Here is a 69,037-nt window from a genome sequence, read left to right as displayed (position 1 = left end):
AACCTAACACACGTTCCCCACTTAAGGGGAGACTCTGTCTGCTGCACAAGAAAACTTTTAAGCTGCAGTTCATTTTACGAGCTGTAATACTGCTCACCCAACAAGTTCTAGCCCCACTCACCCTCTCGTCCAGATCGCTTTCCGCGTCACACTGGGGAGAAGGAAAGACAGAGGTGTCACAAGAGGGAAGAGGAGTGGGGGCAAAGGTCGAGAGGGGAATTTCAGACAGGGAGCGAAAGGGGAGGGGCTGGTACAGGTGGAGAGCACTTACTATGTATCCAGCTTCCAGAGAATGACGGGAGGAGGCCTGAGAAAGACCAGAGTCCAGAGGTAAGGGAGGCTGACTGGCGAGGCCTTTGGATAAAGTCTAAACTGCCCGGCAAGGCACTCAAGGCCCCTCATGACCTATTCTCAATCTCTTTCTACTGTCCACCCCTTGTTCTCAATGCTCTGGCAATTTTTCAAATATACCAGATTCTCACATCTCTGTGTTTTCGCCCAGAACAACTTAGCCCTGTTTCTCTTCTTAGCAAACTTATGACTATCCTTCCAGGCCTGACTAAGACATCCCAGGGGGCTTTCCCTAACCACAACCCTCCTCCCATCCCCCAGACAGAATGAGTGGCTTCCTCATGTGGGCTTCTGCAGCATCTCTCCCAGATCTCTACCTTCTGTTGCTTCTCAGGTTTTCGTCTAGGTATTTGCTCAAAGACTGCTTCTTTCCTGCTATACTGACACCGACTTGAAAAGGTGTGCAGAAGCCATATCTAACTTATGATTCAACTAAGTCCCTTTGCTATATCTCTGAATTATCAATATGTTTGAGGCAGACGTAGTGTCAGCCAAAAGCAGGCAAGTCTGACTGCGGGCATGCCTGTCAGACCTGGATGGAGCAGTGGAAGCTCAAATTTGCTCTGCCTTTCTCTTTGCCCTTAGAAACTGGGGTCACTATTTACCATGGGTAGCAGCACTGCTGACGGAAAATGGGTCTATGTGAAGAACATTCTGCAGAGTTTTAAAGGACAGGGATTTGGAACAAGCTCACCTCTTTCCTTCTCCGCTTATTGGGCCATTTTCGGGCCCGATCCCCAGAGGGCCGGCCAGGCTCTCGATCAGAGCTGTCCCCTGGTTCCCCAGTTGCCCCACTGGAGCCCCCCCTCTTCCGCTTCCCAGAATGCTTCAGCCGATGCTCCAGTCGCTCTGGGGGCTGAAGAGACGCATCCTTCTGTGGAGGAGAAGGTGGAACTACAGTAGATGGAGAAAGGAAACCTCCGACCTCTCTAGGGGTGACCAGGCTACCAAAGTGGCTCTCAGGCCAGGTAACCTGGTTGGTCCCTGGAGACTAGCTCTACCTCCTCCCACCCCAGGGTGCGGCAGCGGCCTGGCCAGAGGAGCCGGTTGCTCTGGTTTGGGGTGCCAGCATTCCCCCCTCAACTCCACCCCCTCCAGGCACCGTACCCTTCTCTCTGGCCCTCTGAAAAGGTCCCCGGCCCCATCAGGCCCCACCTGCAAGGCCTCGAGGCTGGCGAAGCTGGCGATGGCGAAGCCATCGATCAAGTCCTCCTCCTCTTCTTCTTCCTCCTCAGGCTCCTCCTCAGCCTCCCCATCGTCTGCGCCCCCCTCCTCCTCCTCCTCCTCTTCCTCCCCGCGGCTGCCCGAGCCAGCAGGCCGCTTCCGAGCTCGGGGTCGCGGGGGCCGAGGCCTAGGACGCGGCCGCCGCCGTCTCGGGCCTCCGGGCCGCTCTCCAGACGAAGCTGACGACCAGGGCCTGGCGGGCGGCGGCGGCGACGACGACGACGAGGAGCCGCGCGGGGCGGCCAACAGGGCCCGGGGCGCGTCGCTGCCGGGACCTCGGCGGCGCCGCTGCTCCCGGTCTCGGTCTCGGCGCGAGCAGCGCCGCCGCCGCCGCTCCCCCTCAGCGGCCCAGCCCGGGCCCGGAGCCGCTGCCGCTGCCGTCTCCATGGCGACCGCCCTCAGCGCCGCATCCGGAGGCGGCGGGCCCCGAAACGGCCTGTCCGCAGGCCCGGGGTCGCAGGCGCGGCGCTGGCGGCTGCACAGGGACGAGAGGGCCACGGCTTCCCCTTTAAAGCTGGATCTGCTGGCCCCGAGCTTGCCCCAAGGCCAAGGCCCGGGGAGCCGGCGCCGCCCCCGGGGCGACAAGCCTGAGAGCCCCCCCTGTGGGGCCGGCGGGGCCGAGACGGCGAAAACGGGGCGGTCGTCCCTTTAAGGCAAGGCCTCAAGCTGTCCAGCCCCTGGCCCCTTTAAGACGACCCGACGGTGTCCGACCGGCCTAGTTCGGTGGCCACCCCCTGCCAGGGGTCGAGACAACTCTCCCCGAGGAAGAGGAAGGGCCACCCCTTTGCCAGGGGCCGAAAGCTCGCCCCGAAACGCAGACCTCCCCTTTAAAAGTGCCTCAAGTCCGCCGGCTAAAAGAGGCCACCCCTTTAAAGGGTCCAGGGTTCTCCAAACAGCAGGCCGCCCCTTTAAGGGCTCGGGAGTTAGTTTCTAGTCCTCCACAAGCGGCCACTTCCCCTTTAAGTTGAATTTAAAGGACTTCTTGCGTGGGGGAGGAGTGGCGGTGAGAATTCCCACTCGCTCCACTTCTCCCAACAGTACAGTTCTCAATTTGTCAGCATCTGATTCGGTGGCTTCCCCTTTAAAGGCTGGCGTTGTAGTCGGCCGAGATCAGTGGCCACCCCTTTAAGGAGATTTAAAGGGGCCTCTTCCAGGCCCAGCTCTTCCAGCCTCCGCCTCCGGTCGCCATGAAAGGCGCGAGGGGGGGGGCGGGGCCGCGGGGGCCAGCCCTCCAAAGCCCCGGATGTGAGGCAACGGTGACGGGTAGAGCTTGTCTGTCTGCCGACATAAAAGTCTCTTCCTCCTTTCCTCCGTCTCTGTCTGACTTGCGTCTTAAGGGATCCGGAACGGCTATTGGGCACCGAGGGAACTCCAGCTCACCCTCCTGTCGTCTCCTTTGGAGTCTTGGGCCTCTTCTCCGCCAGGACTTCCCTGCCCCTCCTCCCTCTTCCTTCTCAGCCTACGCCTCCTTCCTCTCTCGGCCTCCTCCCACTCTCCGCCCCCTTCCCCATCTCCCCTCTACAGCCTTAGTCGTTGATAGGTTGAGAAGTGTACGTCAAGACGAAGGGCGGAGTCAAACTCTGGGGAGTGAGTAATATGTAACCGCCCTCAAATCTTGGATTGGGTATGTCAGATTAGCTCCGCCTTACATCAAGTCTTGTGACTCGACTGGTTAAAAGTAGGTGCTTGGGGCGGTTCTCCAGATGACCCCGCCTCTTCCTGCTCTTTTCATTGGCCCGTATCCTGATGGCGTCAAGGCGAGGATCTAGATGTAGTGCGCGAGGCCTAAGGGACGGTTGGCCGCTGGGCGGCGCGCGGCCGCGGAAGGTCCTAGTCGACAGCCAGCAATATCTTCTCTCCCTTTCCGCTGCTTGGCTTAGCCCACAGGCAGCCTGGCTTCTCGCGCATGCGCGTGGTGATACCACCATCCGGCTGGCAGCTCAGCGGGATACCCAGCCGTGCGTGGTGGCTAGAGCACGCGGCGTGCTTTGAGAGCGCCAGCCGCGCGGGAAGGAAACCTCATCCCGTTGTCGCTCGGTGCAGTGGGAGAGTGCTGGCCTGTGGTCTCCGCGTGCTAACAAGAAAAAAACAATGCCGGGCACCTTCTCACATATTAACTCATTTGACAATGAGAAGTATCTTAGGAAAGTACTGCTATCGGCCCCATTTTACAGATGGAGAGGGGAATTGATGCACACTTAATTTCCTAACCAAGATTTGGACTCAAGAAGCTTAGCTCCAGTCTGTGCTCTTTACCACTGCTCTGTTCTGCCTGTAAGTTATGAAAGATGTAGAGTGCCGCTTGTGTCCTCTGGTTGCCTGGGTTACCCTTTTAGTGTGGACATTACACTGAGAGTCAACTTGCTTTCTTATGTATAAAATGGGTATAATTCTCACAGGGCTATGTGTAGGTCAATTACCTGTGACAGGTTGTTGTAGGTGCTTAACAGCTGATTACTCTTAGCTCTTGAATCCAGCAGCAGGTTCCTGGCCTGCGTGTTAGGAGGAACTCAGGGCCATCTTGAACAAGGTCTTAATCCACTCTGGGACTTTGTCTTCTTTTTTTTTTTTGCCGCGCTCCACAGCATGCGGGATATTAGTCCCCCGACCAGGGATCAAACACGTGCCCCCTGCAGTGGAAGCACGAAGTCCTAACCACTGGACTGCCAGGAAATTCCCTCGGTCTCCCCCTTGATGTAAGTGAACTGAGAGAACCCTGACCAGGGTCACATTATCTTCTGGAGCATATTCAGTAGTATCCCTCCACATAGGAAAATTCTCAAATCAAGAGGGTATCTCCAATGACCATTCCTCTACCCCCCTCCCTATATCCAACCTTCATCATCTTCCCTGGTCCCTCCTGTTTCCCAGTTTCGGGTGCCAAAGTAGAAACACCAGCCAGTATTGCCAGTTAATCTCAAACTCAGCTAGAGACATACAAAAGAATCAGAAACATATCGAAAACTTTACTAGAAACACAGAGAAAAAATATAACTGTCTCAGAGACTTCCCCTCCCTCCAGGATGGATGGACAAACAGATGGAGCTTCTAAGTCCGATGGGGCCGCTCTCGATCCCTTTCCTCCTCCTCCAGGAGCAAGGCATCCAGCTCCTGCAGTCGCTGCTGTAGCAGGGGTCCTACATCTGGGCTGGGGGCCAGATTGGGAGTAAGGGTCCTGCCAGCTGCAGCCCGGGCCCCGCGAGATGGCCGCCGGGATCGAGGAAGACTACTGTCCCGAAATTCTACAGTTCGCCGGAGCTTCCTCGAGCTGGTGAAAATCAGAGTCCCGTTGCGCTCCCGGGGTTCCTCAAAGATGGTCTCAAAGGTCCTGGACCAGGCAGGGAGGAGTGCTGGTTACCAGCACGCCCCCTGGTTCCAGATTTCCCTCTGTCACCCCCAAGCCTTCAACGTTTCTCACCTCCTGGTTGTGGGTGACTGGTAATTCTTGTTGGTGTAAATTTCTTCCAAGCTGAACTCCTTCTTGTTCAACCTGTGAGCAAAGAGGAGCAGAGGTCTCTGAGAAACCTGGGGCCAGTGGGCCTGGAGAAGGGGTAATCAAGGCCTGGTCTGTATTTCAGTTTCTAGAACATGCCAGGAGTGCTGCCTGAGGCAGACAAATGGTTCTAAGCATAAACCATGTCCAGACCAAATTGACTCCTCCAAGCTGGACTGTGCTCCCTAAGAGGAGATGAAGCCACACTCAGGGGATCTGAGCCTACACCTGTTTGGCCAAGGCAGCTCCGTGCACAACAAGTCTCTCACCTGATTGGTCGAGGCAGCCCCATTGGTGTAAGGTTTGGTTGAGAACGGGCCGGTGTCCTGCGTATTCTGAATCGAGAAACCTTTCCCATGGTCTGCAAAAACGGGGCAGAGTGTAAAAGTGCAGCATGGGCTCAGGCTCCCACTTGTCTCCTCCCCCTTCATCTGTACCTCTACCTTGGTCTTGGGGTCTGAAAGCACCTGGTCTTCTGAGGCCCTTGGCTCCTTCCTCTTGGTTGAGCTCAACCTGCAGAGGAGGTCAAGGCTCAGGGCCAAACAGCATTCACAGCAACATCCCCATCTCCTGCCCACTGGATACTAGGGAAGGAGGCTGGGCCCAGACCATGGCCAGAGCTTTAAGGAGGGTTTATCAAGAGCACTACCTGGGTTCTGCAGGTTCAGAGAAGGAAGAAGTGGACGTGGTAGACGAGCAAGATGTGATGAGGGGAGGAGAGCCTCCCACTCCTCCAAGAGGGAAGACCTCTTTCCGGAGACAGGGCCGAGGGGGTGGCGGGGCTCGGGCCATCTCTCCACCACCCACAGTGTGCCGCCGAGGCCGTGGCCGGCTTGGGTGGGGTGGAGCAGGGGGCCAGCTGCAGGTATCTGGGCCAGGGGGCCCCAGATCAGGGCAGGAGTGGCTTCGGCCCAGAGAGGGCTTAGGGAGAGGTGCTGGGGGATTCGGGTCTTGGGCCCGCCATTGGCGGATAGGGGGCCGGGGACTGACAGATGCAGTGCCCTCAGCAGCCCCAGACTGCTCGGCCTCTGAGATGGCAATCTTCAACTCCAACTTCATGGGGGGTGATGGGGGCGGGGGCCGTGGGGCTTTGTTGGGTGTGAGGAAGATGTCAGCAAAGCTCTCCAGCTTGGAGCGGACGGAATGGAAGAGGGGGGCCAAGCCCCAGGGACTGAGGCGGGGGCGTAAAAGGCTGGATGGCGGTGGGGTCGATGGGAGCTCCAGAACAGGATCTGGGGCTGAGGAAAGGAGAGGGTCAGGTGGCTATTCCTCAGCTGCAGGTGTCTAAGCCCCACTTCAGTAGCCTTAGTCCCTCCCCAAACACTAATCTTTGCCCACAGAGGAATAAGCCCATCCCTAAAATACCAAGCCCTAAATTTAGAAGTTAAGCTTCAGGTCTCTGAAGTCTAAACCCCATCTTCATACACCAAGCTCTGCCCCGGGAGGGGGTTAAGCCCCATCCCCAACTCGTCACCTCACATTTCTAAGCTCAGCTAGAATGTTCCAGAACCCCAAGTCTCATCCATCTGAGTCCTTACCTGGTGGTGGGCTCTCCAGAGGGTTTGCAGACAGGGCAGATGGCTGGAAAGGGGGTTCCACGTCCCTGGGTGGAGGCTTTGGCTGGTGAACCATCATCCTTGGCTCAGTTCTGGGGTGAAGGGGCAAGTTAAAGGCTGAGGAAGCTTCCAGATTCAGATCCCACCTAAGCCAGCACCTCCCCTGTCCCTTAAGGCTTCTGAAAGGGCTACAAGGAAGGACTGGACATGTAAATTCTGATGCCCCTAGCTCTGGATGCCTGGATAATGGCTGTTGCCTGCACATTTTGATAATCCCTTCCCCAGCCCTCTCACCTTCTCGCTGGGACGGTGAAGTTGGGAGTCTCATCGGCAAAGCCCTGGATATAAACGGGATGGTTGTGAGGAGGCAAGGAAGTCCCCTGTGGTCTCTGTAGCTTACCACATCCCGACTCTCTCGGTCTTGATTCCTGCCTGGGTTCACGCTAAAGACTTTTTCATATAGGTCTTTGCTCAGACAGTGTCTTCCACCCTAAAAAACGCTGTCCTCCTTGCTCTGAGCAAAATCCACCCCAGACTCAGCCCTCCTACCCCTGTCTTCTATGCCCACTGGCATGCCTGCCCCCAGCTGAACTCCTGACATCTTTCCCTGAAGTTTCCATACCTCCGCTGGGGGTCTGGAGCTGGCAATGTCCTCTAACATCACCACCAGAGTGGGCTGGGGGGCCTGGTCCACCTTTTGTGAAGGGCCCTCCTCTGGGCCAGGTGTTGTCCTTGATCGCTGCCTCAGTGTGGAAGGGGGCTGATGCACACGGCTCAGGGGCTCTCGGCATAAGTGCAGTGGGTCGGGAGGCCTAGAGAGGGACCAGGAATATCAGTGGGGCTCAGCTGTGTTCCCAGCTTACCCCCATCCTGCCATACTCACCTGGCTTGTGGGGACCACGTGGCCTGTCGGGGTGGCGAGGCAGGTGGATGGCTGCGGACAGAATCCCGACAGTTGCTGCGGTGCCGTGGGGTGGATATCTCCTCTTGGGGCACCAGGGGGACCTAGGGGAGGATGAAGTGTCAAGAGCAAGGTGACGGAATGAGGCTGGACAGGGCCTCCCTGTGCCTAACAGTGCCCTATGCCACAAAAATGACAGAAATCGTGGCTAGAATTCATTCAAGATCCCCAAAGAAGAGGTCAGTGATGGCCCTCAATTAAGGGCCAAATACGACAGTGTCCTGAGCTGCTGGTGTGGGAGCTGGATAATGTCACCCAGGCTATTTGAAGAAATGAAAAGGAGAGGGTGACCTGGAGTGAGTCACTGCCCTATTTGGGGCCTCAGTTTTTCTAATCTGTGCAATGGAGCCAAAGTCCTCAGCCTGCTTCCCAAGGATTGCCTAGAAGTTGGGCTGGGAAGAAAGCAGAAGAGTTGTAGGGATGTGGTTTCAGCCCAACAGAGTTGGTAGTGGGGAATGGGCACTGGAGACCCTGCCCAATTCCAGGCTGGAGTGAGAGCCAAGGAAAAACAAACAAACAAACAAAAAACTTTAGCATTAGGGAGGCTGTCTGATGGACGAGTGTGAGTGTGAGGTGTTTGGACCTCCGTTATCCTCACTAGTGATCTAGTTTGACTTTGGTACTGAGGGGACCTGAGGGAGAAGGGGGCCTCTCAGTTCAAGGGGCTCACCATGTGGGCATCCATGACATCTTCCAGGACCACGGCCAGGACTCGCCGAGAAGCTTTTTCCAAGGGCGACGGGGCCCCGAGGGGCTGCAGCTTCGGCCGTTTGGGGCTCCTGGCTCCCCATAACGCTCGAGCCAGGGGCTGGCGGCACAGACCCTGCCGGCCAGGCGGGCTGGAGGATGAGAGAAGCAGAGGACGGTCGCCTGAGCCTGTTGTTGGCTCTGTGGTTTCCCCGGTACGGCCACCAGGCTCCCCGTTTCCCGGGCTCAAGACAGGCGGGCGGGGTGCGCTCTCACCTGGAGTCCCCGGGCAAGTCCATGGGGGAAGCGGCGGCTCCGGGGAGTCCCTGGGGGATCCCAGGCTCCAGCCTGGGGTGGGGTGGGGAGCGGGGGAGCCGGGAGTGAAGGCCAGCCCCTCCCGTGGGGCTCCGCCCTTCATGGTCCGCCCGCGGCTCCCGGTAGCTCACGGGCCGGAGCCCTGGGGCCCGTAACGCCCCCGCCTGGCTGCCGGGAACGGGTGTCTTCCCGCTGCCGCCGCAGCGACCAGCGGATCACTCGCGCCCTGCCTGGGCCGCGAAAACCTGGATTGCTGCGGCCCCCGTTCTCCCACGGCCCGAGCCTCCTGGGGCCTTTGTCCCTGCGGATTCCGCCCTGAGATTCCCCCGGGATCAGCTGGGATCCCGGTCCTCGGAGGCTCAGTTTCCGCCGGAACCCTCTTCAGTTCTCATCCACCCCCAGCGAGTGGCCGAGGACTCCGAAGCAATACTCCCACACGCCGACGGTTCCCCACTCCCACTAGATACCCTAGACTGGACCCGCGCGTAAAGAATCCTACAGCGCTGTTCCTCCAAACAGACGCCGCGCGAGGATCCTCCTCTCCCTGTGAGCTTCGGCTTCGCAAAGCTCCACTCAGACAGGGGCGGCCTGAGCTTGAGCATCAGGAACTCAGTCCCGGATCCCTGGGGATCCACTGTCAAGCAGATACCCCCTTCACTCCAATCCCGGGAGGTCCCGCCCACAGACCCCCTCCCTCCGCCCTCCCCTGATCCCCGCCCAGCGCTCTCCCCAGCCGGGGACCAGATGGTTCAAAAGTTTCTTTCCCTCCCTCCTCCCGCCCTCTCTCCAGCCGTTCGGTGCCCTCCCCCGCGCGCCGCTCACCGCCGCCTCCCGCGGATCCCGGGTCTTCGACGGCTCCCACCTCCGGCTCCTTTAAAACTAGCCTTACCCAGCACTGCCCAACCGCCGAGGGCCTTCTTCTCGAAGCCTTGGGGCACCGCCCAATCGCCGGTCCCCGTCTTCCGGGGTGGTGAGAAGCTAAGTGAAGCCGCCTGGCGGCCATCATCCCTAGGGGCAAGAAGCCAAATTTGGCAGCGCCGCCATTATAATTGAGGGCAGATTGCGCTGAACCCGATGAACCGAAGTAGACCGGACGGCGTCATCTTCTCCGGTCAGTGAGTGGCCGAAGACTATGGCAAGTTTCTTGAGCCATTGAGGCAACTGTCGTGAAGCTAGGCTACCGCCACGTTTTTTAAGGGCATCTTCCGGTTCTTTCGTTTTTAGGCCAATAAACGTAAACTGAGTGCTAACGATATGTGAAATTCCCAATTTCCTAGAGAGGCCCCATTGAGCCCGTTTCCAGTACCATCGTAGGCTCCTGAACCGGGTTCCCACGTTGCAGGGAAGAGTTTGGCTAGGGCTGGTGCCGCCTCAGGCTCCTTTGCTCTCACGGTGTCCTGGAGAGACTGGGCTCAGTCAAAGCGGTGAAGAGGGTGGGGCATTGAGCTTCACTTTACCCGAGTGTTGTGTATCTCTTCCTGGAGGAGCGGGGTTTCTATAGAGGGCTCAGTACAGAGGCGTCATTGCAGGAGACCAGTAACCACCTTGGCGTGCTTGATGGGTCCGCTTTTCTCTGGGGCTCCCACGAGCCCTCTTTCAAGAGGGGCCTGGCTGATGTGGTGTGTAAATAGTCCTTAGTAGTAGGGGATCGGGGATGGAATCCTGCTGCTTAGAGAGGCTGCGTCACGGAACTTTTATACCAGGAGCCTGCTGTTGGTGGGGAGGTAGTGGGCATGTACTGGCTTCTTGTACTGTGAAGGCGCCCTCACTGCCTAACCAAAGCCCATGCCTCCACTAGTTCTCCTTCCCCAGGATTCCCTGGTCCAAACTAGTACTCTTCTTTTTTTTCTTTATTTAAAAAAAAATTTTATTTTGGGCCACGCTCCCAGGGCATGCGGGATCTTAATTCCCCGACCAGGGATCAAACCCCTGCCCCCTACAGTGGAAGCTGGGAGTCCTAACCACTAGACCGCCAAGGGATTCCCTTGTGTTTATTTTCTTGATAGAACAAAAAAGCCTGAAGCCTAGAATCCTGGGTCTGAGATGAAGGTGCAGAGTGACCTACTCAGCCCAGCATAATTCTCTTTTATGGGATTGAGTGATAAGATTAATGATCCAGAAAGGAAGATATGGAAAGAACAGCATCGGTAAGAGTTGGTGTGGAAAATGAAGACTCCCCACTGAAACCAAGGACTCATCCAGATAGGTCTCTGGGACTACTACAGTGACCCTCTGTAGCACAGGCCTGCTGGGTCCTCTGGAAATGCATGGTGAGACTTCTGGTGCGAATAAGCAGCAACTCTTCCAACTAGAAGTGTTCTCTCTCCCCCTTGGAGCAGGGCTGGCTACACAGGTGCCTGAGGATGTTCCCTGCTGGTATGGTGATGCTTCCAGCTGTGAGTAGAGAGCCCTCTCAACTTTGGTGAGTTGAGAGGGCCCCTGTAGGCTTTCACTTTCCTGCTTAAATACACAGGTGTTTCCCAGACTCCAGGGCAATGAAAACCTTTCACGGGCCGAGCAAGCCTGATCTGAGTTTTGAGGGCAAAGGAAGTAGCCTAAAGAAAGGGCCTGAGAATCTGGCGGGGAGGGCCCAGCCCTACGACCCTAACTTGGGGTGCTGGAGTTCATCAAATTGAATAAGGTAGACTGCAGTTTCTTGGCCCTCAGCCCAGGCCAGCAGTGATGAGCCTTCATACCCTCACGGCCTTGCCTCTGGAAATAACCCTAGAGGGAGGATTTCCAGTCACCTCTTTGTGACTACCATTTCAAAAACTCTTACCTTATCCACCACCTGTGTACACACCCCAGGCATGGCCAATGTGTGCTGATCCAGTGGCAAAAGGCCTCATCCAGCCTCCTACGGGACAGGTGATGTGGCTGGAGATTGGCACATCCATGTATCTATTCTTCAGAAACTCTGGACCCCTTTAGGCTCTGGGCTCACATCTGCTTAACTGTTCCTGGCCTTAGTGGTCTCATTTGTAAAATGGGAACAATAAACCCTGTCGTGCCTGCCTCAAAATAGAAGATCAAGTGAGAAGGCACATCTGAAAGCGCCTGATAAGTAAGTTAAGTCTCAGGCTGCAGGTAACAAGAGGAGGATGAAAACTGCCTCTGTCTCTCAGACTGCTCTATCCCTTCTGGTCCTCAAGCCAGCTACTCTGTTCAGTATCTTTCTCTGTAGAAGCCTCTAGCCTGAGCTCTAGATCAGCCAGGGAGGATTGGGTTGGGTTGTGGCTGCAGGGTGTTGAGATGGAGGGATGTTCAGTTATAGCCCTTTGCCAAGAACCACCCCTGAGAAATGACAGGAAGTCTTGGGTTTGGGTTGCTACTCTGGTTCGCATCAACCATTCAACAAGATTTCATTACCTGTGTGCCATGCTGTGGGAACAGACAGGTGCCTGTCCCTAGGAGTTTGGAGTTTATATGCCCGTGTACAAGGTTGCCGTTGCCTCTGCTGCTTCCCTCGGCCTCAGTCCCCTCCACCCTGAAGTATTTAGTCCACCAGGTGCCAGCACACTCCTGTCCAATTTAGTTCCCCTGGTGAGGAGCTTTCAAGACCACCTCTGGGGGCTCTTCCACTCTGGTCAGCTACTTGCTAGAATTTTTATTTATCTGGGGAAACTGGTCCTGCCCATGGTCTAACTCGTCTTCCCCAGTCTAGAACCATCTGCCACCACTACTATCCTCACCTCCTTTTTTTTTTTTTTTTTAAGGTGGGTATGATAAGCAGGTGTCAAGTTTGGAGGAACTGAATGGTAAAGTGATAGGGCCTGGACTTCCCTGGCGGTCCAGTGGTTAAGACTCCGCACTTCCCCTGCAGGGGGCACGGGTTCAATCCCTGGTCAGGGAACTAAGATGCCACTTACCCCACAGTGCGGCCAGAAAAAAAGTGATAGGGCTTGGGCTTCCCTGGTGGCGCAGTGGTTGAGGGTCTGCCTGCTGATGCAGGGGACACAGGTTTGTGCCCCGGTCCGGGAAGATCCCACATGCCGCGGAGCGGCTGGGCCCATGAGCCATGGCCGCTGAGCCTGCGCGTCCGGAGCCTGTGGCCGGGAGAGGCCACAACAGTGAGAGGCCCGCGTACAGCAAAAAAAAAAAAAAAAAAAAAAAAGTGATAAGGCTTATGGTGAGGATGTTAGGGGGAGGAAGAACGTTGGGAGGATTAGAGAGAGAGTCAAGAAGTGTAAAGGGAGCTACCTATTAGTATCTGAAACAGATGTATGTCACTGTGCCAGTTATTCATTTATTACCTCTTGGAAAAAAAATTCATTATTTTTGCCTGCTCTGTGAAAATGGATCTGGGCCCTTTAACTACTTTTTCTTTGCCAGCTGGCACAATTAATGTTTTGTCAGTAGAGAGCTGGGGAGACATTGCAGGATGGAAGGGCTTTGCTTCCTGGTTCCCATGAGCCCTATTGGCAGGCTCCTGAAGTACGTAGTGGCCAGCGGCACCCAAATGCCAGCAGCTTCCCCTGGTACACCCATTGGACAGTTTAGTGGTAGAGTGCCTCTGGTGAGACACCTTCCCATGAACAGTTTTCCCTGGCACCCTAGAGGGAAGATTTCCAGCATGTTCCACCAGAGTGGCACTCCAGTGACTTCTGTGTTCTCCCTCCAAAATTCTGGATCTCAGCCCCAGGGAGGCCCAGGTAGAGGCTCTTTCTTAGGTGCAGTATCTCCAGCTGAGGGATAGTGGCTGCTCTTATAGCTGCTACTCCTGCATTCTTTAGAATTCTCTTTACTTCTTACTATCTATAGCAGGCAGAATTGTGTCCCTCAGAATTGTGTCCCAGTTCCTGTGACTGTGACCTTATTTGGAAATAGAGTCTTGCAGACATAATCATTGAAATCATACTGTATTTGGTTGGGCCTCAATCCAATGACTGGTGTCCTTGTAAGAAGAAGGAAATTTGGACACAGACTCATGGAAAGGAGAAGGCCATGTGAAGACATGCAAAGAGATACGCAGGAAGAATGCCATGTGGTAACAGAGGCAGATTAGAGTGATGCATCTACAAATCTAAGGAATGCCAGAGATCACCAGCAAACCACCAGAAGCTAGGAAGAGGCAAGGAAAGATTCCCCCTAGGGTCTCAAAGGGAGTATGGCCCTGCTGATGCCTTGATTTCAGGATTCTAGTCTCCAGAACTATGAGAGAATAGATTTACGTTGTCTTAAGGCACCCAATTTGTGGTAATTTGTCATGGCAGCCCTAGGAAACTAATACACAATCCAATCCCTCATTTCTCTAATTCCCTTTTATAGTTGATCATTCTTTTTTTTAAAGTATTTAAAAATTTTATTTATTTATTTATTTGGCTGAATCAGGTCCTAGTCATGGCACACAGGATCTTCGTTGCAGCGCGTGGGCTTTTCTCTAGTTGTGGTGCATGGGCTCCAGAGCATAGAGGCTTGGTTGTTCCAGAGTGTGGGGGCTTAGTTGCCCCGTGGCATGTGGGATCCCAGTTCCCCAACCAGAGGCTGAACCCGTGTCCCCTGCATTGGGAGGCAGATTCTTAACCACTGGACCACCCGGAAAGTCCCAATAATTCTTTTTTTTTTTTTGGCTGCGCCGCATGGCTTGCGGGATCTCAGTTCCCTGACCAGGGACTGAACCTGGGCCACAGCAGTGAAAGCCCAGAATCCTAACCACTAGGCCACCCCAATTATTGGGAACTCCCAATAATTCTGTTTAATAAACTTCTGCTTGTTTAAATTGCTATGTGGATTCTCCCAATTGCACCCACACTTATACCATCACCAACAAAATACTAGTGCTTTAGCACTAAAGAAAATGGAATATCCAAATCTTGAAAGTTCCTACCGCAATTACTATGCAGATATTTCAGAGAGTAGGCCATTTTTGAGAGAGGTTTAAAATCTGCATTGCAGACATATTCCTTAAATGCATTTTGAATGCTCCTATCACACCTGAGAAAAAAATAATAAATGAGAGCAGATGGTGCCTGTGAGGACAGCTGGCTCAACCGAAGCGGAGAAAGTTGGGCTAGACAGCTGCCATGTTATCTAAAGGCCATTCCTGACATCCTGTGGTTTCAGGTGGAGGCCAGCTCTAGACAACACTCAGAAAACAAGTCCAGGTAGAGGCTTCTAGAAATGACTGTACCTGATACTATAGGCTGAGAAGGCAGAGGGACAGTGGTATCAGTGGCAATGCTGGGGCAGGGAGGTCCATGATACACACAAAACACATTCACCTGGCTATGACCTTTCCTCCAGAGAAAGAGGCCTAGACATTGGAGACAAGGGCCCTGGCTGGTCAAGAGCGCTCTAGGACTTCCCTGGTGGTGCAGTGGTTAAGAATCTGCCTGCCAAGGCAGGGGTCATGGGTTCGAGCCCTGGCCCGGGAGGATCCCACATGCTGCGGAGCAACTGGGCCACAGTTGTGGCGCAGTGTGGGCCACTGCGCCACAACTGCTAAGCCTGCACTCTAGAACCCACGAGCCACAACTACTGAAGCCTGTGCTCCTAGAGCCCGTGCTCCACAACAAGAGAAGCCACCGCAATGAGAAGCCCACACACCGCAACTAGAGAAAACCGGTGCACAGCAAAGAAGACCCAACGCAGCCAAAAATAAATAAATAAGGCTATAAATACGGGATGACATGTCCATTTATTTGCTCAACACATTTTTAAAACTCAAACCACATGCCAGACACAAAAAATACTATGGTGAGCAAGACAGTGAGAGTCCTTGTCCACAGAGAGGCAAATAAACAGACCAGGGCATAGTGAGATAAATGCTAAATTCAGCTTATATGCAGGTTCCCAAAAAGAGCACATAAGCAGAGCTAGAGAAACCTCAGAGAAGGTGATGAATCATCTAAGAACTGAGGGAAAGGGGGTCGGTGGGGAGACTGTGCATGGGTCATCACAACTGTGCAAAAGACCCCAGGACAAAACTCAGGAGGCTGCAAATAATTGGGTGTCAGCCTCTCAGAACTAATGCATGCCTTTTAGAATAAATATGTTGGGGCTTCCCTGATGGCGCAGTGGTTAAGAATCCGCCTGCCGATGCTGGGGACATGGGTTCGAGCCCTGGTCCGGGAAGATCCCACATGCTGCAGAGCAGCTGGGCCCATGCACCACAGCTACTGAGCCTGCACTCTAGAGCCTGCGAGCCACAACTACTGAGGCCCATGTGCCTAGAGCCCGTGCTCCGCAACAAGAGAAGCCACCGCCATGAGAAGCCGGCACACCTCAATGAAGAGGTTGGATGCCTGATGCAGCCAAAAATAAATAAATAAATAAATTAGTAGAATAAATATGTTGAATGCTCCTTTTATTACAATGAAATAAATAAATAGAGAAATAAGCCATCTACAGTCCTACTTTTTGAAAATCACTATAACCCTTACTATAATTTAAAGGACAAATAAAGTCATTTAAAAAATGTGTATCCAATGGTAACCTATAAGTAACTTGGAATAAAAATTACAACTATAGGCAACAATATGAGTGAATTTTAGACGCAAAAGAAGACAGGCACCAAAAAATGTGTGTATGTATATACAGTGATTCCATTTGTATTATGTTCAAAAAGAGGCAAAACTAATCTGTAATGTTAGAACTTGGACTAGTGGTTATCTTTGGGAAGGGTGGTGACTGGAAGGTGCATGAGGGGTATCTAGGGTTAGGGTGCTGGAAATGTTTTGGTTTCTGCATCTGGGTACTGGTTATGTGGGTGTGTTCACTTTATGAAAATTCATTGAGCTGATACTTAGGATTTGTGCACTTTCGTATATTATATTATTCTTTAAAAAAAAGTAATGTATATCTCAATATGTAAATGCTTGGGCAGGGCTTTGCCAAAGGATTTAGTGAAGCAATCATATGGAAATGTGCTTGCACTACATATAGGATTTCTGTGAACACAGCAGCTACAAACTCAGGCTGTCACAGATGGGTTGTGTTGCTGATTCAAATTCAAGTGTGGCCATCTGTGTAATGATTTTCCAAAATGGCAAATAATTCTTGGCAAAGTTCCAAACAAAACAAAATACAGTCTTTCCTCCGTTTATACAGGCCTTTCTGGAAAAGTCAGGATTAAAACTGTACTTGGGGCTTCCCTGGTGGCGCAGTGGTTGAGAGTCCGCCTGCCGATGCAGGGGACATGGGTTCGTGTCCCGGTCCGGGAGGATCCCACATGCCGCGGAGCGGCTGGGCCCATGGGCCATGGCCGCTGAGCCTGCGCGTCCGGAGCCTGTGCTCCGCAACGGGAAAGGCCGAAACAGTGAGAGGCCCGCGTACCAAAAAAAAAAAGAAAAAAAAAACAAAAAAACTGTACTTGTAAGTTTGTGCTTCTATATAAAATAAATATAGGTTCTGTACTCAGATAATTACAAACCTGTTTTCACCTACACGCATGTCCACGGGGCATTTTGAGCATGGTAGAGGACAAGGGACACTTTTTCACTGAGCAGGGCTGGCTGGTTTTGAGCAAGACAGCTGATACCCCTGGGCCCACCCATTAAACCGAAGGATCCCTTATCTATGTCGATTAGAAATTGTCCATTCTCCCACTTTGGAAGGTAAGCTCCTTGAGGAGAGAACCTTTGCCTGTTTTTTCCCCATGGATTTGTCCTAAACTACTGGTACATAATAGATTCGGGACTGGCATGGGAAAACCATGAGAAGGAAGGACTCGGGTAACAGGATTTTAGGTCATATGCTAGCAACAGGAGTAAAGTGTAGTTGAATAGTCAACTAAAATATCTAGAAAAAAATAAGCTCTCGGCTCAACAACCACGTGAAAATGTTTAGCAGCCAGTTAGATGTGCAGGCCTAGAGGAGGGTTTCTCAATCGCAGCACTATTACTATTAATATTTTGAGTCAGGGAATTCTTTGTTGTGAGGCGCTGTCCTGTGCATGGTAGGATGTTTTGTGGAAGCATCCCTAGCCTCTACCCACTAGATGTCAGTAGCGCACACATACCCCTCCCCGGACCCTCCCTTCCCCCGCCTCCACCCCCATGCTGGACAACCAAAAAATGTCTCTATACATTGCCAAACACCCACTGAGGGGTGGGGTAGTGGGGAGTCACCCCCCCAAGTGGGGAATCACTGGCCTAGAGGATATAATGACTGTTGGAACCAAGGGAAAGAGGTTGGATGCCTGAACCTTGGGAAAATGTACTTTTTTTTTAATTAAAAAAATTATTTATTTTTGGCTGCGTTGGGTCTTTGTTGCTGCGCGCGGGCATTCTTTAGTTGCGGCGAGCGGGGGCTACTCTTTGTTGCGGCGCACGGGCTTCTCCTTGCGGTGGCTTCTCCTGTTGCGGAGCACGGGCTCTAGGCGCGCAGGCTCAGGAGTTGTGGCGCACGGGCTTAGTTGCTCTGTGGCACGTGGGATCTTCGGCACTGGCAGTCGGATTCTAAGCACTGCGCCACCAGGGAAATCCCCGGGAAAATGTACTTTAAAAATGGGGGATGTAACAAAGAAGACAAAGATGAGCCAAAAAACAAAACAAAAAGGGATTCAGAAGCCACTGGAAGAAAGTAGCAGAGAGTTTTAACAAGGAGGTTAGCAGGTCTTGGAGAGAATTGTTTCAGCGGAACAGCAGGACAAGAGCCTGGTTGGCATGGGTTTAGGTGTGTGTGTGTGCACACGTACGTGTCCTAGGTGGGACAGGTGATGAAAATGTAGATGCAGTCCAGTAGCCAGTAAAAACGGGAAAGCAAACTTTTTTTCATTACTTCAATATTTTTGAAAAATTGCTCTGCCAGCAGTAGCTGTATAGCACAATGGTTAGGATACATGGGCTTCAAAGTCAGATACATTGGATTCTATTGCTGGCTCCTTAATTTAGCGGTGTTCATGTTACAGCGGAGAGCTTCTTACTGGATTGAGCCTGAGCACCCCCATTCGGAAAGTGAGATGATCAGCCTCATGGGGTTGTTTCAAGGATTAAATGAGACAATGTATTTGAAGTGTTTCACACCGTTCCTGGCCCATGGTATGGGTTGTTGTTTTTCTTGTTACACTACAGTTATTAGATGCTTAGCAGCAACAGAGAATAAAATTATGACTTTGCCCACTCAGCCCTCAGAGCGATGGAGAAAAGGGAAGAGGGTGCTTCTGTAAGTCACTGAAATCCAGCTGGTGGTCAGGGACTCTATGCCAGGAGTGTGTGTGAGCTGGTTACGTGCCAAGATGGCTCAGAAGGAAAAGCCCTAGTGATTAGGTTAGAAAGACCACTGGACTTGGAGCCAGAGAGACCTGGGTACCAGCCACCCAGTCTCAGTGTTCTTATTCTCCCCCCGCAACCCCGCAATGTTCTTATTCTTAAACAGAGACCACACTCCCTACCCTCACATGGAGCGTTGATCAGGGTTAGATGATTCTAAGAAGGTTGTTGTGCACCTGGGGCAATGTAGAAATTCCACAAAGGTGCTCAGCTCCCTACTGGCTTCTCTCAGGACAGGAACCCAGTTAATTTTGCAGCCAGGACGCACTCTCCGAGGCCTTGTGGGTCAGCAGAACAGAAGGAGCTGAGGTGGAATAGCCCAGAGGACGCTGACCAATGCGGGCTCGCTACATGGTAACCTCCAGGGACTCCGATTCTGTTCTCGCGAACCCGGCCTCCTGTCAGGCGTTACCTAGCAACAGCGTCCTAGAGTCTGGCCCAAGAGGCCAATCAGCACGTACTTAGTTATTTCAGGGATGGGAACAGTCCAGTCACCGGGCGCTGTCAAAAGCCACCTCCTCAAGCTAATCTCCGCAAGCACCAATGAGGGGTTAGGAATTTTAAGAGCTGGAGCTGAGTATTCGGAGCTGGCTCTTATTTGATAAGACCAACTGGGGGGAAAGAATGACCAGCTTCCGACTGCATCTGAATGATGGTTGTGAAGGCAGGTCGCCGCCATATTCTCTTAGGGCGTTTTCCGGTACCGTTGTCCACTCTGAGTACCAGAGTGACCCATGACGTTGTGATTCCTCTGTTTGGGCCGCAGCTTGGCCTCACGCAAAGCCAAATCCGGGCTGGCTCAGACACCGGGTCTAGCAGGGCAGTGTCTCCTTGGTCCGGAAAAGAGAGTGGCCCTTGGATTGGGGCATCTAGGACCTGGGGACTGGAAGAATTCAAGCGCCGCCCTAGTCCCGTTCCCCATCTGCAGCCCGGAGCCTGGATCCGAGCCGAGGAGGCTGTGAGCTGTGTAGCTTTGCCGCGTGGCGGAGTATTTCTTCTTGAAGTGGTGAAATCCGAGGCGCAGAAGGCCCTTTACCGAAAGTGATACTAGAGACCTATGGCCACCTGAGGGCGCTCCGTGAGGCCCTTTAGTGGTCTCCTCCATTTGCCCATTTTTGCTCACTCTTTATTCATCTATTCACGATGTACGTAAGCCAGTTCTTGGGCTGGAACTGCAGATGCGGACTACTCAGGGCAAAATGCCTGGAGCTGAGGGGAACAGAGGGGATAGTGGGCTGAGGCTTGGGGAGGGGCTGTCCTAGAGAGTCTCTTGAAAGCCTTTTTTTTTCTTTTTTAAAATAATTTACTATGACCATCTTGCTGTGTCTGACTACAACATAGTTTTTTTTTTTTAAACGGCTTTATTGAAATGTTATTCACATACCATGTAATTCACCCATTTAAAGTGTAAAATTCAACGTTCTTTAGTATATTTAGAGTTATGAAACCATCACCACAATCAACTAAACACATTGTCATCACTCCAGAAAGAAACTCCCCAGCCATCACTCCCCATTCTCCTCTCCTCCAGCCAGCCCCTGGCAACCACTGATCTACTTTATCTCTCTGTAGATTTGCCTTTTCTGGACATTTCATGTAAATGGAATCATAAGACATGTGGTCTTTTTTTTTTTTTTTGGCGATACGCGGACCTCTCACTGCTGTGGCCTCCTCTCCCGTTGCGGAGCACAGGCTCCGGACGCACAGGCTCAGCGGCCATGGCTCACGGGCCCAGCCGCTCCGCGGCATGTGGGATCTTCCCGGACCGGGGCACGAACCCGTGTCCCCTGCATTGGCAGGCGGACTCTCAACCACTGCACCACCAGGGAAGCCCCATGTGGTCTTTTTTTATCTGGCTTATTTCACTTGGCATGTTTTTAAAGTTCATCCGTGTTATAACATGAATCATTATTTAGAATTTTTTAAATAGATTTTATTTTTAGAGTAGTTTATAGAGTTCACAGTAGAATTGAGCAGAATGTGCAGAGTTCCCATATTCCTCTGCCCTCCCCCCAGCCTCCCCCACTATCAACAACCCATACCAGAGTGGCACATTTGTTACAATCTATGAACCTACATTGACTCATCATTATCACTCAAAGTCCATAGTTTACATTAAGATTCACTTTTGGTGTTGTACTTCTATGACTTTTGACAAATGCATAATGATGTGTATCCACCATTATTATAGTATCATGTGCAATAGTTTCATTACCCTAAAAATCCTCTGTGCTCCAACTATTCATTCCTCCTTTTCCCAACCCCTGGAAACCACCGATCTTTTTATTGTCTCCATGGTTTTGCCTTTTCCAGAATGTCATATAGTTGGAATCATACAATAATCACTTAGTAATATGCATTTGAGGTCTCTGCATATCTTTTCATGGCCTGATAGCTCATTACTTTTTAGCGCTAATCTTTCACTGTATGGATGTACCACAGTTTATTTATCCATTCACTTACTGAAGGGCATCTTGGTTGCTTCCAAGCTTTGGCAATTATGAATACAGTTGCTGTAAACATCCGTGTGCAGGTTTTTGTGTGGACGTAAGTTATCAACTCCTTTGGGTAAATACCAAGAAGCATAATTGCTGGATCATATAATAAGAGTATGTTTATTTTTCTAAGAAATTGACAGTCTTACAAAATGGCTGTACTAATTTTTTTCAATGAATTCCTTAGGAGTTTGTATATCATGTCACCTACATATAGCAAGAGTTTTACATCTCTCCAATCTGCATGGCTTTTATTTCGTATTCTTGTCTAATTGTTCTGCCTAGAACAGTATAATGTAACAGAATAAAATGGAAGTGATGAGAAAAATATACATATATTATAGTATGTAATAATGAGAATAATATTGGTGAACAGAATAGAAATGAAAAGAGTGGGCCTCCTTATCTTGTTCTTGATCTTATGGGAAAAGCATTCAGTCTGTCATCAAGTTGAGGACTTTCCTTTTTATTTCTAGTTGTTGAGTGTTTTTATTATGAAGGGGTGTTGGATGTTGTGAAGTTCTTTTTGCATATCTGTTAAGATGATCCTGTGGTTTTTGTCCTTATTTTATTGACATATGATGTATTACATGAATTGATTTTCAGATGTTAAACCAAGCTTGCACGCCTGGGCTAACTCCCATCCAATCATGCTATATAATCCTTTCTGTGTTTTGCTGGATTTGGTCTTCTCTTGTATTTTGTTAGGTATTGGTTTTTATTTTTATTTGTGGTAAAATTCACACAACATAATATTTACCATCTTAACCATTTTTAAGTGTACAGTTCAGTAGTGTTAAGAATACTCACACTGTTGTGCAACCAATCTCCAGACCTTTCTCATCCTGCAAAACTGGAACTCTGTATGTAATAAGGAAGAACCTTTTGTGTTCTATCACAAGTTAATCACTAAAGAGATGTTGCCTCTAAGCTTACATTATACATAATGGCCCATCTCTGGGAACCCTGCTTCCCAGGTAATGGGCATTAATCTAAATACCTTTGTTTAGCTCACAGGAAACATCCTGACCAGGCCTACCTGTGAATGACTGTGGGAGGAAGAAATTAACACATCCCCTCTGGAGGCAGATGGGAATCAGGAAGTGTTTTGCTTTACTCCCTCCCATTTTTGTATAAAAGGAGCCTGAGTTCTAACTCAGGCAAGATGGTTCTTTGGGCACAAACCCACCATCTTCTCGGTCAGCTGGCTTTCTGAATAAAGTCGTTATTCCTTGCCCCAGCAACTCCTCTCTCGATTATTGGCCTCTCCTGTGGTGAGCAGTACGAGCTTAGCCTCAGTAACATATACTCATTAAAAAACTCCCCATATTCCCCTCTCCTCAGTCCATGGTAATCACCCAACCACCATTCTACTTTCTGTTTCTATGAAATTGGCTACTTTAGATACCTCATATAAGTGGAATCATACGTATTTATCATTTTGTGACTGGCTCATTTCACTTAATGTCCTCAAGTTTCCTCCAAGTTGTAGTACGTGTCATGTTTCCTAACTTTTCTTTTCATGGCTGGATAATATTCAATTGTATGTAAACACCACATTTTCTTTATCCATTCATTGGTCCATGGATACCGGGGTTGCTTCCACCTCTTGACTATTGTGAATAATGCTGCCATAAACGTGTGTGCATCAATATCTCCTCAAGACACTGCTTTGAATTCTTTGGGGTATATACCCAAAGTGGAATTTTTGGATCATAAAGTAATTCTATTTTTAATTTTTTGATGAACCACTATAATGTTTTCCAGAGCAACTGCACCATTTTACATTCCCACCAACAGTGCACAAGAATACCAGTTACTCCACATCCTCACCTGCACTTGTTCTTTTTTTTTTATAATAGTAGCCATCTTAATGTGTGTGAGGACAGTAGAGTTTTTTGAATATTGAAGACAGGCTTATCTAATCATCTGTTTTAAACACCTGCTTTTTAGTGCAATTTCTCTAGCTCTTTATGTTTCAGCCAGCTTTTTCCCCTTTCTTCTTTTTAAAATTAATTAATTATTTTATTAATTAATTTATTTTTGCCTGTGTTGGGTCTTTGTTTCAGGCTTTCTCTAGTTGTGACGAGCTGGGGCCAGTCTTCGTTGCGGTGTGCGGGCTTCTCATTGTGGTGGCTTCTCTTGTTGTAGCTCACAGGCTCTAGAGCGCAGGCTCAGTAGTTGTGGCACATGGGCTTAGTTGCTCTGCGGCATGTGTAATCTTCCTGGACCAGGGCTGGAACCCGTGTCTCCTGCATTGGCAGGCAGATTCTTAACCACTGCGCCACCAGGGAAGTCCTCGCTTTCTTCTTAATTGTTTCACAATGGTTATCTTTTTCTGTGCTCAACTCGGAGGTGAGAGATTATCTTATTCCCTGGGGTGTGTCACTGTGCCCTTCTCATGGTAGATTCCATATAAATCTTAACAGGTAAATACATTGGAAATACGACCATCATCTGAGGTGAAATATGCAAGAGGCCTACTGTCATACTCTCAGATGCTTATAGAAGACACTACTAAGCTAGAAGTGAAGTCTGTACTGCATTATGATGCCTTTACTACCTGGGGGCTGCTGGCTCCACTGGGGGCTTTTCCAGTGCCTTAGGCAACTAGACCTGTGTATTTGTGTCTCCCTCAGTAGGTTGTAAGCACCACTGGGAGAAGGCACCCATAGAGCCACCTCTTTCTGGTCCCAAGCATTATATTTGGAGATGCCATGTTAAATCACTTCAGACATGGAGAGCCTCAGGTGCTCCAGGACTAAACCTTGAGTCAAGTCCAGTGGAGACCTGAGCATCTGGAAGGCTGTGGAGAGGAATGTAACCTCCACGGCCGAGCCCACTTTGAGTAGCTCCCTGCTCTCTACCCAGCGCCTACAACTGTGCTCAACCCAGTGGGTGCTCAATAAATGTTTGACCATCGTCCAAGTCTGTGTGTAAAGGAGGCAGGGAATCCTACTAGAGCAACGCAGACGAGGCTCTGGCGAGAGCGGGGCCGAGCGCCGGGCCAGGGAGGAGGCCGGTGCTGTGAGCTCTTGGGCAGCAGGGCTGCGCCGCTGTCCCTTGGCACGTACACCCAACACAGCGCCTGGCGCCGAGCAGGTGCTGAACAGTGGCTGGCTGGGGCTCCAGGAAGATGGCCTGCCCTCAACGCTATTGCTGGCTTCCTTCCAACCGGAACGACTCTCTCAGACCCAATCAGGACGCTGGCTCTTTGCCTTCTGCCGGACACCACCCAATCACAGTGCGCGGGGGGGAGAAGGGCGTGAAGTTCAGCAGCGCCATGACACTTCAGGGCGAAGAGTTTAGGGCCCCGGCGCCGCCTAGCGGTAGGTGAGATTCAACCGCGCTTCCACTGCGCCCGAAGGCATCTTCCCAGGCTCTAACCCCGGTCCTTGCAGGACCCGTGAGAATAATATCGGAGGGGGTTTCACTGGCTCCAGGAGAGGCTGGTCGCGGAGCCTTTCGGGCCTCCTCGGCGGCGCTTTGCGTCCGAGCAGAGGCCGGCGTCAGCCCCGCTGCGTCCAGAACCCGGCGCCCAGCGGCGAACCCGGGGAAAAGCGCTGGACCCACGGCGCCGCCCCCGGACCCGCTCCCTGCCGGCGGGCAGGGGGAGGCCCGGCCCGGGCGAGGGAGGCCGAGCGCCGTGAGCTTCGCGGACGTGGCCGTGTACTTCTTCCCGGAGGAGTGGGGGTGTCTGCGGCCAGCGCAGAGGGCCCTGTATCGGGACGTGATGCGGGAGACCTGCGGCCACCTGGGCGCGCTCTGAGGCCCCGGCCCTCCCGTTTAACCTTTTTCTTGTGACCGGGGGACCCTTAGGCTTCGGTCCGGGCGCGCCTGAGAGTGTGTCTCTTGTTGGGAAGGGTCTTCTCTCCGAGTGATCGGGAGGCTGCACCCCACCCCTGCAGAGGAAGCACCTTCTCTAGGCTCCATCCTCTCACCCTGTCCGCTGTTGGCCCTTCTCCCCTAGGATTTGCAGGCCCCAAACCGGCCCTCATCTCCTGGATGGAGGGAAGGAAGGAGGCATGGAGCTCGGAGGCCAAGGATCCCGAGGAGGGGCCGAGGGGCCCAGGATCTGGGATAGGTGAGGAAAACTGAGCTGAGCTGGAAGTCAGCCTCTCTTGGGAGTGAGCCGGGCGGCCCTTTCTCCCAGGAGCCCCTCCCCCTACCTTCCCCAGCCCTTCTCTTTAAAGACCCCAGTTAGTACGAATCCAGTGAACCCTCTCTTCCCAAGTTCTCTTTACCACACCTGGCGTCCTCCTTGCCTTCAAGGGAAGCTGGTCCCACTGGTCCGCACTGTGGGTTTGGGGTGAGGCAGGTCTGTTGGGGATTGAGATCTTTTGCCTTCTTTCTGCTTAGAGTACTTAGAGCATTGCTGTCCAACAGAGCTTTCTTCAGTTATGAGCATGTGCTGTATCTATGCTGTCCAACATAGAAGCCACTATCCACATGTGGCTATTTAGAACTTAAAATGTGGCTAGTGTGCCTGAGGAAGGGAATTTTAACTTTTAGCTAATTTAAGCCTAGACGCCGCCATATTTCTGATTGGCCTTGCAGAGGGGCCAGTTCACTTGGTCAGCTTTCTTGGCCCGCCTTTGGCTCTAAGGAAGTACCCTGCCATTTGAAGCTGCCTAGACCCCTCAATATAAGTAATTTAATGACTTGCCACCTTCCAATTAAGATGGCAACAAGTGTTTTTGTGTGCTTAAAAGGCACTGAGGTCTCAGTTTGAGAAATGTTTTCACCGAAATGCTCACATCTAAGGTCTTTAACCAGGGAGAGGTGTTAGCTTCCCTATGAAAAGAATTCAGCACTTTCTTATGAGAACACTATACAGTTTTGGAGGCCCTGTGTGAGGAAGAAGGGATGGTACTTTTTCTGAAAAGGGGAAACTTGTGCCTGAGGCAGGTGGGGTATCTCTGGATGAGGGGGTCACACTCAGACCCCTGTGCCTCGGATGAATGGGTACTCAGTCTCATGTGCTGCTCCATCTCCATACACAACTGCCTGCTTCCCAGAGAGAGAGAGAGCTATGTGGTTCACAGCACCCTGCAATCTTCCCCTGGCTCCAGTGTAGCTGTTGCTTTTGAATAATTAGGGCACTGGCCACCCATAGAAGGAGAAGTCCTATTCATGTCTGGACTGTGGGCAGCTCTTTGCCTTCCCCACACCGTTAGACGCAGGTAGGCCCACTCTGGTTACCGTTCCCATGTTTATGGTCATGTGGCATCCACTTTTCCCAGAGGGCTCACCTGGGCTAGCACCAGCTGCTCCACGCAGGACACACCTGTGCCTTATGACCGCCACTTCCACCCGAGCAGGTCCTCTGTATCCACAAGTGCAGACGTACTTGCACAGACTGTGGGTGCCACTTTGCATACGCCCATCCCCCCCCCCCAGCCAACATGGCTCGTGCATTGGGTAAGCACCGCCACTACTGCCTACAAAGTGCTTGCCAGGAAAACGTGCTCTGGAACCAGCTCACCCACACGGGAAAGAAGCCCTGCTGGTGTTGTGACTGGGGGCGGTGCTTCTGCCAGAGGCTTCCTTGGGCATTTACAGCCACGCGCACACACAGGCAAGAAACGTTCTCCCTGCAGTTGGCATCTGCTTCTACTCCTCCCTCCTGCTCAGCCAAGGGCGCATCCACTCTGCTGAGAGGCCTTTTCCCTGCACTGAGAGTGGGGAAAGATTCAAGAGAAAGTATGCCCTGAAAGCCAACCAGTGGATCCATCAGACAAACAGGAAGAGGCAAAGGTGTGGGAGAGCTGGGTAGTCCCTGTGTCAGGCTCCATCCCTGGGGATCAGGCCCCCCCAGTTCAAATCCACTATTTCTCAGACAGATTCCAGGAGTATGGGGGACCTGGGTCACATGCTGTGAAGGCTTATGATGGAAGATATCTCTTTTCATCCGAGTGTTGGCCATGCAGGGTGAGCAGAGGCATGAGAGGGGGAAAAAAAGGGGGAGATGTACTAAGTGATAAGGTGTGTGCCTGCCTTGAAGTCCCCCTTCAGAGAGCAGGATATAGAATTAATCAGGAAGGTGCCTGTGAATTACTTTACTTAGAAAGGGACAGGTTGGGGACTTCCCTGGTGGCGCACTGGTTAAGAATCCACCTGCCAATGCAGGGGACACGGGTTCTAGTCCTGGTCCAGGAAGACCCCACATGCTGCCAAGCAACTAAGCCTGTGCGCCACAACTAAGCCTGCGCTCTAGAGCCCACGAGCCACAACTACTGAGCCTGCGTGCTGCAACTACTGAAGCCCGTGAGCCTAGAGCCCGTGCTCCGCACCAAGAGAAGCCACCACAGTGAGAAGCCTGCGCACAACGAAGAGTAGCCCCCACTCGCTGCAACTAGAGAAAGCCCGCGCAGCAACGAAGACCCAAGACAGCCAAAAATAAAATAAATAAATTTTTTTTTAAAAAAAAAGTGGGGGCTTCCCTGGTGGCGCAGTGGTTGAGAGTCCGCCTGCCGATGCAGGGGACGCGGGTTCGTGCCCCGGTCCGGGAGGATCCCACATGCTACGGAGCGGCTGGGCCCGTGGGCCTGCGCGTCTGGAGCCTGTGCTCCGCAACCGGAGAGGCCGCAGCGATGAGAGGCCTGAGAGGCCCGCGTACAGCAAAAAAAAAAAAAAAAAAAGGGACAGGTTGGAACTAGCCTACATGAATCTGTTAAGTCCTTCAGGACTCATTACCCTCTCCCAGGATTAAGTACACTGCTTGCTCAAGTCTGGGTTTATGGTGCAATGACATCTTAGGCAAAGGTGAGGTTTGTCAGTCTATAAGGTGAAGTCCATGTGTACTAACTATAATCGGAAGTTGTACTTTCAGGCATTGCCTCTCACTGAGCATGAAACAAGGAGAAATTAACTCGAAGACTTTCAAAACCCTATTTAGAGCTGCCAGTGCAACACAGGGGACATTCCAGGTTCAAATCTCATCCCTGCCTTTACTAACAGGTTCTGGGCAAGCTGAAATGTCCTCATAATGACTCTGGAAGGATAATCATCCTCATAGGGACACTGAAGATGAGTTTCAACTGAGATCATTTATATCAATTTCAACCATGCCATTTTTAAAAATAAATTTATATTTTTATTTTTGGCTGCATTGGGTCTTCGTTGCTGTGTGCGGCCTTTCTCTAGTTGTGGCGAGTGGGGGCTACTCTTTGTTGCGGTCTGTGGGCTTCTCATTGCGGTGGCTTCTCTTGTTGCGGAGCATGGGCTCTAGGTGCACAGGCTTCAGTAGTTGTGGCACGCGGGCCCAGTAGTTGTGGCTCGCGGGCTCTAGAGCACAGGCTCAGTAATTGTGGTGCACGGGCTTAGTTGCTCTGCAGCATGTGGGATCTTCCCGGACCAGGGCTCGAAGCCGTGTCCCCTGCATTGGCAGCTGGATTCTTAACCACTGCACCACCAGGAAAGTACCTCAACCATGCCATTTTAAGTCTTCTGTCACTTATAGACATTGTTTTACTCTGATGCTTTTATAAAATGAAGATCTTCAAGGAGATTCATAAAAAGGACTTTTTGACAAATAAGACTTTTGATGACTTTTAGATCTTACCACTGAACTGGATAAAAAATTACAAAACTCTAACAGGAAACCTGATGGCTTCTTCCAGATTAACAGGAATTAATTACATGGGACTGAATGAACTGATAAATATGATTTATAATTTTATGACTTTTTGTCTAAAATATTATTGGCTGGCTTTTAATCTCTGTTTTCCAGAAAACCTTTCCTCTTATGCTATGACCTACAACAAGTTGATAAAGTATACCTCTGTATTGTAAATGAAGATGAAACATTGCTCTTTTTCTCTCTGCCTGATCCCTCCAGGATTTGGCTTCTCTAGCTAGCTCCCCTCTGGACTTGATGGCTTCTTGCGGCCAGGTTACAACTAGTTATACTAATCATTGAAATTTGTTCTCTTTTTGTTGTTCTCAAATTGCTTATGCTTTGTGTCTCTCTCTGCTGTACTATGACCTTATTAATGTTACTAGCTATATTACTTATATCCTGTCTATTTTATAAGATTGTTACCTCTTGCATTACCTAATGTATCATCAGGCCTCCAACAAAATTAATGATGGCTAAATGTCTTGAGGCAATTGATCATACATATAACTCTATGTAAAATAATTTTAACAGTGAGACTCTAGATATGGAGAAGCAACAAGGGAAAACATTTCCTGGATTATAGGAATAGACTAGTAAAATACACGATCCAGAGAATTTTAGGTTATTAACAGAGCCTAATCCAAAAATAATACATTGGGGGACCTCCCTGGTGGCACAGTGGTTAAGACTCTGTGTTCCCAGTGCAGGGAGCCTGGGTTCAACCCCTGGTCAGGGAACTAAGATCCCACATGCATGCCGCAACTAAGAGTTCGCATGCCACAACTAAGGAGCCGGTGAGCCGCAACTAAGGAGCACATCTGCCCCAACTGGCACAACCAAATAAAATTTTTAAAAATTAAAAAAAAAATAAACAGAAACAGCACATTGGGTGGCTGATCAATGAAATCTTCCTCTGACCTAGGAATGAGAATTCCATGACAAACTGACCATGAAATGCCTCCCAAACCTTGGTCGAATTTATGACCAAGAGGGGCCCCTGTGGGGGAGCTCCCTGGTGGCCTAGTGGTTAGGATTCCGGGCTTTCACTGCCATGGCTTGGGTTCAATCCTTGGTCAGGGAACTGAGATCACACAAGCCGCTGGGCGTGGCCAATAGAGGGGGCCCTGTGGAAAGGGAACCTTGCCTGACATTTGGTAAACAACAAATGCTGCTGGCCATCAAGTTATCAGCCACTGCAGCCACCAGGCCCTCCTACCCCCTACCAAGGTGTGCCTTGAGGGAAATTCAAGATGGAAAAATTCAGGAAACATTCTGTGCTCTGGATACTGGCTAGATAGTTAAGTTGCATATATAAAGAACAATTTCAACAAGCCCAGACTCTTGCATCTTCCCATATATAGAAAAGCCCTAAAATCATTAACTTGAAATGTCTGTTTTTTTGTAATTAGCAATAATGTTTTGATGTTCAAATATATATATTTTTTTTTCCAGCAAAAACTGCTATATATCCTGGCTCCTCCCTTACCTCTTTGGAGCAGTTCCTCAGAGCTAAGAGGATAGTCCTCAGTAAGGTCCTGGAATAAAACTCAACTCGCAACTTTTAGGTTGTACGTTTTCTTCCGTTGGACAAAATGTTTGTTCTTCTCCTTACTAGCAAGTACCCTCTGAGATTTTCCTCATCAGTAGAACCAGGATGATAATCATCATTTCACACATAGTAGCAAAAAATAAATACGTTGAACGTGTAATATGTTGGGCATGGTACCTGCGCACAGGAAACGCTAACGTTAATTCCCTTCCCCAAAGGGCAAGGAGGGAGTTACCCACTATCGCAAGCGAAGGCTCCTCTGAGAAAGCCAGGAAAGGAGACCCAGGGCTATTCCAGCCCCGGGTTGGCCAGAGTGGTTCCGTCGCTCAAATCCTTCCCTCCCTCGGCTAGGCTGCGCCTCCAAGAAACAGAGGATCATTACTGATCCCAGGCGGGGTCGCCCCTTCCCGCCTCCAGACTCCCGGGCAGTCACCCGACACCGAGGGTCCGGTTTTCTGCCCTTACGCTTCCGTTGGCTTCGTTCAAACAGGCCGCTTTTGGCAACACCCAATCAGAATACTCGATCTTGGGCCACCGCCCAATGACCGCGTGGAATAGGGGGGAAAAGGGCGTGAAGCCCAATCGCAGCGCCATCACACTTGAGGGCAAAGAGGTTAGGGAGCCGGCATGGCGCTCCGGTCAATAAAATCGATAGCTGGAAGCTGCCTGTGTTTCAGGCAAAGGCGTTGCAGTAGCGGCGCCGCCATTTTCCCCGAAGGCATCTTCCGGTGCCTTTCACCCAAGTTCGGGCAGGAGTTTCCTGAATAACAGCGAAAGGTTTCCGTTAGTCCCGCCGGCGGCCGATTCCTGTTCCCTCCTGATCTCCCCAGGCACGCTCCGCCCGGGTCCGGCTTGGGCTCCCAAATCCCGGGGCCCGCCAGCGCCCAGCGGCCAAGGCCGGGACCGGGAAAGCCGTGGCGCCGGCTTGTCGGGTCCAATGGCGCGGCCTTCGGCTCCGCTCCCCGCGCGGGGACCAGGAGAGGCCGGACCCGGCCGGAGAAGGGGAAGGAGGCCGAGGGCGGTGAAGTTCGGGGACGTGGCCGTGTACTTCTCCCCGGAGGAGTGGGAGTGTCTGCGGCCCGCGCAGAGGGCCCTGTACCGGGACGTGATGCAGGAGACCTACGGCCACCTGGGCGCGCTCGGTGAGGCCCGCCCCAATCCGCTTCCGCGGGACCCGAAGGGATGGAGGAACTGGGGGTGGGAGTCCAGAGTGTCCAGGGTACTGGCCTGCGAAGAGGTTGTGTCGGGCGGGAGGACAGGGGCTTGGCAGGAAATGCCACCGGGTAGATAAGTCTACCCAGCGTTATGTACGAGCTGGGCCTCTGACTGATTCTCCTTCCCCAGGGTGCGCAGGTCCCAAACCAGCCCTCATCTCCTGGTTGGAACGAAATACCAATGATTGGGAACCGGCTGCTCTGGATCCACAGGAGTGCCCAAGGGGGGTAACAGTCCAAAGAAGTAAGTGAAAAATGCCTCGGAGGGCTTGCAGCCTCTAATGACTCAGTCCAGAGTTTCCGTGGCTAGGGGTACCTATGACCCACGCTCCATTTACCATGTTCGTTTTTACAACTTCAGGGTTCCTGTCTCTTTCATGGTGTCGAGTCCCTCTACCAAAGATTCACTTGTCAGTTTGTAAACTGACCACCTGCAGTTGTCTGTTGTGTAAATGGATCAGTGAGCTTTTCAAAAGAGCTACAACCCTCCTTCCTCCTTCCCAGGACTCTGTCTCCAGCATGCTTTGAATTGGGTTCTGACTGAGAGAGCCTATACCTGAGTTTTCCAGGTTTTGGTTGAAGGGATCTTATGGGGAACAGTGGCCTGGGGTGCAGGGGCCTCTTATTGCCTTTCTGGCAGAATGACCCCGATCAGTGCAGGAATCTGCAAGTCTCCTCAGAATCAAGCAAGGCTCTGATTAAGGCCCGAGGGGGCCCCCAGATCCACCTACAGGGGCCCCCAGATCCACCTACAGGGGCAGATGCAACTGTCTGGGCTGGAGTTTCTGTGCCAGATTCTCTAAGAGCAGGGCTATCTTTCTAAGATTCAGATCGGACATGATATTTCCTTGCTTAAAACCTTTCAGTTTTTGCCAAGGCAGGTTGTCAAATGGCTGTCAGTTATATCTAAGACACTTGGGGAACTTGGTGAAAATACAGATTCCTGGACCCCATCCCAGAACGACTCATTTACTCTTATGGATGTCTATGAACATATACATATTTTAATAGCCTCAGTTGATTCGGATGTACTTTTAGGTTTGGTTCTCACAGTGTGGTCCTCAGACCAGCAGCAGCAGCAGCAGCATCACTCGGGAATGTATTAGAAAATGCAAATTCCTGGACCCCATCCTAGACATGTTGAATCTAAAACTGGGGGTAGGGCCCAGCAATCTGTTTCATTAAACCCTCCAAATGATTCGGATAACAATAAAATTTGAGAAGCATTGGCTTAAAGGGCCTTATGACCTAGTCAATGCCAAATCATACCTCATTTGTTTCCACTTCCTGCCTTATACTTACCTCTTCAAAAACTTAAAAAAAAATTTTTTTAATTTTAATTTTTTTATTTTATTCATTTGTTTATTTTTGGCCACATTATGCGGCATGCGGGATCTTAGTTCCTGGACCAGGGATCGAATCCATACCCCCTGCAGTGGAAGTGCTGACCTCCAGGGAAGTCCCCAAAACTTTTTTTAAAAATTTATTTATTTATTTATTTTTGGCTGAGTTGGGTCTTTTGCTGCACGCAGGCTTTCTCTAGTTGTGGCGAGCGGGGCTACTCTTCCTTGCAGTGCATGGGCTTCTCATTGCAGTGGCTTCTTTTGTTGCAGAGCTGGGGCACTAGACGTGCGGGCTTCAGTAGTTGAGGCTCACAGGCTCTAGAACGCAGGCTCAGTAGTTGTGGCGCACGGGCTTAGTTGCTCCGCAGCATGTGGGATCTTCCCAGTCCAGGACTCGAATCCGTGTCCCCTGCATTGGCAGGAGGATTCTTAACCACTGCGCCACCAGGGAAGCCCCCAAAACCTTTTTAAAGTCAGCTTAATCTCCTCCAAGAAACCTTCCCTGATTTCTCCAAGCTGGATTAGGGACTCCTGTAATACCCTCCATATCTCCATAGCTGTATGTCACACCTGGTTGGCTGTCTTTGTCAGTAACATTCCTTGAAGACGGGCCGAGTCTGTTTTATAACCTGTAACACTGTAATAGGAAAGAGTAGGAGCCCAGTGTTTGTTAAATTAATTTCTCCTTTGTGTTCCTGTAGAAACCAGAACCAGAAAGAAGAATGAAGAGAAGGAAGTATTCCCGCCTAAGGAGGCACCCCGAAAGGGGAAGCGAGGCCGCCGGCCCAGCAAACCCCGCCTGATCCCCAGGCAGACATCTGGAGGTCCCATCTGCCCTGACTGTGGTTGTACCTTTCCCGATCACCCGGCCCTGCAGAGCCACAAGTGTGCCCAGAATCTGAAAAAGCCTTACCCTTGCCCAGACTGTGGGCGCCGCTTTTCCTACCCGTCCCTGCTGGTCAGTCACCGGCGGGCACACTCTGGGGAGTGTCCCTACGTTTGTGACCAGTGTGGCAAGCGGTTCTCCCAGCGCAAGAATCTCTCCCAGCACCAGGTTATCCACACAGGCGAGAAGCCCTACCATTGTCCTGACTGTGGCCGCTGCTTCCGGAGGAGCAGGTCCTTGGCCAATCACCGGACCACACACACGGGTGAAAAACCCCACCAGTGCCCCAGCTGCGGGCGTCGCTTCGCCTACCCCTCCCTGCTCGCCATCCACCAGCGCACACACACCGGAGAGAAGCCCTACACTTGCCTGGAATGCAGCCGGCGCTTCCGCCAGCGCACTGCCCTGGTCATCCACCAGCGCATCCACACGGGCGAGAAGCCCTACCCGTGCCCGGACTGCGAGCGGCGCTTCTCCTCCTCCTCTCGCCTGGTCAGTCACCGGCGGGTGCACTCCGGAGAGCGTCCCTATGCCTGCGAGCACTGCGAGGCCCGCTTCTCCCAGCGCAGCACGCTGCTCCAGCACCAGCTCTTGCACACGGGAGAGAAGCCCTATCCCTGCCCGGACTGTGGACGTGCCTTCCGGCGGAGCGGTTCCCTCGCCATACACCGCAGCACGCACACCGAGGAGAAACTGCACGCGTGTGACGACTGTGGCCGCCGCTTCGCCTACCCCTCACTGCTGGCCAGTCACCGGCGCGTCCACTCGGGTGAGCGGCCCTATGCCTGCGACCTGTGCTCCAAGCGGTTCGCCCAGTGGAGCCACCTGGCTCAGCACCAGCTCCTGCACACTGGGGAGAAGCCCTTCCCCTGCCTCGAGTGTGGCCGTTGCTTCCGCCAGAGGTGGTCTCTGGCCGTCCACAAGTGTAGCCCCAGGGTCCAGAACTGTAGCCCTAGATCTGCTATAGGGGCGCCTAGCCAGAAAGGCAACGCCCTTTAGAATGGGAAGGACTGTGTAAGTTCTTTTCGCGGAGGGGCCCAGAAAAGGGAAGGAGCCCCCGGTCATACAGGGCAGAGTCAGAACTAAAACCCAGGTCTCTTGCTACACAGAGCTGAACTTTATTCTTCCACGCTGGCTGCCTTAATACATGTGTCTAGAACAGACAGTCCCAGTAGGAGAAGTGACATTATTTGGTTAAAGTTTTCCAACCTACCCTATCCTAAAAGAATTTCTGTGTGTGGATATTGGGCTAAAAGTTCTGCCCATCTAATTTACGGGCTTTGTGTTTTCTAGTTTGTGCATGCAGGGATTACCTGTCCCCTTGCAGGCAGTCAGGAGGATCCCGTTTATGGGGAGCAAGATCTCCTCCTCCTCTGCCTCTTCCTCCATGCCAGGTTTAAACAAACCTGGTTTAGCCCCCTTTTGACGATATTCCTGCCAAGTGGTCTTCTACCCTTTAAAACCTCCCTTGACAGGGAGCTCACTACCTCACAAGGCAGGTCATTTCACTGGGGGACAGCTCTGACAATTAGAAGGCCCTTAAGAACAACATTCTCCTTCCCTGGAAGCCTTGCCCAGAATATGTTTAAAACTTGATCTACATGGCAGCCTTTCAGAAAACTTAACCACAAATACTCTGCCCCCATGTTTTCAGGTTAATTAGCATTAATTTGGTCAGTCATTCCTTAAAGATAGGTTTTCAAGTCCCACACATGATCTCTCCCCAAACAGGTGCTGGTTTTTCAATGTCCTTTTTAAAGGATCATACAAAATAAGCCAGCATCACAGTATACACTGTACCTCCTTGGTCTGTACTTGTTTTAACAGCTCTAGATTGCATTGGATTTGGGGGTGGTAGCAGTGTACCAGGAATTTATTGGGTTTCAGACACCTAAATACCTAAGCTTTTTCTTTTGTTCTAAAACCACATGCTGTGAAGTAAGTCATCTGCATCCTGTGTTTGGAAAGTTGGTTCAGGATGGGTCTGGGACATAAGCGCAGTGAGCTTTGGGAGAAGATTAATTTTAAGGAAAAACAGGGGAGCTGTGGTCTAGGCAGCAAGAAGTAGAACCAGGACCAGCTTGTACTTTATCTGGTGGATTTGGATTAGTTCCAGGCAGCCAGTAGCTGGAAAATTCTTGAGAACTGGGTCTCACTCCTCCCTGAGTCTCATCAGAATCAGGAGACACTAGCACAGAATCTTCCATGAGTCCTCTGTGAACATTTTTCATGAAATGAAGTGAGGCCATTCAAGGAGGTTAAAGAGTTAGGTAACTGAATACAAAGCAGGAAGAGTCTGTAGTCATCAAGTTGTGTTCATGCCCTGCCTCCCTAATAAAAGCTCCAGACAGCAGCAGCAGCAGCAATGTGTTTTAATTTTGATATGCCTCCATGGCACCCATTCCTAAGTAGGTGTGCAGTAAAGCTTTACTGAATTAAGTAAACAAGGCCTACCACTTTGCCTTGGGTAGCTGTACCAAATTGGAATTTCTAAACGTGACATATCGCATATTCCAACAGCTGGTGTGGGTCATCCTCCTACCCCTGTTGCTTCTTCCCTCAGTCCGCCTGATATCAGCCCCAGGGGGGTGTAGCTGGGGCACAGGGTATTTGTAATTACCTGTTCTGGTATTTTGCAAGTTGCATTGTAATTGTTTGTTTCTCCTTGGATTGATGGGCTACCCGAAAAGCAGGGGTCATACCAGATTGGGTTTCATTAAAATGTCTGATGAATGATTGTGTTCTGTGTGGAATTACTGTTTATAAAATGTAAATCTAGTTCCTTGACTAAGTAGACATTTTTACAGTTCTGATGGAAACCTGCCCTTTCCTAGCAGAAACCTATCAGAATTCTGCCTAGCCTCCTGTTTTAGAACTGCCTCTTTCCCCTACCTCTATCACCAGGCTGACCCAACTACTTCCTTACCTAGGAATTTTAGAAATTTCTTTGGGCCTGGATTGTAACTCATAAACTTGGGAGCCGTTGGTAGGCAAGTCCCAGTATGTGGTCTGTGGAGGGCCGAGATGACAGACAAGTTCTTAAGTTTCCTAATGCACTTCAGTCCCAGGGTCCCTTTGACAATTATAGTCAGTGGGAGATCCCAGTATTCTTCCAAGTAATTCTCCCTTCTGCTTCAGGTAGTTTAAGTTGAGTTTCTGTTACTTGCAACCAAAAGAATTAACTAATCCACAGCCCCAACATGGGTATATCTCCCATCTGTCTTCATGCCTATATGTGAGCTATGAAGAAAAAAAAATCACAGTGCTGCTGAGAGGGGCCAGCCTTTCCACTCCATCCTCAGCTGAACCTTCAACATTGTTTATGTCTTTTATAGCCCCGAACCAGTGACTGCCTTCCCTTTCACCAAGAAAACACAGGATGTCAAATAGGAACTCCCTTAACCTTCCACTCCCTGCTGTGACTCCATATTTACCAGTGTGACCACTCGTACTTGCTTCCCCACCTCATGGGAAGTCCCTCATAGGCAGAGCTTGTCAGTATAGGTGTGCCTGGATTTCATCTACGTATGCCCTCTCAGGGACTTTGCTCCATCTATTATTCTCTCTTAGTTTTATGGTTTCAGAGTCCCTCTCTTGCCTGGAATATATACATGCCAACCTATAAACATGGTAAAATCTGTCTTTGAAAACAAATTTCCCTTTGGCTTCTGTCCCCATCTCCTATTTTCAGCTAAGTTTTTTAAAACAACAGTAGCCTACATTCACTACATCCACTCTGTTTATCCTTTGGCCTACTGCAATAGTATTCTAGCTATTTTGTTGAGCATTTATGATGTGCCATGTACCGTGGCATTAAGCATTTTATATACATGCCAACCTATAGTTGGTACGAGAACCCCATAAAGTCAATGTTAGGAGATGCTCCTCCATGGGTCTCTCATGTTGCTACACACCTTGCTGAGTATGCCAAAAAACACAAGGCTCTGCCCTCAGCAAATTCTCAGACTTGAGCCAATTCCAGACCTAGAGCCCCTTGAATAAAGGAAGGTTGGGTCCCCTTGATGAAGGACCATGTTACATTGGCAAAACACTGTAAAACTTCTTCCTACCCTTTTCCAAATGTACCTACAGCCATCTACCAGGGTGGCTGGGCATGGGAGAAGGGAAGTAACTAGAGTTTTCAGGGATTCTAATTCTTAGAGATCCAAATGAGAGAAATGTATTAAATAAGACAAAATGTTCTTCCAGAAATAAACCCTTGTATTTATGATCAACTGATTTGCAACAAAGGTGCCAAGACACTACAAGGAAAGAAAGTCTTTTCAACAGGTGGTTCTGCGACATGAAAAAGAATGAAGTTGGGGACTTCCCTGGTGGTCCAGTCTGAACCTGCCTTAAGAATCTGCCTTCCAGTGCAGGGGGCGTGGGTTTGATCCCTGCTTGGGGAACTAAGATCTCACATGCTGCGCGGCCAAAAAAAAAAAGTAAAAAAAAGTAAAATAACTCAGGAAGGACATAAGAAACTGGTAACAGAAATTGCCTCTAGGGAGGGGAAAGGGACTAGAGGAGAGACTTTTTGTAAAAACTTGAAGCATAATACACAAGTAAGTTCACATATCACAAGTGTATGGCTCAATTTTCACAAACTGAACACATCTGAGTAACCAGCACCTAGAACAGGAATCAGAATCTCATCAGCACCCTAGAAGCAAAAAAGGTAACCCTCTATCCCGCTTCTTAATAGCTTGCATTAGTTTTGCCTGTTTTTATACATTATATGAATAGAATCATGTATACTATTTTGTGTCTGGCTTCTTTTGCTCAACATTTGTCTATAAGATTCATCCATATTATGCATGTGGTTGTAGATGATTCATTCTCATTCCTGAATGGTATTCCATTTAGTGAATATCCCACTTTGATTATTCATTCTACTGTTGTGGATAGTTTCCAGTTTTGAACTATTGAAACTCGTGTTGCTGTGAGCACATGTCTTTCAGTAAACATACATATTCATTTCTGTTGGGTATATACCTAGGAATGAAATTACTAGGTCATAGGGTATGGCATATTTTCAGCTTTAGTATATACTGCCAGCTTTCCAGAGTGACTGTACCAAGTGACACTCCACCAGTAGTATAAGAGTTCAACACTTGTGAAACTTACTTTTGACTATATATTCCTTTGCATTTGGTTATATTATGAAATAAAATGCAGGGACTTCCCTGGTGGTGCAGTGGTTAAGAATCCACCTGCCAATGCAGGGGACATGGGTTCGAGCCCTGGTCCAGGAAGATGGCACATGCCGTGGAGCAACTAAGCCCGTGCACCACAACTACTGAGCTTATGCTCTAGAGCCTGCGAGCCACAACTACTGAGCCCGCATGCCGCAACTACTGAAGCCCGTGCTAGAGTCCGTGCTCCGCAACGAGAAGCCACCGCAATGAGAAGCCTGCGCGCTGCAAGGAAGAGTAGCCCCTGCTCGCCACAACTAGATAAAGGCCGTGTGCAGCAGCGAAGACCCAAAGCAGCCAAAAAATAAATAAAAATTTAAAAATTCATGTGAATTTGCATTTTCTTTCTTTTTTTAAAAAATTTATTTATTTTATTTATTTTTTGGCTGCTCGTGGCCTTTCTCTAGTTGCAGCGAGCAGGGGCTACTATTCCTTGTGGTGCATGAGCTTCTCATTGCGGTGGCTTCTCTTGTTGCGGAGCACAGGCTCTAGGAGCGCGGGCTTCAGTAGTTGTGGCCCACGAGCTCTAGAGCGCAGGCTCACTAGTTGTGGTGCATGGGCTTAGTTGCTCCGCGGCATGTGGGAACACTGTGCCACCAGGGAAGCCCCACGTGAATTTTAAAGGTAGATTTTCAAAGTGGTTTCACTGTGGGGATGGAGAGCTTTTTGTTACATCTCTAGAACTTTCCTTCTTTGATTTTTATGAATATTTTGTTGGAAAAGTTTGAAAATGGTCTTTAACTTTTGACATTTTAATTATATGTCTTTGGTGTGGGTCTCTTTGGGTACATCTTTTTTGGGACTCAGTGCTTCCTGGACTTGGCTGTCTGATTCCTTTGCCAGGTTAAGGAACTTTTCAGCCATTATTTCTTCAAATAGGTTTTCTGTCCCTTTCTCCCTCTCCTCCTTCTGGGACCCTACAATGCAAATGTTAGTCTGCTTGATGTCCTCTCAGTGGCCCCTTAAACTATCTTCATTTTTGTTTTGTTTTCTTTTCTTTCATAATTGAGATTTTATTGGTTGTTTTGAGGATCAGTACACAGGCATTTCAATTTGTACACAATTCATTTTTTTAAATAAATTAATTTTATTTATTTGTTTTTGGCTGTGTTGGGTCTTCGTTGCTGCGCGCGGGCTTTCTCTAGTTGCGGCAAGTGGGGGCTACTCTTCGTTGCAGTGCACGGGCTTCTCACTGCAGAGGCTTCTCTCATTGTGGAGCACGGGCTCCAGGCACGCAGGCTTCAGTAGTTGCAGCACGTGGGCTCAGTAGTTGTGGCTCATGGGCTCTAGAGCACAGGCTCAGTAGTTGTGGTGCACGGGCTTAGTTGCTCCACGGCATGTGGGATCTTCCCGGACCACGGATCGAACCCGTGTCCCCTGCATTGGCAGGCGGATTCTCAACCACTGCGCCACCAGGGAAGCTCTGTACACAATTCTTAACATACATACCAAAAACCTAAAAAATTATGTAGATGTGATTCTTTTTTTTTTTTTTTGGCTGCGCTGTGCAGCTTGTGGGATCTTAGTTCCCCAGCCAGGGATCGAACCTGTTCCCCCTACAGTGGAAGGACAGAGTCCTAATCGACTGGATAGCCAGGAAATTCCCATGATTCTTTTCTTTTCTTTTTTTAAGTTTATTAATTAATTTACTTAGGCTGCACCAGGGCTTAGTTGTGACATGTGGGATCTTTAGTTGCAGCATGAGGGCTTCTTAGTTGAGGCATGTGGACTCTTAGTTGTGGCATGAGGACTTCTTAGTTGCAGCATGTATGCAGGATCTAGTTCCCTCCCCAGAAATCGAACCCAGGCCCCCTGCATTGGGAGCGCAGTCTTACCCACTGGACCACCAGGGAAGTCCCCCATGATTCTTTTCTGAACAGTTATTCCAGTGCCTTTCCAGCTTAAAATTTGGAGGCAAATTTTCCTTAACAGGATATCAAGTACCCATATCTTCAAATGTTGATATGCTGTTACATCCTAAGTCCCACTAAATTCACAATTTAATATCGTATACACTACATACTCAAGTTTTCAATCATTCACAGCACATTAACAAAGTTATTAGGAAAACTGGACTACCAGGACCAAAGATGTTACAGAGTGCACAAAATTCTGACCAGGAGAGCCAAGATCAAGGAGTGGTTTGCTTTAGGAAACAATTCTACCAAAAACAACAAGGGAAGAGAAGTAATTTAAAGTGTTCAAGGGACCTCTCTGGTGGTCCAGTGGTAAATAATCCGCCTTCCAACGCAGGGGATGTGGGTTAGATCCCTGGTCGGGGAACTAAGATCCCACATGCCATGGGGCAAATAATCCCACATGCCACAACTACTGAGCTCTTGCGCCTCAACTAGAGAGCCTGCGTGCCACAAACTACAGGGCCCACATGCCCTGGAGCCCACTCTCCACAACTAGAGAGAGAAAACCCACATGCCACAACTAGAGAGAAGCCTAAGTAGACCACCCGCTGTAACGAGAAAGATCCTGCATGCCTCAACAAAGATCCCGTGTGCCACAACTAAGACCCAACGCAGCCAAAAAAGGTAAATAAAATAAAATAAATATTTAAAAGAAAGTGTTCAAGACATTAAATGTACAACTGACTCCAAATTGCCATTTAGTATGCTTTGTATTATAGGATAGAAAAGCTACCCCATATGGAATGTTAAGCTGACACCCAAGACAATCAGAACCTCCCATATTCAATATCCCACTACTTTCTGGCTGTACCAAAAAATAAACAACCAGCAAATGACTTCACTTCTTTAAAAAAAGCATTTACAGGGCTTCCCTGGTGGCGCAGTGGTTGAGAGTCCGCCTGCCGATGCAGGGGACGTGGGTTCGTGCCCCGGTCCGGGAGGATCCCGCATGCCGCGGAGCGGCTGGGCCCGTGAGCCATGGCCGCTGAGCCTGCGCGTCTGGATCCTGTGCTCCACAACGGGAGAGGCCACAGCAGTGAGAGGCCCGCGTACAGCAAAAACAAAACAAAACAAAACAAAAAAACATTTACAGCAGCAACATGGATGGACCTACAGACTATCATACTGAGTGAAGTAAATCAGACAGAGACACAAATATCATATGATAGCACTTATATATGGAATCTAAAAAAATGGTACAAATGAACTTATTTACAAAACAGAAATAGAGTCACAGATATAGAAAACAAACTTATGGTTACCAGGGGGAATGGGGGGGAGGGATAAATTGGGAGATTGGGATGGACATACACACTAGTATATATAAAATAGGTAACTAATAAGGACCTACTCTATAGCACAGGGAACTCTACTCAATACTCTGTAATGGCCTATATGGGAAAAGGATCTAAAAAAGAGTAAATAGGGACTTCCCTGATGTGCCAGCCAGACTGCCAAGAGCCTTCTCGAAGCTGGGCTGCCTGGCTGCTGTCACTCTCCCCTGCACTGGAGCTGCTGGGACCTGCAGTGGGGACCCTATTCTTGTTTTTTGGGGATTCTTTTTTTTTTTTTTTTTTTTAATATTTATTTATTTGGCTGCTCCGGGTCTTAGTTGCAGCATGCAGGATCTAGCTCCCTGACCAGGGATTGAACCTGGGCCCCCTACATTGGGAGCACAGAGTCTTAACCAGCGAAGTCCCCCTTTTTGCTGTTCTGATCGGGCAACTTCCATTTGTCTTCCAGATCACTGGTCTGTTTTGGTTTTTTTGCATTCTCTGATTTCCTGCTGCTTTCCACTAGTGTATTTTTCATTTCAGTTAATAAATTCAAAAGTTCTAAATCTTTGTTTTTCATATCTTCTAGCCCTTTGATGATTTCCTCACAGATTACCTCTCCGGATTCATCCACTTTTCTCCTGAGTTTGATGAGCATTTTTATGACTGTTACTTTGAATTCTTTATCCGATAAACTGCTTGTCTCCACTTTGTTTAGTTCTTTTTCTGAGGTTTTGTCTTGTTCTTCCCTTCTGAAGATATTCTGTAGTTTCTTCATTTTGCCTAACCCTCTGTGTTCATTTCTACGTAAATCAGCTTCATCTCCTAGTCTTGAAAGAGTGGCCTTACGTAGGAGGTGTCCTGTGGGCTCAGTAGTGCAATCTCCCCTGATCAACAGAGCCAGGTGCTCCAGGGGTATCCCCTGTGTGGGCTGCATGTGCCCTCCTGTTGCGGTTGGGCAGCAAATGTTGCAGGTGTGCTGGTGGGTGCGGTTGGTCCCCTGGGTCCTCAAGGGAAAGCAGGGGCAGGGTGCGTGGTGTTAGCTAGGCTGATGGAGAGTGATAGAAATAGTGCTCACCAGCACCAGGCGAGCTACGTGGAAAGAAAGTAAAAACAAATGACGTCTGCCAGTGCTTCCATCCCCAGAGAAAATTCCACCAGACCCCTGCCCCTCCGGTGCATGCCCTGAAGTTAGTCAATGAATCTCCTTCTTGTATGACCCAGGCGCTTTTCAAGCTGCTGCCTCTGTGCTAGGACTTGGAGCAAGTGAGTTTCTGCGAGAGTCCTTTAATAATTGAGTGTCTTCCCTTTCCCACGGCCCTCGGGCTCTCCCAGATGTAAGCCCTGCTGGTTTTCAAAGCCAGATGTTTTGGGGGCTTGGCTTCCCGGTGCAGGTCTCCCAGGTTGAGGAGCCTGATGTGGGACTTGGACCCCTTGTTCCTCAGGGGGAACCTTTGCGGTTGTGATATCCCTCCTGCTTGTGGGTTGCCCCAGGGGAGTGGGGGAGGTTCTCACTAGACCAGGACTCTGCCCTTCCTACCTTTCTCGATGTGGCCTTTTCCTTATATCCTTAGTTGTAGAAAAACTGTTGTGCTAGTCTTCAGGTCAGTTCTCAGAGATAGTTGTTCTATACGTAGTTGTAGTTTTGGTGTGTCCTGGAAGGAGGTGAGCTCAGGATCTTCCCACTCCACCACCTTGATCCAGAATTGAAAAAAATCTTAAGAGATGATCTGACTCATTCCTCAGTGTTATTACTCATTTATGAGCTGTAATTTGAACACAGGTTTTCTGATTGAGGCAGGGTCCAGATAGTGTTATAATTACAATAACAACTATAAGCTCCTATTTATTGAGTACTTTGTGCAAGGCGCTACCCTAAGCACTTAGCTGAACCTAACTAAGTTCAACCGAAACGGGAGCCAGAAGATGACTCTGAATCCGGCTCTGCTACCCCGTGAGCAGTCACCTGCCCCGTCACTCAGTTTCAGCGTCTGTAAAAGGGGAGACATCTGTGACCTTGGAGCACGGGCCAGATCAAATACTGGGTAGGAACCCATTTCCACAGCCCACGGGGCTAGCCCTGCCCGAGTACCAGAGCTCACTCCCTTACCTCCAGAACCCGCCTCAGTCTTGCCCTTGGGCTTTTACTCACCTCCAAGCCCCGGACCTGCCCATAAGAGGTCTCATGTGAGTAGCAGAAATGAGTACCTTTACTCCGTTAGAACCTCTCTCTTAGATGCCAGACCCAGAAAAGCCAGATCAAGAGAAATCCTGCACCGCCGGCCACCTTCGGATATGCAGCTACTTCACTCTCGGCCTTTCAAACAGACCGCTCCGTAAAGGCCAATCAGAGCCTTCCTTCTTCCCCCAGCGACCGGCGCTGTCCAATCAACGCACGCTATCTCTCCACGGTTACGCCGTGGAGTCCAACCTCCCTTCCGGTTTGCCCCTTGGCATGGAAGGGCAGATAAGAAAGGCGAGGGATGTTGAGGCCGGAGGGGCACCATCTTAGTTAAGGGCAGGACTGTGGGCCTTCAGGACGTTTTCCAAGGAAGGGCGGAAACAGGTAATTGCGTTTCCACATTTTCCGGAAGCCTCTCTGCTTAGCACAGAAGGGTTTCCCACGGCGCCGCCCCCGGTCCAGTTCCCGGTGGTGGATGTGCCCGGGGAGGCCGGGACCGGGCGGACGAGGGAAAGCAGCCCAGGCGCCGTGAGGTTCGTCGGATGTGGCCGTGTACTTCTCCCCGGAGGAGTGGGTGTGTCTGCGGCCCGCGCAGAGGGCCCTGAACCGGGACGTGACGCGGGAGACCTATGGCTTCCTGGGCGCGCTCGGTGAGGCCCGGCGGCCCAGCCAGGACCCAGTAATCTGTGGGAAGCGGGGACTGATGCGCCCAGCGGCGATGGGCTGGAAGTGTGGAGCATCGAGCAAGCGCCCTCAGTTCTCTTCTCGGGTTCTCAGCCGAGTCCAGTGTTTCCCTTTGTGAGGATTTTCAGGCCCCAAACCCACGTTTATCTTTTAGGTGGAAAGAGAGGTGGAGGCGTGGAGCCCAGAGGCCCAGGATCCAGGTCTCTGCAGCTGTGAGCAGAAACGAGGGAAAGGTCCTTCACTTCAAACCCCAGGTTGTGACCTTTGAGAACCTCCTCACCCACTCGGAGCCTCAGCACACACTGCCCACTCCAGAGCCCCTCCGTGTCTCCCTGCACCTCATCTGCAGAAAGGGCTCAACAGAACAGCTCAATTGAGACTGGTAGCACTCTTGGGGCCGCGTTGCCACCATCTCTTAGGAAGGCACGTTCCAGTTCTGGTTCTGGTCCGCCTTCAGCCATCCTCAACTAGTGTTCAGTTCTCGGGCTGAGGCTCCTGGTGCCTCTTCCAAGTCCCACTTGAGGTTACTTCACTGAAAACCATTCACCTAACTGGCTTTTCTTTCTGGATTATTTTCTCCCTTAGTGCATTCTGTTTTCTGGACTGTATCTCTCCCGCTCCTCAGAGACGGAGTATCCTCGATGCAAGAGCCTATTAAAGGAGCTGGTGCTCCCTGGAATAGAGGGCACGCTTTGGGCCTGTCCACACCGGGGAAGCTCATCCAAGGATTCTGTCTTTTAGCCAGAGCAGGTCAAGTAGCTAGCAGGGACACACATGTGGTGTCAAGCCTCTGTTGGCATTGTTTGGTCTTGAAGACTAAGAGGTGGCCTTAAAGAGGACAGTGGCTTCAGGTGAGGAGCTCTCCTGCCCCACACTTGCTCTGCACATAGTACACAAAGGTATCAAACTTAGTGAGCTTAAAGGGTTTTTTCTCCAAATTTTTATGAACTAGTAATTGCAGTGTGCTTTTTTTTCTTCCAGATATTTGCATGTTTCCTGGATTTTGCATCTTTTGAGTAAAGATGTATTCTTGGGCCACAACAGCTGGAAATATGATGCTGGGGAATTTTTTTTTTTTTTTTTTAAAGAAGGAGTATACTACTTGTGATTAGAGTCAAAATCAAGGCATAGTTATCTTCCGTCTTAATTTTTACTGTAATGTTTGTATGTGTCAACAGTTGAGAGGTCTTTCTGACCTATTTAGATTTGCTAGCCCTATTTTAGAACAGGAAACTCTTGAAGGAATAAAAGCAAGGAGGTGGGGGGGACTAAGCATGTCTGCATGTCAGGAGTGGTGCTAGGTGGCTCAAATATCTCTTGACCAAAAGACTGCTTCTTCAAATACCTGGATTCCAAAGATGATTATTAATGGGAACTGAGGGTTATTTTTACTTCACCACATAGCCTCTCCTGAATTGGTAGACCTGGATTCCAGGTTCAGCTCAGTCCCCACTAACTGTGTGGCCTTAAGCATATTATGTTATATTATTCAGATGTAAACTGAGAAGTAAAATTTATGAACTATAATGACCTCCTGCGTGTTTCCTAACTTCTCATAATTATCTGATCAAGATTCTTCAACAAACATTTACAGTTTGGTGGGCAATAAAACAATTTGAAAGCAGTTTTGTATTTTTATAACGATTGGCAGGAAAAACATGACACCAACCACTTACGAGCAAACAGGTTTAGTCTTGAACGTTGCAATCTGATGGTTAACAGCTAAGTGTACTGTACTTAGCTCCATCTTCTTAAGTTTTCTCCATCCCTAGTGCAAAGAGAAATGATTTACAACATAGTACCTGAATAAACAGAAGTATTTTTTTGGTCCAAGTGAAATGCTTTACCGCTTCTCTTTACATAAAATTGATTCCCTGTTTTGTTTTTTTTTAAATAAATTTATTTATCTTTGGCTGCATTGGGTCTTTGTTGCTGTGCACGGGCTTTCTCTCATTGCGGCGAGCAGGGGCTACTCTTCTTTGCAGTGCACGGGCTTCTCATTGTGGTGGCCTCTCGTTGCAGAGCACAGGCTCTCGGCACGCGGGCTTCAGTAGTTGTGGCACACGGGCTTAGTTGCTCCACGGCATGTGGGATCTTCCCGGACCAGGGCTCAAACCCGTGTGCCCTGCATTGGCAGGCAGATTCTTAACCACTGCACCACCAGGGAAGCCCCTGATTCCCTGTTTAAAAGGAGACTTATTTCTGAGGATCTGTTTTTTTCCTTACTCCATTTCTACACTGTTCACACAGTGAAGTACCTCCAGAACTCAAAAAGTTTTTGAATTAGCGCATAATTGTTGAGGCAAAATCAGCAGAAGTCAGACGTAAAGCCAGAAAGTATTTCCGGTGAAAAACAGCAAGGACAAGGCCAGAAAATATAAAGACCGAAAAGGCACTAGCATGATCAGCAAAGAACATTTCTGAACACAAAGGGGAGATTCGGCATGTAGGGCAGGCAGGAGGGCAAGCAAGGAATTGTTCCAAGACCAGACTGTGGGCTGCTGCCAACAGAGACCTGGTAGATCTCATCCGTCTTTTATCTCCAGTGACCGGCCCCACGCTTAGCAACTAGAGTCTGCATCCTACCTGACTGCAGAAATATTCCAAAGGTGGGAGTGAAAACATCTAGCACCTGTAGTCAGTCCAATGCAAGCCATTAAGATGACCCGTCTCAACTCAAAAATAGGAAGACACTGAGTCTAGGAAGCAGAGGATACAACCCAAGGGCAGGAGGGAAGACCCTGGATGACAGCTGAGGCCCAGTCTGTTTTGGAGAGAGGGCTGAGGGCCCAAGGAGGGAGATTTCCCAGGAAAAAAAAAAATGGGGATTTGAGATTTGATGCTCTTCTTGGTAATTTGCAACAACTTAAAGAAGAGCAGATAACACAAGGAGAAAAGACAATTATAAAATTGAAGAAAAGCAAACAGTTGACAAGAAAGGACGTATAATAATAGCATATATAGGAAATGTTATTTAAAATAATTTATTGCAATGGGCTTCCCTGGTGGCGCAGTGGTTAAGAATCCGCCTGCCAATGCAGGGAACACGGTTTCGAGCCCTGGTCTGGGAAGATTCCCACATGCCGCGGAGTAACTAAGCCTGTGTGCCACAACTACTGAAACTGTGCTCTAGAGCCTGCGAGCCACAACTACTGAGCCCACGTGCCACAACTACTGAAGCCCGCGCGCCTAGAGCCCGTGCTCCGCAACAAAAGCAGCCACTGCAATGAGAAGCCCGCGCACCGCAATGAAGAGTAGCACCTGCTCGCCACAACTAGAGAAAGCCCGCGTACAGCAACAAAGACCCAACACAGCCATAAATAAATAAATAAATGAATAAATATTTTATTGCATTAAGTATGTTGGGAAAAGAGGTCAAGGGAATGGGGCTAGAAATTCAGTATCAAGTATCATAGCAGGATGCCCATAGTGTCTAAAATGAGTATACCAAGAAAAAGCAAATTTTTAAAAAAAGTGTATTTTTAAATGAAAGCTCCAGAAGAAATGACTAAGAGTGAAGTGTATTGAATCAGTTTAGGAAGATGAAAAATTTCCGGAATGGATGGTGGTGATGGTTGCATAACACTGTGAATGTACTTAATACCACTGAACTTAAAAATGGTTAAAATATTTTTTTTTTTTTTTTTTTTTTTTTGCATTACACGGGCTTCTCACTGCTGTGGCCTCTCCCGTTGCGGAGCACAGGCTGTGGACGCGCAGGCCCAGCAGCCATGGCTCACGGGCCTAGCCGCTCCGCGGCATGTGGGATCTTCCCAGACCGGGGCACGAACCCGTGTCCCCTGCATTGGCAGGCGGACTCTCAACCACTGCGCCACCAGGGAAGCCCTTAAAATATTTTTTAAAAGAGATTAAAATAACTTTTATGTTATGTATATTTTATCACAATTTTTAAGAAAAGGGGGCTTCCCTGGTGGTGCAGTGGTTGAGAGTCCGCCTGCCGATGCAGGGGACACGGGTTCGTGCCCCGGTCCGGGAAGATCTCACATGCCGTGGAGCGGCTGGGCCCGTGAGCCATGGGCGCTGGGCCTGCGCGTCCGGAGCCTGTGCTCCGCAACGGGAGAGGCCACAACAGTGAGAGGCCCGCGTACCGCAAAAAAAAAAGAAAAAAAAAAAAGAAAAGGAATGATGTTCAGATACACATTACAACATGGATGAACCTTGGAAACATTATGTTAAGTGAAATAAGCCAAACACAAAAAGAGGAATAACTGTATGATTGATTCCACTTTTATGAGGTACCAAGAATAGTAAATTCCAAGAGAAAATGTAGATTGGAAGTTACCAGGGGTGGGGAGGGGGCTGGGGGTTGGGGTGGGGGGCGAGGAAAGGAATGGGGAAGGACTGTTTAACGGGTTCCAGGTTTTCTTTTGTGAGGATGAAAATCATGTTTTGGAAAATGACACTGGTGATGGTCGCACAACATTGTGAATGTAATTAATGCTACTGAATTGAAAACTTAAAAATGGTTAAAATTTTATGCCATATATCACAATAAAAAAGTATGTATTGATTGGAAAGGAAACATTCAGGGGTGATACCAATGTCCTACATCTTGTTTTGGGTGATAGCGTACATTTGTCAAAGCTCGACGGATTTCACACGGAAGATCCGTGCATTTTACTGTATGTACAATATAATTAAAGTTAATAAAAAGTTTAAAGTAGTTGCCTCTAGGAAACATGGGGAATGGGTAGGGAGGCTGCTGCCTTTTTCATTACAAACCTTTTGTATTACTTTTTAAAAACCACGTAGGTTAATTATTTTGGAAAAACTTAAAAAGTAATTTAAAACTTCTCCACTCCAATTCCAGCCTCACCAAGCACCTTCCTTCGCCGGCGGCTCCAGTCCAGAAAATGAGCGAGCGGAACAGCCGGTGCAAGGAGTCGGGTCGGCTCCGCAGCTGTGCACCCGAGTGTAAACGTGTACCTGATCTCTACCTCGGCTGCCCCCAGGGTTTGGCCAGGTGTGTGCATCTTCCCGCAGGGGCCAGAGACCGGCTTGCGGATCCCGCTGCCGGGAGGCGCAGAGGCAGACCACCGAGTTCGAAGTCCCGAGCTCCACAAACGCCGAGATCGTTGGTGGGTTCCAGATCCCGCCTACAGAGACTTCCGGGCGAAAACGCCCCGCCAGTCCCGCCTCGCGGCACAGCCGCTTCCTGCTGTCGCGGCCAATCACCGGCGTGCAACGCGGCCTGCGGGAGTGCTGGAAGCCGCGGGACGTCCATCTTTCTTGATGGCAGGAAAGCTCCCCTAGGCTCCCACCCGTTAAAACTCACCTGCACGGCCATTGTATTTAAGGGCAAGTGGACAATGAGAAGCCAGACCGGCGCCATCTTTGATACGGTCAAGGGACGGCGCCCTTAAGAGCAGCCAGTAACAACTGAAGCCCGGATGTCGCCATATTTTCTGAAGGCACCTTACGTGGGGCGGGGGTGGTCCCTTAACCCGGAAGTGACTAAACGCCGAGGGTGTTTATTTGTCCCCATCAGAATCCCGAATCCCAAACAGCCAACCCTGCTACTTCGGTTCCCTCGGCTGAGTTCGGAGGCCAAGACTGGGCGGGGCCCCGGGCTCGGGAGCCCTTCCTGTGAACGACGAGTGCTGAGGCCAGACGAGGGGAGCATGCGGCCGCTGCTCGGGGCTGGAGGCCCCATGGCGTCGCCCTCGGCCCCGCTCCTGGTGCTGAGACCGGGGGAGACTGCACCTGGTTGCAAGAAGCCTACGGCCGTGAGCTTCGCGGATGTGGCCGTGTACTTCTCCCCGGAGGAGTGGGGGTGTCTGCGGCCCGCGCAGAGGGCCCTGTACCGGGACGTGATGCGGGAGACCTACGGCCACCTGGGCGCGCTCGGTGAGGCCCCGGGTCAGAGTCCGCCTGCTCCTTCACTGGGGTTCACAGGGGAGATGACATAAGGACCCAGAGGATTGTGAGGCCTAATCCCGCACTATTCCACCAAGGACACCAGCCACCTCCCATGCCCAGCGCTTAAGGTACCCTCTCGGGAGTCCTTCCATCTCGCATCCGCTTCCTTCAGGCAGGAGTACTGCAGACGCTGTCCAGGTTGAGCCTAAATTCTGAGGAGGTGACCTCACCCTGACAGGGGGATGCCATCTTCCCAGGGCAGCCTCTCAGGCCAGCACTGTGATCCCTGTTCTCTCCCAGGATTCCCAGGCCCCAAACCAGCCCTCATCTCTTGGATGGAACAGGAGAGTGAGGCTTGGAGCCCCGCCGCCCAGGATCCTGAGGAGGGGGAAAGCCTGGGAGGAGCTCTGAGAGGTGAGGGATGGTCCCAAGTTTCCTCCAACCCCAGTATTCCAGGGCTTCCTGTTTAGCAGTGTTTTCTTTCAGATCGCCACCTCCAGCATCCCTAAAGGAATGAAAGAGTCAACAGATGTTGGATACGGGAGAAGGAAAAGAGGCAGACCTGATACAAATTTTTCAGAATTTGGTACAGTAGTCAAGTTGAGACCAGAGTAAGATAATCAGGAGCCCAAGTCTGAGACTCCCTCTGGTAGAAGCGCTGTTCATTCTCCCCTTTTCAGGAACAACTAAAATCCCCTAAGAATGAAAGCAGCTTCAGGTCTGCCTTTCACATTCTCAAACACGGCAAAGCAGTAATTGGCCAGTAATTGACAACTTGGTTCTTCTCCTTTCACCATCCCTCAGCAGAGTGATCTTGAGCAAATACCTTTACTCCTCTGTAAATGTCTTAACCCTGCAAAAAATTGAGAAACCACAATAATAATAGCTACTGCTTATTTATTTATTTATTTATTTAGGCTGCATTGGGTTTTAATTGCTGCGCGCGGGCTTTCTCTAGTTGCAGCCAGCGGGGGCTACTTTTCCTTGCGGTGCGTGGGCTTCTCATTGCTGTGGCTTCTCTTGTTGCGGAGCAGGGGCTCTAGGTGTGCGGGCTTCAGTAGCTGGGCCACGTGGGCTCAGTAGTTGCAGCACGCCGGCTCAGTAGTTGCGGCGTGCGGGCTCTAGAGCGCAGGCTTGGTAGTTGTAGTGCACAGGCTTAGTTGCTCCGGCATGTGGGATCTTCCCGGACCAGGGATGGAACCCGTGTCCCCTGCATTGGCAGGCAGATTCTTAACCACTGCGCCACCAGGGAAGTCCTGCTATTGCTTACTGAGCATTTACTAAGTACTTAAGATGCTTTTACTCATTTAATCCTCCCAACAAACTTGTGAACTAAAGAAACCATTATGATTCCCATTTGACACATGAGGAAGCAAGGCCCAGATAAGTCACTCTTAAGAGATTTGAACCCTGTTTACCATCCTTTAGAGCCTGTGTGTTAATCACTGGGCAGTACTTTTCTGGCACTTCCTTAAGTAAAAGCATCCTATAACCTGAAATGATATAAGCGAATGTGTTTTAAAATGTACCTTGATTCCTGTTTCCTAGGAGATGCCCCAAACAAAAAGGAAGAGGAACCTGAGACAGGGCCAGGAGCCAAAGGATCCCAAAAGACTCCTAGGAAGGAGAGGCCTGAAGAGCTGGTTAAAAACAACCTTGACTCAACCATCAGCAAAACCTCGGCAAGTGCAGAGCCACCCAGGAAAGCTGCCTGTGACCAGAGCGCAGGTGCGCAGCCCCCGGTCCTGGTGCCCAGCGTAGATGCTCAGGCCAGCCAGCGGCGCCACGTGTGTGCAGACTGCGGCCGCCGCTTCACCTATCCCTCGCTGCTGGTCAGCCACCGGCGCATGCATTCGGGTGAGCGGCCCTTCCCCTGCCCCGAGTGTGGCATGCGTTTCAAGAGGAAGTTTGCCGTGGAAGCGCACCAGTGGATCCACCGCTCCTGCTCTGGGGGCCGGCGGGGCCGGAGGCCCGGAATCCGGGCTGTGCCTCGGGCCCCAGTCCGAGGTGACCGGGACCCGCCGGTGCTGTTCCGGCACTACCCGGACATCTTTAAAGAGTGCGGGTGAACGGCTCTCATTGGCTGGGCTTGAGCCTGACCTCAGCGCTAAGGACAAACTGGGCCCTGAGGGAGGCTCCTGAGTCAGGGATTTGGGACCCAAAATTCATCCCTTGGTTTTCCCTCAAGGATCCCTCTAGTTTCCAAACTTGTAAAAATAAAAGTGCCTGTAAAGATTCAAAGAGATTAAACTTGACACCCCTTCTCCCTAGTTTTTCTAAAAAAATGAAGAGAGTGAGATGCTGGACTTTTCTCAAAGTGTTATCTCAGTAGCAGGTGCAACCAAGATCATGTGCAAACAGTGTCTCCAAAAAAAATCCCCACTGCTTATCTGCAGCAGAGGTAAATGCTATGGGGGACTAAGGCCGAGGAGGAGGCCTCAGATGTAGGGCATGGTCTAGCCCCGGGTAAATGACACCAACAGGAGGCTCAGGCAGTGAAGTGGGTGGAAAGAATACAGAAGCACCGGGTGCAGACCTAGTCTCTGCAACTTGCCCCCAAGGCGTAGCTGGTAAGTCACATGCTTTCCCTGAGCCTCGGCTCCTTCATCTGTAAAATGAGGGTCAATAATATCTACCTCAAAGGGTTAGTGTGAAGACTGAAATTGTAACAAGATAATCTGTATGACACAGTAAATGTGCAATAAACATTTGTTGAAACACAATGGAAAATGATAGTCGATATTTTACACTTCAGACCATGAAAAGAAGTCTGCTAAGGAGGCAGGGATGGATAGCAACAGCTGTGTTTCACAGATGAGTAAACTGAGGATCAAAGTTTCACCACTACAAAGCTGGAAACTGGCACTGTGCCCGCACATATCTACCACTTCCTATGAGCAGTCAGATCTGGGCAGAACAGGGGTCGGGCTCAGGTGAGGGTGAAGTGAGGGAGCCAGTCTCTCCTGTCTGGGGGAGTCTCAACAGGAAAATGAGAGCCCCGCCAAGGCCAGAGACCTTTGGCAGTCAACATTCAGTGACCATATATTGAGTGGCTTCTGTTGGAGAGAATGCCAGGTGATAAGGGAATAAGATGAGGAAGGCTAATTTCCTTTATTCAGCAAACACTGTCTGAAGACTCTGGGGTTTTGTGCAGGACACCAGGGACACACTGACTCAAGTCCAGTGTTCAAGACAGTGATTTGGGCTGTGATGGAGGAAGTCCAGAGGCACCACTTAACCCATCCTGGTTGGTGATATGCCAGGAAGTTTAGCTTGGAGAAGGAGGTGGTTGTGCTTCCCATAGCATTAAGAGGAATTGGTATGTAGTGAGATTTTCAGGCAGAGGAAGCAGCGAAGGAGCCTTATTTCCTAAAAAGGATAAAAGAGGGACACAGCATGGAGTAAACGTTAAGGGCATGGGTTCTGGAGTCAGACTGTCTGGGTTCAGATCCTGACTCAATTGCTTTATAGTCGTGGGCAAATCACTTCTTGCTCCAAGTTACCTCTCTCTGCCTTAGTTTCTTCATCTGTAAAACCCGGATAATAATAGCACCTACCTCATAAGACTGACATAACAATTAAATGAGATAACACAGAAGATAACACAGAATGGTGCCTTGCATATTAGTGTTTAATAAACATTGGTTATTATTCAAATACAACACAAAATAATATGTGAGGAGGACCAAGAGGAGACCGAGGAAGGTTTTCTGGAGGAGGTGGTTCAAACTAGCCTTGAAGGATGAGAAAGATTTCAGCCAGGATGGGCATGTATAGGGAATGGTTGGCAGTTCCACTTTATTGAAACATAAAGATTGAAAGTAAAGAATAATGGACGACAGATGCAGCCAGAGAAGTGGGACCAATCTGGGAGGACCAAAGATCCCAGCGGGGTCCTTGAAGTTCACCCTGTAGGCACTGAGGAGCCATAGAAAATCCCCGAGCAGTAGCAAGGCTGTTTGACAGGTCCCATCAGATGTCTTTGCCGGGACTTCCCTGGTGGTCCAGTGGTTAAGAATCCATCTTGCAATGCAGGGGACGCCGGTTTGATCCCTGGCCAGGGAACTAAGCTCCCGCGTGCTGCGGGGCAACTAAGCCCACGCACCACAACTAGAGAGCCTGTGTACCACAAGGAAGAGCCTGCGTGCCGCAACTAAGACCCAATGAAGCCAATAAGTAAATATTTAAAAAAAGAAAGATTCTTAAAAAAAAAAATGTCTTTGTCAAACAGTGTGGAGTGTGTTCTGTGGGAAGAGCCTGGACATGAGAGATCTGTTTGGCGTTTGCCTCCAGGTAGAAGCGATCAGGAGTGGGACAAAGCTAGAAAGCAAGATTCTTTCTTGCAGTTGCTCTTGTTTGCTGACCTTGGAATTGGGAAGAAAGATACTCCTGAGAGGCTTCTGCCATAGAATTTGCATGGCTCAGTGAATGAACAACATGAGCTGTGAACAGGTAAGCAAGGGCCCTGGGCACTGGGCAAGGGGCAATCAGGAGTGGGAGGGTGTGGTGGTCCAGGGGTGACCAGTACTGGAGGGGGCGAGTCAAAGAGGAGGGGGAGCTGGACAGTGGAGGAGCCACCAAGGAGGGGGGAGCAGAACCAGGCACAGTGTGTCAAGCAGAGCTGTCTCAGCACAGGGCAAGTGCTGTCTGCTCTTTCTCGTTTATCCAGTTAACAAATATCTACAGGGACTTCCCTGGTGGCACAGTGGTTAAGAATCCGCCTGCCAATGCAGGGGACACGGGTTCCATCCTGGTTCAGGAAGATCCCACATGCCATGGAGCAACTAAGCCCGTGCGCCACAACTACTGAAGCTGGTGTGCCCTAGAGCCCGTGTACCGCAGCTACTGAACCCACATGCTGCAACTACTGAAGCCCGCGTGCCTAGAGCCCGTGCTCCACGACGAAGAGTAGCCCCTGCTCACCACAACTAGAGAAAGCCCGCACCCAGCAACGAAGACCCAACGCAGCCAAAAAAAAAAAAAAAAGAAAAACCAACCAACCAAACAAAAAACAACAACAACAAAATATCTACTAAGCATTTACCATGTACTAGGTACTATTCTAAGTGCCAAGGTATAGCAAGGAAAACAGACATAGGCATCCTCTTGGACTTTACATTCGGGTAGGGTGGGGAGAGACAAGTGATAAGCCAGTACATAAATAAGACAAGGTACTGTAATTGCAAATAACAAGCACTACAAAGGAACTAAAACAGAGGACATACTGGAAGTGCCTGTTGCGGGGGGATACCTAGGTCAGGCCTTGGTGAGGAGACGCTTGAGCTGAGATCCAAAGGATGAGAAGGAACCAAAGGGCCACTCAGCGTGGCCAGAAAAAAAAAAAAAAAAAAGCCAAGGGGAACCCGGTAGGGTCACAGGATGTGGGAGTGGGGGAGGGCAAGGTTTCAGAGGCGGGGGTGGGTGAGTGCCGGGGCAGGGTGTGGGAGAGCGGGGTTTCTAAACGGACCAGCAAGTGCCAAGTTCTGAGGTAGGGATGAGTTTGGGTGAGGTGCCGAAAATGAGTTTGGAGGCAGGGGAAGGAGGGTGGGGAGTGGGAAAGGGGCAGGTCACAGAGCTCTTGCCATGATGCGAAGTTTGGATCTGATTCTAAATATACTGGGAAGCCACTGGATCATTTCTGTTTTTGTTTTGTGGTAAAATATATGTAACAAAATTTACCATTTTAAATATTTTTAAGTGTACAGTTTAGTGGCATTAACATTGCCCAACACTGCTCAACATTCATGATGTTGGGCAACCATCACCCCTGTCCCTCTCCAGAACTTTTTCATCTTCCCCAACTGAAACTCTGTACCCCTTAAACAATAATGCTCTATTCCCCCTTCCCCCAGCAACCACCATTCTACTTTCTGTCTTTGTGAATTTGACTACTTTAGGAACCTCATATAAACCCCTCGGGGGTTTTAAGCAGAGTCTCAAGGGTCAAGGTAATCCGGTTTGCATGTTAAAAACCCACTCTGGGCTTCCCTGGTGGCGCAGTGGTTGAGAGTCCGCCTGCCGATGCAGGGGACGCGGGTTCGTGCCCCGGTCCCAGTCCGGGCGGATCCCACATGCCGCGGAGCAGCTGGGCCCGTGAGCTATGGCCGCTGAGCCTGCGCATCCGGAGCCTGTGCTCCGCAACGGGAGAGGCCACAACAGTGAGGCCCGCGTACCGCAAAAAAAACAAAACAAAACAAAAAAAAGCACTTAGAGTCTGGCATGCAGTAAGTGATCGATCAAGATAAGCTAATATTATTAATGTCTTAGTCACATCACAGAACCAACTGCAGCTCTTGCCTAGTCGGCCAATGTTCTGTTAGGGGAGCTTGGAAATGGAAGCACATTCAGATGGAGCATGAAAGCAAACGAGTCCTGTCATCCAGTAACTCATCTAACTTTTTTCTTTTTTTTAACATTTTTTTTTGGCTACGCCCAACAGCATGTGGAACTTCCCCAACCAGGGATTGAACCTGTGCCCCCTGAATTGGAAGGTGAAGTCTTAACCACTGGACCGTGAGGGAAGTCCCTAACCTTTTTTTAAAAAAATAAGTTTATTTTTAAATTTTTATTTAGTTTTGGCTGCATTGGGTCTTCGTTGCTGTGCGCGGGTTTTTCTCTAGTTGTGGCGAGCTGGGGCTACGCTTCGTTGCGGTACGCGGGCTTCTCATTGTCGTGGCTTCTCTTGTTGCAGAGCACAGGCTCCAGGCACTCGGGCTTCAGTAGTTGTGGCACGTGGGCTCGGAAGTTGTGGCTCGTGGGCTCTAGAGCGCAGGCTCAGTAGTTGTGGCACACGGGCTTAGTTGCTCCGCGGCATGTGGGATCTTCCCGGGCCAGGGATCGAACCCGTGTTCCCTGCATTGGCAGGCGGATTCTTAAGCACTGCACCACCAGGGAAGTCCCTCGTCTAACTTTTTATACTACAATAATGACTTAATAACGAGAATCCAGTTTGTTTCACAATGTCAGCAGGGGCCAGTAAATTTGAAGCGTTCATGTTACTTTTCTGGGAGCCTGGAGGAGGCAGCGCCAGGAGGCGGTGGAAAGGCTCGCATTAGGAGTCTGAAAACCCCGAGTCACTAATGGGCTGCCTGACCTTGGGTCATAACTGGGTTTCAGTTCCCTTCTGTAAAATGACTGAACTCTAAGGGACTGAGAGGCATTCGGCCCAGTGTCCTCAGTGAGAGCTAGTAAATGTGTGGAAGTACTATAGACAAACAGACTGACTATAAGGCACAATCACTGTAGGAATATTTAAGAAACTATTAGAGGAATGGTGGGGGGCTGGGGGAGAGGACATTCACTGAATATTCTTATGTACCTTGTAAATGAAAACACAAAAAAACAAAAACCTGAGAAATGAATTAGTTTGCCAATAATAGAAACATATTTTAATGACCGGGTCACTGAGTGGGCCTTCTTGCGGGGATCGGGAAGAAGACATTTGGCCGGACAGCCCCTCACTCCAAGCCCGGCGTCCCCGTCTCCCCAACCCCTCGCCGCCGCCAGCCCTCCCTCACCCGCACCCGCGCCTCACCTTTCACCCACCCGACCTGAGCGCGGACGCCGAAGCGGCTGCGGCCATCTTAACTACGGGCAAGAGGCCCTTGCAAGGCCACTAGCGGAACAGCAAGAGAAGACAACTCGAGGGGGGAATATACCAGATCATCAATGCCAGGCCGACACAGAAGCTGTTACATGCCTTTCGCTAAAGAAGAAGGACGGTAGAGTGTCACCATCTCTTCCGAGGGCTTCTTCATTTCCCGGCCCTGGGACCAACGAGTTCGCGTAACGGGCCGTTTCCCGCCATCCTAGAGTGGCCCCACCCAAAGCTACTTCCGGTCGTCTGGGCCCGGAGGGACCCACCCCCACCCAGCACCTCAGGCTGAATCACCAGCGTCCCAACCCGAGGATATGGGGGTGAGCCCAAGACTCCGACCCCGGCCCTGCTCTGGGATCCCTGCGCAGGTGCCGGTGAAGGCCGGGCGGGAAGGAGCTGGAAGAAGGCCGAGGGCCACGGGCTTCGTGAAGGTGGCCCTGTATTTCTTCCCCGAGGAGTGGGGATGTCTGCGGTGGCATACCTTAACCTGGCCGTGCTCGGTGAGATCCAGCGTCCCGGATCTCTGAAAAGGGAAGGGGGTGGGTGGGACGAACAGGGCCAGGTGCCTGAATCCACTGAGCCTGACTCCAACAGAGTCAGGGTGACTCTGTTTCCCGGCATCCTCGCCAGATCAGCCTAAATTCATAAGTGACCCACTCCGGTCAGATTTCAACACTGCAAAAACTTCTAAAAAAAAGTTCAGAACCTGTACCGGCCTTAAAGGCGCATGGCACACTAACCTCCACGGACTCAAACCAGATCTTTCCCTACAGGCAAGCCATCTCCTTGACTCCAGCTAAGTAGAATCTTTGTTCTTTGGACATGCTTCTAGCTTAATGAGCCTTTGTTCTTGCTATTCTGCTGTGTTATACACTGACCTCCAACTCTAACACCCTTCAATGCCCTTTTCAAATGCCATCTTCAAGAAATGGGGGGGAGGGATAAATTGGGAAATTGAGATTGACATATATACACTACTATATATAAAATAGATAACTAATAAGGACCCAGTATATAGCAAAGGGAACTCTACTCAATACTCTGTAATGGCCTATATGGGAGAAGAATCTAAAAAAGTGGATATATGTATGTGTGTAACTGATTCACTGTACACCTGAAACTAACACAACACTGGAAATCAACTATACTCTAATAAAAATTAGAAAGAAAGAAAAGAGAGGGAGGGAGGGAGGAAGGAAGAAAGAAAGAAAGAAAGAAAGAAAGAAAGAAAGAAAGAAAGAAAGAAAGAAAGAAAGAAAGAAAAAGAAAGAAAGAAAAAAAGAAAAGAAATGAAATTCCTCCTGGAGCTCTTCTGCCCTGTGCTGGAAGTCTCCTCTAAACTGCAGCTCTGTGTCCATCTCTATAGCCCTGAGCACAATCTGCCCAAAGGTCCTCTCTGCACCTGTGCCAGCAAAGCTCCTACCTGGTATCTCTCTTAGAGCAGGTACTTTACCTTGGTTCACCAATGTCTCCAATACCTGGAACATCTAGAACAATGCCTGGCACACATGAGGTGCCCAGTACATTTTCATTAAATGAATGCGTAGGTAGTCTTAAGAACTGTTTATTGGATGATTAGGGTTCTTCTCCAGTTTTGCCAGACCCCAAACCAGCCCTCATCAAATGGGTGGAGCAGGAGACCCAACTGTGGGGTACAGGTGCTCAGGATCCCCTGGAGGAGGAAGCCTAAGAGAAAGCCAGAAAGATGGGAAGTGGAGGTGATGTCCCAGTGTCAGCTGTAAGGGAAAACGTTTGTTGAGCAAGAAACACCACCCATGTGCTCTTTACTGCTAGCGTTACTAATTTTCTCTGACCTGAACTTATGACACCCACTGGAGGTTGCAATCTTGACCTTCTCTTTCTCACTTAATTGGCTTTGAGGCATCCAAGTGGTCACATGATTAGGTCACACTGTATGAATTATCCAGACCATAGGTCAGTGGCAGTGTGTGAATTCAAGTTTAGGATGGAGGCAGTTCATCTGTCTTCCAGGTCCCTGGTTCCTATAACAGCTGCCCTTCTGGTTGAGAGTATCTCTTCTGGTTGGCCCTGGAGTGGGTGGGAATGTCCCTGACTTGGGAGCCCTCAACTGGCCAATTCAGTCTAGAAGGGGGCTTCCAGGGCTGGGTACCCATCTGAATGCTTCTGTCATTGTGAAGGTTGATTCTATCACCTGAACATATGTAGGCCTTGGAGAGTTAACAGGAAAAAAGGTAAGTTTTGAATCTGCTATGTTTCCCAGCACTCACTCAGAAAAATGATACGTTTGGAAGGGGTGAGCAGAAGTCTCTCTGGGAGTTGTCATGAGGCTCTGGGGCCAGAGACACTGACGTGGCCTTGGAGCCTGTGGCCAAGGCTCCCTGTAGTCAGGACTTTCCTAGGCCCTCAGTGTGTGCCCAGCTTCAACACCTGGCACTCACACTACACCTCATCCCCACCCCAAGTGCAGTCATGCTTTACCTTTACCTTCAACTTGGCCCAGTGCGCTCTGTTTTGTGTTTTTTTTCTTTTTTCTTTTTTGACCACACCATGCAGCATGCAGGATCCTAGTTCCCCAACCAGGGATCAAACCTGTACCCCCTGCAGTGGAAGCACAGAGTCCCAATCACTGGACCTCCAGGGAAGTCCTGGCCCAGTGCACTCTGGAGAGGGACCCTTTACTTGCAGCTTGTGCAGTACCTCTCATGCTACTTGCTGACTCACACAGGCAAGCAGGCCTACTACTGTCCCCACAGTGGGAGGTGCTTCAGCCAGAGGCCACTAGTAGACCCACCAGATTGGTACCATGGCCCTCAGGGTCTGACCCAGGGGTGCAGACTCTGCCCAAGGTTCTTCTCCAGGAGAGTCCAGACCCCCCTGCCAGCTTTCAGCACTACCCAGGGCTCTTCCAGTGTGTGATAGGGATGGGCACTGACAGGTGACAAAAAGCCATCACTCTTAATGGAAATTTTCTAGTTTCTTTTGTGTCCTTCAGGGGGCCTGAGAGGCTAAGAGAACTTGCTGGGGTTGAGCCCCTGGGCAACTCTGCACCCTTAGTCCTTACCCTCCACGGACCACCCTACAACAAGCCTCTCTCCTTGGCCAGGCTAACCCCTCCCAAGTTTATGTCTTCCCCTTCCCTCCTGCTGAGATCAACTCTTTACTTGCCCAGCTCCCCTAGGGAGAAGCAGCCACTGGATACAGGGTGTCAGGCGGAAGCCTCAGGGGGGCCTTTGGAAGGAGGCAAACAGACAAGAGCTCCAGAGTAAACCCCAGAGCTGCTGAAGATGTGAAGTGCATGTCCATGAAGTGTGTGAAATGCTGTGACTGATTTAAGTGGCCAAAGGAAAAATATCAAGGCTTCTTAGGGCAGGGTATTTATGAAGGCTTGTGGGAAGCACAGACTAGACAGTCAATAAATGTGTCCGGTGAGAGAGAGGGTTTGGAGGTAGAAATGATGGAGAGAGTTGGTGCCATTTGCTAAGACAAAGACCCCAGGAGGGGCAGGTTACGGGAAGAAAGGGATGAGTTCAGTTTGAGCCATGCAGAGTCCGAGGTGCTTGTGGGCCATCCATGCCGGGGCAAGGTGGCAGGTGGCTCTGTGATCAGGAGTTCAGGAGGTAAATAGATGTTCGGGAGACGTCCTGTAGGGCATGTCGGGGGAGCGTAAGCTTACAGAAAGAGGGTCCTTCCGACCTTTCTCAGACCTCACCCTACTCTTCCCCAGTCGCCCCCACGATCTCCTGAAACAGAAGCTCCCATAATTTCAGGCTCTATCAAGCTTCCAGTAGAGAAGGTTCTTTTACCCGCTCCATTTTTTTTACCCTCAACATTGGGGGAAGCCTGCTGTCACCCAGTGATGGCCAGCGACGAAATTGAACGTCTGAATTAACAGCGCGGAGCGGCCTGGGGTCTGGGCTGGAGGTCGCTGTTCCAAACCTGGGCGGGGCCGCGGCTGCGCCTCCAGCGCGACGGGCGCGGGGACCCGGCGGGGAAGCCGGGCCGCAGCGCCTCCGGGGCCGGGCGCCAAGCTCTGGGGAACGCCGCCTCCGGGCTGGTGGCAGCGCCTCCTCGGGCGCCTGTAGCCGCCGCGGCCATGTTGGCTGAGGGCTCGAAGACAAAGCCACCTGGAGACACCGGGGCGGCGTCATCTGGGCACGATGGCGCGGGAGCGAAGTTCGTGGGGCCGCGTTGCCGCCATCTCTTAGGAAGGCATCTTCCAGTTCTGGTTCTCGGTGCACCTTCAGTCACCCGCTCTTAGTGTTCAGCCACCCCCGTGGGCCCTCGAGGGGCCGTCCCTGGTCTCCCGGCCTCACGACGGCGACCCGACCCTCGGGCCCGGCCACGGAGCGTTCTGGATCGCGGAGGCTCCGCGGACCCCGGCGGGTAGGGGTGGCGCTGGCCCGCTGCCGGGGTGGCACTTACGATGGCGCCGCCCACGGCCCCGCTCCCCGCGCGGGAACCTAACGGGGCCGGGCGCCAGGGGGGGACACCCGAGCCCCTGAGCTTCGCGGACGTGGCCGTGTACTTCTCCCCGGAGGAGTGGGGGTGTCTGCGGCCCGCGCAGAGGGCCCTGTACCGGGACGTGATGCGGGAGACCTACGGCCACCTGGGCGCGCTCGGTGAGGCTCCACCTGCTCGCCTGCGCCCACAACCCCGTCCACCCCGCCCAACCTCTGGGTCCTGCACGTGGAGTGGGAGGCCCCAGAAAGTCGCGACCCTGGGCGGCGGCCTCCCCCGCAGCGTGGGCTTTGCGTTCTTCTCCCCCAGGCTTCCGAGGCACCAAGCCAGCCCTCATCTCCTGGGTGGAGGAAGAGGCCGAACTGTGGGGTCCAGATGCCCGGGATCCTGAGACGGGAGAGTGTCTTAGAGAAGCAGACACAGGTGAAGTAGTGGGTACTTTGTCCCGTGGGGACTTCCTCTGGGTCTGACCCATCCTGCTACCCTCTGCCAACTCCTTACCTGCTCATCAGTTTTCCCCCTGAATTGCTTTCCCAGCTAAGGTTGTTATGCCTGGTCCCTGCCTAGCTCTGGATTCAGCCTAGAAAGGGGCTGTGAGTGTAACCCAGGCATACCTGCCTCACCACTCCCAGGTCCGCGGTATCTGAACCCCTCACATCCAGTTGGTCTCTAAGCTCCTTGGAGCTCCGCATCACCCCGTCTGCTGTTTGCCTGCTCTCTAGCTCCTCTGCCACCTCCTCTGTTTTAGTTTACTTTCTTTTTGTTGTATTTTTGTAGCAGCCTCCTTTCTCTTGGCTTGCACGGTTTTCTTCCTCCACTTCATCCTGTCCACCTGTTGCACAGTGCCCAGCCCCTCTGAACTTGTCAATGCCAGTCACCTTCATGCCTCTCTTTGTGCTGCATCCTTACCATCCACTCATCCTCCGTGATCCAGCTAAATTGTTATCCCTCTGACCCCCATTTCCCCAGCCCGGAGGTAGAATGTACTGTGCCCCTGTTCCTTCCCTCTCTCTCTGTCTCTGCAGCTTTTCTTACCATCCTGTGCAGCTGAGGAAAGGGTGTCACTCCTAGCTTCCCTGCCTGTACCAAGCTGAGTCCCAGAGGCAGCTGTGGGTCCAGAAGGTGCTCGTATCTAAGAGGCTTCTCTGTCCCCATATGGGCTGTGGGTATCAGGGACCAGGATAAGCCAGGGTCTGAGCTCTCCCCTTATCTCCCAGCAGGTTCCAGAGACAAGGAAGAGAAAGGACAAAGAGAAGGGACCGAGGCACTGGGGAAGATCCTTTCTGCGGACGCTCAGCCTCCCGAGCTGACGGCTCTCAAACCCTTTTCTGCTGGGTTTTCTTATGGCTGGGAGCAGCCATCGAAGGTGCCTCGCCGGGGTCGCCCACCACTCTGTGCCCATCCCCCGGTCCCCAGGGCAGACCAGAGGCACGGTTGCTACATGTGCGGGAAGAGTTTCGCTTGGCGCTCCACCCTGGTGGAGCATCTGTACACCCACACGGGCGAGAAGCCCTTCAGTTGCCCTGACTGTGGCAAGGGCTTCAGCCAGGCCTCCTCTCTGAGCAAGCACCGGGCCATCCACCGAGGGGAGCGGCCCCACCGCTGCCCGGACTGTGGCCGGGCCTTCACCCAGCGCTCCGCCCTCACCACCCACCTCCGGGTCCACACGGGCGAGAAGCCCTACAGCTGTGCTGACTGCGGCCGCTGCTTCAGCCAGAGCTCCGCCCTCTACCAGCACCAGCGGGTCCACAGCGGCGAGACCCCCTTCCCGTGCCCAGACTGTGGCCGTGCCTTCGCCCACGCCTCAGACCTCCGGCGCCACGTGCGCACCCACACGGGCGAGAAGCCCTATCCATGCCCAGATTGCGGGCGCTGCTTCCGGCAGAGCTCCGAGATGGCAGCCCACCGGCGCACCCACAGCGGCGAGCGCCCCTACGCCTGTCCGCAATGCGGCAGGTGCTTCGGCCAGAAGTCAGCCATGGCCAAGCACCAGTGGGTCCATCGGCCCGGGGCAGGGCGGCGCAGGGGCCGGGGTGCCAGTGGGTTGCCTGTGCCCCTGGCCTCTGGCCGAGGGGACCTGGACCCACCCGTGGGCTTCCAGCACTACCCAGAGATATTCCAGGAGTGTGGGTGATGGCCTCAACGGTGACAAGGCAAAGGGTGAAGATCTAGACATTGTCTGAGGCCCAGGGTGGCCTCAGGGGCCTGAAACTCTGGCAGCTCTGGGGAAGCCACAGAATTCCCAGCCAGAGCTGGACCTGGGGGAGGAAGACTGTTTCATCTTAGGCCTTCATGAGCTTCATCTGCTGATACCTTGTTCCCTACTGTCCCAGACTCTAGAAGACCCCTTTGCTGAGTTAGGGCTGAGGTTAGAACCCCCACTAGACTTTCACTGTGGGGAAGAAAAGGCTGTTTCTAAGAGGATTGAGGTGGAGAACTTTGTTTTACCCACTGACTTTACTGCAGAAGTTAAAAACTGATGGCCGGAGTGGTTGAGAATCTGCCTGCCAATGCAAGGGACAGGGGTTCGAGCCCTGGTCTGGGAAGATCCCACATGCCGCGGAGCAACTAGCCCCGTGAGCCACAAATACTGAGCCTGCGCGTCTGGAGCCTGTGCTCCGCAACGAGAGGCCGCGATAGTGAGAGGCCCGCGCACCGCGATGAGGAGTGGCCCCCGCTTGCCACAACTAGAGAAAGCCCTCGCACAGAAACGAAGACCCAACACAGCCATAAATAAATGAATGAATGAATAAATAAATAAAAATTAAAAAAAAAAAAAATGATGGCCGGGTACTGAATGTGGTCACATTCAGGACTGAATGTGGTCTGTAGCAGCCTTTAAATTTTTTTTTTTTTTTAGCCCAGCCAGCATTTTTAAATGTTACGAATTATTGGTTAAGATTTAAAAATCAGGATATTTCACACAAAAAAACAGGTTTCCGGCCTCTCTTGAAAAATCCGAAGATTTGGCCACTCCACCTGAGCTCCCACAAAGCCACAGTTGGTGGGAGCTGAGGGGCAGTTGCCCCTTTGGATGGAGACCAGGCTCTCCAGCATGCCCGCCACTCCTTATCACCTCCTGACCAGTGTCAGCTGGCACTCATCATGGCTCGCCAACATCTCTGGCAAAGCAGGCCCTCTCCATCTGGCATTTTTCTACTCATTTACATGACCTGTTGGGATTCTGTAGTCATTTGAGTTTGCAAACTGTAGTCTACAGCATTCAATTGTTCTTGAACAGGGATTCAGGTAGAGAGCATATTTGTATAAGGGTGGCAGGAGAGAAGTAAAAGGAGGCTTTATGTTAGATCTTGGCTCGTATTGCATTTTATGGTTTACAAAGTACTGTCTTGTCCATCAACTCATTTCACCCTCATAATTGCATATGGAAGGAAGCACCTTGCTTGGAGAGGACAGCCCATCAGGAAGAGGCAGTCAGGACTGAATTTTTTGCCCCAAATGGAGTGGTGTCTCCACCTCAGCACCACTCAGCTGACCTGCACTTCCTGTTTTTGAAGGGGAGGGGCCTGAGAGACCCCTCTAGTACTCCTTGGGCCTCCCTGGGAGAGCCCTATGGCTCAGGCTTTGCTATTCTAGGCCCAGCCAGGAGGGCCTCATCACATTTTTGAACTGGAAGAGATCTTAGCTTTTCCATCCTTTTGCATTTGGGGACACTGAGACTGGGGAAAGCTGAGCAACCTGTCCAAGGTCACACACGGAGTGAGATGCTAGGATTCTTTGTTTCCTGCTGTCTTTACCATACCACTCCTGAGTTCCTTGCCAGTGTCTCAGCCAGGGTTCTGGAAGCATCTTCCCACTCCCTGAGATGACACCCAGGCACTGACCTAGACTAGGGACAGAGCAGCCCAGTGTTAGTGAAGCCCAGGTACAAGATGACTGACAGAACAGCCACATAGCCAACAAGGTAAGGGAGAAACCAGCCTTAGATGAGAGTTCCAGGGCCAACAAAATCAAAGCTTGCATCTTCACTCTCTTTAGGACCTCCATCACCAACAGAAGGGGACAAGGCCAGGAACATTTGGGGTTAGTAGCCAGAGGGAACTGTACTATTCTATATTCCCAAGCTCTGCACAGAATCCCTCCCCCATCACCCTGTGACTCCATCATCCATCTACCACTCATTCCTTTGTGGTCAGAGTCCAGCCTTGTCCAGGTGATGGAAGCAGCCAGCCATGTGCAGACCCTTTCTTGCCTCTGGTCAGGATGACCCTTCCCCTCAAGTAGGAGTAGCAAGGACTTATGTCCTCAGTGGCCTGTGTGCACTTCCCTTCTGAGAACTCAGCCCTATGTCTGGCCTTAGGAAGAAACCAGATTTGTCAACCCAAAGAAACTTCTAAAGGAAGAGGTACAAAACTTGGGGAAAAGACACTGTTCAGGTAAAGTGATGGACTGACTTGATTCCAACCTAATCTTCCAATCTGACCCCACCAAGATCTCTCTTAGACTAAACTTCACCAGGAAGATTGGCTCATATGCCACCTGCCACAGGGGGAATGTGGGAGTGAGGAGAGGCACCTTGGCAGTAGTAGCTACCTTTGTACCAGCTTTTATTCCCCTAGAGAAGCCAGTGTCCAACCCATCCTTCCCCTGCCCCTCAGCACTGCCTAGGGAAAGCACAGCCTGCAATACCACTTCTCAGGTCAGCCTCAAAGCCAGATCTGGACCCTGTCTGAGCTTGCCAATTAAAGGTATAATTACTACTGTCTCAGTGCTCTGAAGTTTTCAAGACTTGCGTAGGTCCCCCAGACCAGAACCAACTCCTCTGCTTCCTGCCCTCGTGACCCAATTTCCCCACACTTAATATTTGAGTATCATGGAACGCTTAAGCCTCAGCCTCAGCCCCTTTTTAGCTCCTCACTCCTTGGCACGGATACTTCCCCTAACGGTAAGGCTCCCTTTTCTCTCCACTACCACAGGTTTTTGAGGCTCAGCCCCTGAAGCAATTTAAGCCAGGAAGAGGGTTTTCCTAGGGCTTCATTGGTGCATCAGGAGAAATGCTTGTCTGCACCAGTGAAAACATGAGCCCCATCCACATGGCCAGAGTGAGAGGTCAAGGCCATGACCACATGGCCCCTTCCTAGTTTGTCCAAGCCATGTAAAGGATAAGTATTGATTTGAGCTCCAAAGACCCCTAAATTTGGGGGGAGTATTTGTTTATATGTATCTTTCTAGGAACAGTACGTGCACAGACGTTTATGACTCAGAAGCTAAAACCTGCTCTAGGCCAATATTTTTCAAAGTAAGGCCTTTCTGCCACAGAATCACGTGCAGTTATCTCTTCAAAATGCAGCTAGCTCCCTGGGCCCTGTCCCTAGTCTATTGTATCTCCAGTGATGGAATCTTATGGCTGCTAAAGTTTGAGAGAACCACTGCTCTGAACATAAAAATGTTATTTTCTAGCTGCTCTTAGCGTTGCAAGAGTAGGGGTTGGTGTCTGGGCCTGTTCTAAACGTGTCAGGCCAGCTGATAACTTGGCCATACACAAAGACTCCCATTTCCTTTGTTCTTCACAAAGGGGCCTGTGTCATGATTGGTCTCTTTCTGGGTACCTCAAAGCTTCTTGAATTTACCTGGGCATCTCTCGTAGCATCTGACAGAAGCCCACTTAGAGGGCTTGTCCTTTGCATGCAGGGAGGAAGCAGATCACACAGAAGCCCCTCTCACACAGAACCTTCGTCAGGACTCTCTTGGGTGTGGGCCAAGTTGGTTGGACCATAAACTGTGGCTGCACACTGAATAGCTCTGCCCCAGTGCTGCTGCACACCGAGGGATGATGCTGTGGACAAAGTGGCTGCCCAACTCAGGACATGCACTTGGTCAAGTTGGAACCCTCATCAGAGTCTTCCCTGTGCTTAGAGCCTATCCCTGCTATGGGCATGTGGCCAGCAGAGGCTGGCTGCCTCTCGAAGGTCCATTGCATAGAGAGGACAGGTGCTGGA

General features: G+C 50.7%; 4 protein-coding genes across 6 annotated transcripts in view; 2 read left to right on the top strand and 2 right to left on the bottom strand.

Moving 5' to 3' along the window:
• FBRS (fibrosin) overlaps nucleotides 1-2,081 on the bottom strand; it is an 11,668-nt gene extending 9,587 nt beyond the window's left edge. The window contains exons 1-4 of the mRNA XM_079720265.1: nucleotides 1,507-2,081; nucleotides 1,046-1,225; nucleotides 272-307; nucleotides 122-151 (exon numbers count right to left, since the gene is read on the bottom strand). Coding sequence (XP_079576391.1) covers nucleotides 122-151; nucleotides 272-307; nucleotides 1,046-1,225; nucleotides 1,507-1,962 — 702 coding nt within the window. The 5' untranslated portion in view covers nucleotides 1,963-2,081. The remainder of the gene's footprint in view (nucleotides 1-121; nucleotides 152-271; nucleotides 308-1,045; nucleotides 1,226-1,506) is intronic.
• Nucleotides 2,082-4,521: 2,440 nt separating this feature from the next.
• On the bottom strand, nucleotides 4,522-8,607 carry PRR14 (proline rich 14). The gene is made up of 11 exons (XM_079720148.1): nucleotides 8,549-8,607; nucleotides 8,256-8,424; nucleotides 7,508-7,629; nucleotides 7,247-7,436; nucleotides 6,919-6,962; nucleotides 6,607-6,716; nucleotides 5,718-6,306; nucleotides 5,512-5,581; nucleotides 5,338-5,429; nucleotides 4,994-5,065; nucleotides 4,522-4,903 (listed from the first exon to the last, which is right to left on the bottom strand). The coding sequence occupies exons 1-11, from the start codon at nucleotides 8,569-8,571 to the stop codon at nucleotides 4,624-4,626; spliced, it is 1,761 nt and encodes a 586-aa protein (XP_079576274.1). The 5' UTR covers nucleotides 8,572-8,607; the 3' UTR covers nucleotides 4,522-4,623.
• Nucleotides 8,608-50,819: 42,212 nt separating this feature from the next.
• On the top strand, nucleotides 50,820-53,752 carry LOC307063584 (zinc finger protein 688-like). Of its 2 annotated transcripts, XM_079719801.1 has the most exons (3): nucleotides 50,820-51,028; nucleotides 51,341-51,454; nucleotides 52,589-53,752. In XM_079719801.1, the coding sequence occupies exons 1-3, from the start codon at nucleotides 50,833-50,835 to the stop codon at nucleotides 53,107-53,109; spliced, it is 831 nt and encodes a 276-aa protein (XP_079575927.1). In that variant the 5' UTR covers nucleotides 50,820-50,832; the 3' UTR covers nucleotides 53,110-53,752. The 2 variants fall into 2 exon arrangements, with proteins under 2 accessions (XP_079575927.1, XP_079575926.1); XM_079719800.1 differs by lacking the exon at nucleotides 51,341-51,454.
• Nucleotides 53,753-63,042: 9,290 nt separating this feature from the next.
• Nucleotides 63,043-65,211, top strand: LOC307063261 (zinc finger protein 747-like; the record flags this gene model as incomplete). 2 transcript variants are annotated; one of them, XM_079719286.1, is made up of 4 exons in its annotated part: nucleotides 63,043-63,238; nucleotides 63,387-63,500; nucleotides 64,298-64,745; nucleotides 64,998-65,211. In XM_079719286.1, the coding sequence occupies 4 exons, from the start codon at nucleotides 63,043-63,045 to the stop codon at nucleotides 65,209-65,211; spliced, it is 972 nt and encodes a 323-aa protein (XP_079575412.1). The 2 variants fall into 2 exon arrangements, with proteins under 2 accessions (XP_079575412.1, XP_079575411.1); XM_079719285.1 differs by having other exon boundaries at nucleotides 64,295-64,745.
• Nucleotides 65,212-69,037: the final 3,826 nt, after the last annotated feature.

The sequence above is a fragment of the Hyperoodon ampullatus genome (assembly GCF_949752795.1).
Source record: "Hyperoodon ampullatus genome assembly, chromosome: 14".
Lineage (NCBI taxonomy): Eukaryota > Metazoa > Chordata > Mammalia > Artiodactyla > Ziphiidae > Hyperoodon > Hyperoodon ampullatus.
This window is presented reverse-complemented; position numbering and strand designations above follow the sequence as displayed.

Excerpts from the sequence above, each read along its gene's own strand:
- LOC307063584 (XM_079719801.1), top strand. The coding sequence starts at position 50,833 with ATGGCGTCGCCCTCGGCCCCGCTCCTGGTGCTGAGACCGGGGGAGACT. Across the intron at positions 51,029-51,340 it reads CGGCCACCTGGGCGCGCTCG|GATTCCCAGGCCCCAAACCA; the intron begins GTGAGGCCCCGG and ends GTTCTCTCCCAG. Across the intron at positions 51,455-52,588 it reads CCTGGGAGGAGCTCTGAGAG|GAGATGCCCCAAACAAAAAG; the intron begins GTGAGGGATGGT and ends CCTGTTTCCTAG.
- PRR14 (XM_079720148.1), bottom strand. The coding sequence starts at position 8,571 with ATGGACTTGCCCGGGGACTCCAG. Across the intron at positions 6,717-6,918 it reads TTCACCGTCCCAGCGAGAAG|AACTGAGCCAAGGATGATGG; the intron begins GTGAGAGGGCTG and ends CCTTCACCCCAG. Across the intron at positions 4,904-4,993 it reads CAGTCACCCACAACCAGGAG|GACCTTTGAGACCATCTTTG; the intron begins GTGAGAAACGTT and ends TGCCTGGTCCAG.